Raw genomic sequence first — 70,721 nt, forward strand, 5'->3', positions numbered from 1 at the left:
TAATTTCACAATGTTAATGGCTTATCATGCAAAGTAAAGCAGTGATGCCATAGAAGAACCATTTTTGGCTCTCTAAAGAACCTTTAACTCAAAGGTTCCTACATTTTCTTTTTTTGCCTTTATATTCTGTATAAACTTTCCCCTCCATTTAAAATAATATTTTAGGAACCTTTATATTTAAGAGTGTGTGTGTTTATAAATATAATGGGACATTATTTTTCAATCACATATTCACCAAACTACAGTTTCTGATAACTGTAATTCCCTGACTTGCCGCGAAGTGGCGCAAAACGCGAGATCCAGATGCCAACGGAATGGGCACCGCGCTGTCATATGGTTACTGTCGCCGATGCTCGAGAAATGACTGAGGTTTGAGGAGGCACCGAGACTCAACGGTGACGTGGTTAACCAAACCTCGACTTGGATTAACCCATCTGTGCGTTTGCACCTTTTGCCTGTGAGCGACGCGTAACGCGCAGGGACAATGGGAATGGTCAGAGGTTGCGAAGAGGACGCCAAATGCCATGCCGCACACATGTCCTCCCTAACATACGAATTCAGGCTCAACGCAGGTTATTGATTATGCTCGAGGTGTTCCGGGGTGCCAGACGTTTCAGCAGCAGCAGAGAGTCCAGCGAGGTGGATGCTGCGCGGCGACGCGCCCCCTGAATCCCTAAACTGAGTGAGTACGAGCATTGAGCAGCATCTCTGTACGCATCTCATTGACATGCACTTATGCCTATGTGCTACTGACCATACAGCGGAATCCCTTAGAAATGCTGTATTAAACGCATATCAGTATGTGTAACATGATAATTTGTTATCGGAGGAAACAACAATACGCGTACGGTTTTGAGAGATTAATGACGCGCTTCATATAAAGTCAGGCGACACGTGTGCAACAGCTTCAATGTAGCCGCATTACCCTTTGTGACTCGACGCTTAATTAAACGATTTATAAGCGGGCTGTGACGCTCTCTCATACGGCAGGAAAAAAATGCTGATTTAATATCGTGAAATCGATTATCAAAAACGACATAGCCGGTCGTTTATTTCGTTTCTCTCTAATTAAAAGGATTTCGATGGAAGCAGCCGTCTACTGTGGGAGCTGGCCTCGAGGAAGCGTCTGCACCGCGCGTGCATTTCCACTTTGATCTTGCGAGATTATTTCCTGAGTGCATCGGTGATTGGTGGGACAATACCCACAGGAGAGACGAAACACTCATGGTGAATAAGAGGTCAAACGCTGCGGGTTATTAGCCTATATAACATATCATACATGCGCCGTACATCACATATGCGTGGCGTGAAAACAATGGTGCTGAATACTGACAGTCAGTACGTCTGTAGCATCACGTTTTTAAATGTATATGGCATACCTATTATGCCTGAAGAAAACGCTTTTGCGACATATGTCTGAAAAAGGCGCAATACAGATGATAATTGTTGTTCAGTAAGCGCACAGAACAGGTTAGGGCGACACGCGCATTTGTTATTTTCGCCCGTGCCAGTGTGCATTTTAATCCAAATAAGAGGTATAAATCACTAACCAGCGATAGGATGTCTCTGTAACAAGTGTAAAAGTGTGGGGAGAATGCTTGTCAGTTCAGACTCACAGTCTGTGGTGATTCCCCACCCATTACCTGTCAGACATATATGTGTGTGCGTGCGTGCGTGTGTGTGGATGCAGTGAATCAGACCATTGGGTCTGAGCTGCTCAGTCAAATAAGCTTCCTGTTAATAGGTGGAGACTGGAAAAGATAAATTGTGCCCAGCCATGAGCAATAGTGAATGCCAGCAGAATAGCCTTTGCTGGCTGCATTGGCTTACGTGTGATTAGGTATAATGTCTAAAGTCAGAAGAGTTGCTGAAATTTGTCTCTTTTTAATGCTTTTATAATGTGACAAAGGGTCATGGGTTTGATCCCAGGTAAAAATACTGATAAAAATTATATATACCTTGTAAATCACTGCAAATTGCTTTGGATTAAATGTGTACATGCACTGGCTGGGTTATTTTTTTACCCATTTTGGGTATATACAAAACACATGCTGGGTTAAAAATTACCTAATGCTGGGTTAAAAATGATCCAATGTTGGGTTGTTGTTATGCAACCATGAGCTATAATAATCCAGGAGTTGGGTTAAAACAACCCAGCATTGGGTCAATTTGAACATAGCGGTGTGTTCTGGCCAATATTTACCCAATATGGGTCAAAAAATAACCCAGCCATTTTTAGAGTGTGTGAATGTATTGTTTCTGAACAAAAACTGTCTGAAAAACAGTTTGGCTCTATGTCAGTTTTTATCACAGGGTTCCAACGGGTCATGGAATTTTCTGGAACATTGTGGAATTTTGAAAGGTCTATTCCAGACATTGAAAATCAGGGAATTTTATATTTTGGTCCAAGTCGTGGAATATCAGTGATTTTTCTTTTTCCCTTTACATTTTAGTTTCCATTTATCAAAATGTAATCCGCTTGTTAAAGGCACACCATGGAACTTTTTGGCCACTAGGGGGTGCTAGACATGTATTTTTCACGCCTAGCGCCCCTTGAGGCCACAAGCGCCGCTGCACTGTCGCAAAGGAAAGGAACTGGCCAACCTTAAAACTAAACTAAAAACTAAACATTTAAAACGCTAAACGGTCAACATTTTGAGGCAACAGGGAGAAACGCAGTCATGTTACAACTTTCTGATGAGGAACTCGTCGTGGCAGAAGCCATTTCTCAATCTGAAGGTTGCAGCCTCCGGATGTTGTATTTCTAAGCTGCATACGTCATCAAGACTGTCTTATTTCAGAATATTAACAATTATAAAGTTGACTATTATACTTAGTTAATCGTAAATTGTTGCAGTATGCTTATGACTTGCGAATGTAATGAGAAGTGAGAAACGCTCGGATCTGATTGGTGAATGAATAGGGTTTGGTTTTACACTGTGTGAGTTTGAGCAAGTTTGACTGCTATAGCATCCTGGATTGTAATGTAAATACCATAGACACAGTAAAAGAAAGGTAAATACGTAAACACAGCATCTGAATACAGCTAACTATATGCAAGATAATCGCCGTTATTTATAAAGAAGATCGCATTTATTTATGAATAAAGATCGTGAGTTTATATTAAAAAATTGCCTTAAAGGGGAATCTAACCCGGGTCGCCCGAGTCATAAGTCCGTGACACTAACACGGTGCCACAGAGTCATATAATATAAGTTGCTCTCTACACTCATTTAGTAGCCTCCAGCAAAATTCATGTTAAAAACAAATTGTGTGGAGGAAGTGACGTATACCGTAAAGCAGTCGAATTTTGAAGTTTTTTTTGTGCTCTGGTTACTACCAGAAACCCTAAGTTTTAAAATACGAGTAAAAGTGATACAGACCCCGTCAGGCTATGGTAGACATGTCATTTAACCTATTTAAAGTCGATGTACTATCACAAGGGTCTTGAAAATTTATTATGAAGGTTGAAAAATTACATGGTGTCGCTTTAAGTTGTGACGTAAGAAATACCGTTTTCGGATCCAATGCTCCACTGATTTTAAGTGAGACTACAATGTAAACAACTGTTTAATGGAATTGTTTATTCCTTTAAGGCATTTAAGCTACATTTTTTTAAACACATGATGTACTCTACATTATCCAGGCTCACGGTATTCCAGACATAGGACATGGAAATTCAGCTTTTTAGTCATTGAAAGTCAGGGAATTTGACATTTGGCTTAGAGTGGAAACCCTGTTTACAACGCTTTACGATTTATGAAAGCTGTGTATGATAGTCTGTGTTGTTTTTTCCAGCATGCAGATTTTGAAAGTAGCATCAGATTTACTGAAGGTCTGTGACAGTGTTAGACTTGAGGATCTTGTAATGATACTGTGAAGTTCATTCTCTTATTTAGTGGTCGTAGCTTCTGGCTTTCTTGAAGAATAAGAGCCAAATCACTGTGTTTAACTGCTCTTAAACACAATATGTGTGTGCCTGAACACTTGTGTTGTGTGCCCTGCCAAAACAGCATATGATAAGTGATTGTGTGAATTTGTAGTCAAACACAATAGAGGAGTACAATGGAAACTTAGTTTTTAGGTGATCTGTGGTAATACATGGGTGCGATGATTTAGAAGGTATGATAAATAGACCACGGGTCTCCAACCTTTTTGTGAGCAAGGGCTACCACAATAAATAAAATATCCTGGAGGGCTACTTTTTTGATATAGTCTACTCAAAACGTTTTTGTTTTATTTGTTGATTTTATTTAATTTTACTTGTTGATATGTTTTATTATTGTTTGAAATGTTGCCAACAGATTGCCAACCTTGTTGGAGACCACTGATACAGACCATAAGATGTTTTTAACTCGGTCCTAGAAAGCACATGACACAGATCTTGCTTTTGTGCACTTTTTTTAGCCATTCAAATGAGCTATAGATGTCATGTGGCTGGTGATCAAAATTATCTGTATAGTAAACACATTCTTGCAAAGATTATATGCTGAAAGAGAAACAAACAGACTTTTAAAAATGTTCAGATTCTATTTTGTACCTTATTCCTAAAAAGTCCGAATACACAAATGAAATCAGTCCAACAACTCAGTTAGCCAGAATTCTCATTTCTTGTAACCCACTTAGACAAACCCAAAAAATCTGGTTTTAGTGAGTGTAGAGTTTCAGTATGTGGCTCTAAGCTGAAGTAAATGGGTGTTTTGTGTATCTTTTTGCGGTGGTCTGGCGAGACAGTTCTGTGTTGTGATTTACAAATGTAAAAAATCTTTTTCTTACAGTGTTTCCCACAGGATTTTGAGGAGACTGTGGTGTTGATGACGTCACCAGCTAATTAGCATATATGTGATGTCATCATGTCATGTTTGCGTTTGATCTAGTGTTGGCACCTGAAATATGTTTCACTTCTACTCTTTGATCTGTATCTGTATTTGATCTATATTATATATCAAATTATATTTTAAGCTGAATTAAGCTGTTTTAAAAAGTGAAATAAAAATGTAAATGGGAATCGTGAAAATTCTATTTGTGGGGGCCAGTGTTGATTCTGTGGTGGGCCACCACAAATAAATCAATGTATGGGAAACACTGTTGGCAGATCAAAAGTGAATGAGATTCGTTTGAATATTCAGATATTCCACAATATCTGGCAGACATATTATAAATAAATCTGAACATAATGAACAAGAAAGTAGATATCGGAGTGAACATAGTTTGTTATGCACAGGGTAAATTATATATGAATGCAAAGTATAAATGTTTTGGGGTAGAGTAAAAGTTTAATACTTAGAATTAAGAGTTTGTTAATCTGTAACCCTACAAGAACTTGCCAGCAACAATGAATGCATTCCACAGAGAACGTCTTTCTCATTATTGGGATCCCATGGCACCAGCTTGCAACATGGAATATTGGACTGTGGAGAATTGCTTTATTATTGGTTACTTATTTTTAGCAGATACTTTATTTGTAAAAGGAGTATTTAAAGTAGCAATCGCAGCAGCAGCTGGAGTTACTGCAGGGAGAGAGAGGCATTAGTGGAGCAGTACACTTTCAAATAGTACACCGACCTTTGCATCTAAAGAGTTCATATTAATACCTTAGAGGTACAAACTGGTACCAAAGAGTGCGTATTAGTAGCTTAATGGTACATATTAGTACTCTAAAAGATAGAAATGTATACATATCTGCAGGGGCGTCGTATGTGAGGGGAAAAGGCTGACTTAAGAGTACATAGGTCCCTGGCATGTAAGGGGCCCTCGACGATCATTTTAGATTTATTATTAATGTTATTTTATATATGTGCGATCCTGCTCATGCGCTACTTCTAGTTCTTGCTCCTTTGACAGGCATCTAGACATAGGCGCCTCCCACCAGGAGCGCAGCATCCACTGATGCATCCACTGGACATGATTTTATTGGCTGTCTAGAAACGATGCGCATTTTCAATATATATTTTAAAGCTCCCGTTCTGTCTGTGATTTCAAAGCTTTGATTGTGTTTATGGTGCGCAATATACCATGTGTTCATGTTTCATGTGTAAAAAAACATTATTTTTCACACAATTGACTTATCTTTATAGCACTGTTTTCACTGTCCTCAAAACAGGCTAATGTCTTCCTTGTTATGTGAAGTCCCTCCTTCAGAAATACGTAACAAGTTCTGATTGTGTAGTTTGTTTAGTGTGCTGTGATTCGATAGCAGCTTAGCTTAGCAGAGCCGTTTGAGCCAAAGCTGGTGACCTACGTATTCCTGTGGGCGGAGTTTAGTCAACGAACTGTTTTACTGACATCATTAAAGCAGGAAATAGAGGGCTGTAGTCCAAACCGGCCGTTCGTTGTAGGCTTTGAAAGAGGAATTCTGTTGAATAAAATATATCGACTGGCAGTGAACTTTGAGCTTTATCATTTTACAGGTATTATTTATGCTATTATAGCAACATTACACACTAACTAGGGTTTAAAAAATTGTATCAGGAAGAACGTGACCTTTAAAGGATTAGTCAATTTTCTTAAAAAAAATCCAGATACTTTACTCACCACCATGTCATCCAAAATGCTGATGTCTTTCATTGTTCAGTCGAGAAGAAAATAAGTTTTTTTGAGGAAAACATTCCAGGATTTTTCTAATTTTAATGGACTTTAATGGACCCCAACACTTTTAATGCAGTTTAAAATTGCAGTTTTAAAGGACTCCAAACGAGCCCAAACGAGACATACGGGTCTTATCTAGTGAAACGATTGTCATTTTTGGCAAGAAAAATAAAAAAATATGCACTTTTAAACTACAACTTCCCTTTCTCCGGCTGTGTGACGCGCCAGCGTGACCTCACGAAATTGCGTAATGACATAGAAAGGTCACGTGTTACATATATGAAATGCACATTTGCGGACCATTTTAAACAATAAACTGAAACAAAGACATTAATTAGTATCATTCAACATACAACAACGTTGGAACGGTCCTCTTTCTCCACACTTGACTGGCGTGTCACAGGACCAGAGGAAGACGAGAAGTTGTGGTTTAGGGGTGAATATTTTTTGTTTTTCTTGCCGAAAATGACAATCGTTTCGCTGGATGGGACCCTTGTGCCTCGTTTGGGATCGTTTGGAGTCCTTTGGAACTGCAATTTTAAACTGCATTAAAACTGTTAAGCCTGGGGTCTATTAAAGTCCATTAAAATGAGAAAAACAAAAAGAATGTTTTCCTCAAAAAACATAATGTCTTCTCGACTAAACAAAGAAAGACATCAACATTTTGGATGGCATGGTCGTGGGTAAATTATTTTTGGGAAAGTGGAAAAATCCTTTGATATATTAAATACTATTAGTTTTACATTATCATTTAAAAAAGTGACACAGGGGCCCCCCGCACAGTATCTTTGCATAGGGCCCACGATCCTGTGCTACACCCCTGGCCTGCATATCTGTAACTAAATGGACATTTTTAAAGGGTACCATGCCAGTGACAGCTTAGGACCATTTAATTTTTTTCTGACAGTGTAAGAATGACATAGATGTTTATAACTCTTAAATGGGAAGACATTTAAAAAAATCTCTAGCAAGCTCTACTAAGAATTCAAGATCATTGCAAATTTAGCTTTAGTGACTGTAAAAATTGTGGGTTATTTTCAACCCAGCATTGGGTTAAAAAGGGACAAACCCTTGTTAGGTCAAATATAAACATGTTCTGGGTTAATTTACCTTCAGTTGACATTTTTGACCCAACACATGGTTAAAAATAAGTGTAGGATGGAAACAGTGGCGCTGCAATAATGGTACTGAGAGGTTTGACCTGAAATATCTGTTTATTTAATACCTAAGACAAGATGACAGAAGACACACCATTTTACCTCTTTCTCACAAATAAATCATTAATCATCTTTCATGTTTAACCACACTGCTCAGCCAGAAAACGGAAGAAAAGGGGGGAGGAAGCGAGAGAATGTCTCGGGGGTTTGGGGGGACGTGCCAGATTCTCTGTGACTGAAAACTAGGGCTTTACAGTAATTAAAACATGCCATTTCCCCAATCTCTCTATTTCTGCTCGTGCTGTTCTTCACCTCCTTTCACACAGATACACTTTATGTCTCTCTTTTTTTCACAATAGGGATGTAAATAGAAGCTGGTGTCAGACATACTGATAATAATCTGCTATTGTTATGTGATCTGATTTTCACTTTGTCAATGGATAAAGATTCACTCAGAATAAAATGGCAAATAAGAAACAGAGAGGTTATTCTTGTGCTACTGACCACATTTACACGAGATTGAATATGATGCTGATGCTCCTGAAAGGAATTTAATGACCTGTAAGCCAGTGGCCACTAGGGTGCAGTAGTTTAAACATTGAATTGAAACATTGGCAGGTTTGTGGTGTATAATAGGTAGGTAAAAGAGTAAATTTCAACATTATAGATGAAACATTACAGAACGCTGTAATGTAATAATGCTATAATGAAATATAAGCAATATACATGATGTCTACAACAAATGTAATTTCTCTACAATAGAAAGCTAATTTACATTATATTACATTTTATTGGCAGACACTTTTATCCAAAGCTACTTACAGTGCATTACAAGATATACATTTGTTATTATGTATGCTCCCTGGGATTGAACCCACAACATTTTGTGTTGCTATTTGCTAACGCAGTACTCTACTACTGAGCCAAATAGGAACTCAGATATTTAAGGAATATAAGGTGCATATTGGACTAAAAGTCTTGTTTCTAGAATATGCAGAATTTTCCAATTAAAACTGAACAGGATGTTTTGTTTTGCTTGGTCACATTAATCAAATTTGAAGAAGTAGTATTTTTTATGAGATCTTGTGTATCTTAAATAATTGCTCAGCATTTGCTGATTTTACCAATTAAATAGGATTTTTCTTGCTGTAATGAGTCAAAAAGGCAAATTAATCAGTCTGAGAGTGATAACAGGGACCATGTATCAGAGACAGGGCTCTATTTCTTCCTTCAAACAGTATCTGTGTAATTACACAGGAAACAAGCTCTTTACTGTTTAATTAGCCCACCATAGCCACAAACTCTTCACATTTAGCGATTTTTGTCTCAGTCCAGAAAGTGCAATGGGAGTTGAACATTACGTTTTTATTTTATACGTTTAAACCTTCTCTTCTTACTTCCTCTTGGTCTGTATCAACATCAATGTGGGGTGTGACCATTCACAAAGCATCTATAAAGTATATGAGAATTATATGGGAATTATCACATAATTGGATAAATGGAGGCACAGTCCAATCAGGCACAGTTTGTTGGGCTTTTACACACCAAAATCGTGTACTGAATATTAGGGATGCACCGAAATGAAAATTCTTGGCCGAAAACGGAAAAATAGGAAACCAAGGCCGAAAACCGAAACACTGAAAGAAATTATGCCAATTATTAGTACCATTGCATTTATGGCTATGACTGTGTACTAACTAGGAGTGTGAAGGATCACAAAACTCATGGTTCAGATCACATTAAGGGCTCGTTATAGTTGTGCGTAGGTCATACGGCGTAGCCACGACAGCGTATGTTCCACGTCGGTTTTCATTTATACTTTTCCATCACCGTCCGCGTCGACGTGCAAACACACGCACGACCGCTGGTAGGCAGTATCCACGCGTGTAACCACAGTAGCAGAGCGACCGTCAAAGAAGAAGCTTAGCAAGTTAACCCACAAACGAAGAAGAAACAGCAACTTGTTGTGTATAATTTGAGAAGACCAGCAATGATGGAAGTAAATAAACAGCGACTTTTGAGTTAAATCACTCCTCAACTTGGCTCATCTTTGTTTTCACCGTCGCAAACGGAAATACCTATGACGCAGTTTTTTTTACCTGACGGGAGGGGTTCTGGTGGACCAATTACAGCGCTTGCAGTCAGCATGGATCTGACGCGCTGTTAAAAATTTTGCGAAGTGCACGTAAGGCTACGCACAGGCTACGGATAACCTACGGCCTAGCTACGGCATAGAGCTTACGCACGACTATAAATCGGGCTTTACAGTTTTTGAGGTACAGATCAGATTATTTTTCGGATCAGCAAAAAAAGGGTGGGAAGAATCTAATAACAAATAAAGAAATTATAAACATTTATAAAAAAGAACAAAGTTGCACATTAAGGAAGGTCTGAAATTAGCATTAGGTACAGAAAGCGAATTAAATGAATCATAACACTTTCTTTATAGTATAAATGAAATATAATTATTATTTTTTAGAGCTACAGAAGTGATTTTCTTTTCGTCTTGGGTTGTGGGTTAAGTAGGTTAATTGAGGTTACTGTCTCTTTAAGACCAAACTGTAATCTATACATACACACTTACGACATAAAAAAAATTATTCGAAAAAGAATACTGTGGACATTTTGTTTGTATGTACCCTGTCAATAACAGAAAGATTTAATGTTCGTTTGCTTTTTGAAACGTGTCTCTCTGTGTATGCACTACTGAGTGCACTTAAACACGCGCGCACACACAGACGGAGGGTGAATCCCAAACAGCGCAGTCGTTCCACATAAAAACATTACATTGTTTTTCATTGCTTTATTCGACAAATGTATTTTAATGGACTAGTTTGAGACACCAATCCGTGATCCGTACTGAACCTCGCAGCCATGGAACATCGCAGCCATGTTGCTTCAGACAAGCACGTGCAGGTTGCGGTTTCTGTTTCCGCCATCACAACATTTCGGCCATATTGTTTCGGTGATAAAAGTCTTTTTGGTGGCCGAAAATTCGGTGCATCCCTACTGAATATTCATATTTCAGATTCAATATGACAATATTCTTGAGCTCAACAACCCACCCAGTTTTGTCTTTACTGCACTGGAGCCACTGCATATGAAGTTGTGTCAAACAAGCTCAAATGCTTTAGAAAAGTCTGTCCTTTGTGGGCGATGCATTTGATTGAACAGTGTTTCGATGTAACAAAGCACAGTGTATGTCATTGATGGTGACAGGGACTATTTTATTCACCCAGCTCACGCTTTCCCATGTCTCTGCATGAGACACAACATTACAGGGAATGACTACACAAATCAATGGGACCAACATGTGATTTGGCCATTCAGTGGAGTGAAACACACTCACATCAAGCTCCATCTGGCCTCAGACTAATGATGTGCTCATGATGAAACAATCCCTGTTTCATCACTCTCCTTATCCCTTTCTTTCCATGTACACTCATTCCACAGAGAACGTCATTCGCATTGTTGGGATGATCCCTGGCACCAGCTTGCAACATGGGGTATTGGACTCCAGAGGATTGTTTGATTATTGGCTGCTTCTCATTTAGCAGATACTTTATTTGTAAAAGGAGGATTTAAAGATGCAATCGCAGCAACAGCCAGTGTTACTGTAGGGCTCAGGAGCATAGCTGAAGGACATTATAGAGATCCCAGTACCTGGATCTCGCTAATTCTAATTAATCGGTTGTGTCAGATATGATATCACTAAAATAATCTTTGGTGACTAGAGATATTAGCGAGAGAGAGAGAGAGGAAAATGTACATCAGTTCGACAGAAATTGGTACACACATATTATAAAACACCCTTTTTACTTTTCTACCCATCCACTGTGCAGATCCCCTTAAAATCTAATTTAAATGAGACAGGATGGAAAGATACAGAAAGTAAATGTGAGAGAGCTTTGTTTGGGACATGCAGGCTTGGCGCCACAGGGGGGCAAAGGGGTGCCTGCCTCCCCAGAAAGAATTTGCCCCCTCCCAGTTTTTTGACAGAGGTAAAGTAAAGCCTTATTGGAGAGCTAAATTCAGTCATATACTTTGATATTTTGTTAAAAACGTGTATAACTGAATTTATTTAATGACCTAGTCTCAGGCGAATGGCTTCAGCGCGCAAATAAAAAACACGCTTGCATACATAAATTTGCTGTGCAGATCAGCGACCTAGGTGGCGTTTCCTTGATGTTTAAGCCTGCGATGTTTTAAATGTTAGTTTCTTAAATGCAACTCACATGAGCTAGTAATGACGCTGTCACTATTATCATCAAAGCGAACTGCGAAGATAAATCAGACTTTATTAATAAAGCTGAACATCAGGTCAGCCGTCCGAGTTAACAAACCCCGCAGGTCAGAGAGACAAGAAGTCAGTCCAGTTCACAGAACAAGGAACAATCTAATCACCTCTTGAACGTGGTATTAAGGTGTGCTTTTGCAAGAACGTTTTGTGCTTGAGCGCCACCAAGTCGTGTTTTAATGTAACTTCAACAACTCAAGGCAGGTGAACAAAAGCGCCAATCTCATTGGTCGGCCAACTTTTAACGCACCACGTCAAACCAAGAAAACGTGTCTGAAACGTTTTTCTGAAAATGACGCTTTTGCGCCTGGCACTTTACGTGTGGGTGTGCTTACTCACGAGGCGTTAAACGTCAACGATAAGCGCGGACGTTAAACGTCGCGGTGTGTAAAGACCTTAAGGTTAAGAACATGTGAGTAGTCAGACGGGCAGCAGAAAAATCAAAAAGTCATCCAGGACCACAGACAGTGCAGAGAGTGACAAACCAGGAAAGCACCATCAATGCCGAAAGTAGATCCGTATGCTGAGCAGTGACGTAAAAAATGTATGTAAAAAAATGACCCAATATATCACTTTCCCAACATTTGTTTCATTACTGTTCACTATGCAACAACAGTTTATTCACTATTTTAATTTATCTATATTTATGTAGCAATTTAGTTATGTTTTGACATTATATTACTTTTTAGCGGGCCTAAAATACCTTTATTAAGTTTATTTGATATTATTTATATTATAACCCCAACCAACCCCAAAATTGAGAAACCACTACATAAAATGACACATAAAGATGCGTTGTATTAAGTGAAAGGGAAGGACTGCCGTATCATATGCATGCAAACTTAAACTTTTAAAGCAAAGCATTTAAGGACCGAATGTTTAAAACCTCGCAGGCTAAACATCAATAACGGAAACACCACATGTCGTTGAATACTGCGCCCTATGTTTTTATTTGCACGCAGAAGCCATTTGCCTAAGATTTGGTAAAATATAATGGAATAAATTCATGATTGTTAGGCTTATTAAGATAGTTAGTCAATTTAAGTCTATAGGATGCAATTTTAGCTTTGCTTTATTTCATTTGTTAAAATATTTTATGAATAAATATCAATAAAATGCAGAAACTTGATCTTTGTATCAGTAGCTGTGTTTCCATTACTCTTTAAATTGACATTGCAAATTAAAAATATGGCCAATGAAAACAATTTAGCAAAAACTCTTATATATCGCAAAAAAGTTTTTACTCTCACATGAGGTGGTTTTTCAGGAAATTCGGAAAAGGTGTATTTCGCAAAACTGCAATGGAAACAGTTTATTTGCACTTTCAGGTCACCTGATGTACATAAGTTACACAATCATTATTTGAGGATGACGCTGCATGTACTAAAACCTCCCAGAAACACATCTTATGTGTCTGCTCCCAAGTATAAGAGGCTTTCCTTGCCAATAAAATTTGGATAACACTCCTACATCTCTTAAGATTTAAAATAATGTACTGTTACCTTCAAGAAACACCTCATACATTGCTGCTTCTAAGTAGCCTAAGGGGCTTTTCTTGGCATTAATGTTTGGATAACACTCCTACGTCGTCTTCAATTAAAAATAATGGGTATTGCGGTGGATGTGATATTATTAAACCTATACCAACATCAGTCGATGTGATTTTTGGAGTGACTTATCTCAAGAGGAAAACCACGTTTTAGTGGGAATATCATCGGTTAGTGGAAATGGCTTCATTTTACACTTTTTTTTTTTTTACAAAAACACAGCACAAGTTTTGCAAAAATCTGTAATGGAGATGCAGATAGTATGCAAAGTTTGCTAGGATTTGCCCCTCTGCCATCATTTACCAGCCTTGTGGTTTGTTACTGCTTTGGGTTATAGCTCAGCTTTGGGCTTTGCTCCAGAGTGACTGCAGACTTTACCTGCTCCCATTTGTCCAAACCTCATTAACCTTCAACCACAACTGGGTTGCACATTATTAATTATTTGTTTGGTAGTATTGGGTGGACAGAACTCTGGTGATACTATCTGAGGGTCTTTTTTATAACCGAATACTGACAAACATTTACATTATTAGTAGTGCACATTCTGCATTGCAAACAAAGTATATCACAGTAGGCATTATTCAACGCTAAACGTTGCTACATTGACACTACGGGCCCTATCTTGCACCTAGCGCAAATGACTTTGTCAGTGACGCATGTATCATTCGTATTTTGCACCGGCACACAGCGGGGTTTTCCCTCCACAGATGCACGTCGGCAAACTAGGGAATGAACTTGCGCTCCCTGGGCGGTTCAGCGCAAAAAAGGAGGCGTGTTCCGGCACAAACAATCCCTGATGCTATTTTGCAGTTTCAAAAAACAATTGCGCCACTGACCAAAAAAAAACTAGTCTAAAGTCAGCTGCGCGTTGCGCGTGGTTTATTATGCTATTTTAAGGGCGCATGCTTGACCATAATGTATAGCGTGCACAACTTTGCTTATCTAATCTACACAGATGCAACAGATATTTTTACAAATCATAAATTGTAACAATAAAAAATATTAACACATGAGATAAGGGAAATCATTGTGGTGAGCATTGTGGTGATAGTTTTTATTTATTGTGTGGCTGCGTTAAAAAATTCTCATGTAACGATTAAAATATTTTCATAAGTTTGTTGTGTGGCTGTATTACGTTTATTTTATGTAAACAATAATTAAAATGTTTTCATAAGAAACCTTAATGTATATGAACTTGATTTGTAGTGTTCTTTGGGGTTCGACCTTGCTTGCGTTTCTTGGATCCGATTTCAAAGCCCCCGAACCCTTTCAGCGGTGAGGGTGGACGCAGCGATGTCCTCTGCTGGCGTCAGGTCATGTGTAGAGGCAGATCCACCTCCTGTTACACGGCGTGCCCGATTTATGCTGGCAAGCTTGGGATTCCCCCGTCTCCTGACATCATTGTAGTGCTTGGCGCAACGATGGGGATGCCAGCTGATGAGACAATTGTGGCTATTTCCTCTCACGCCTGTTTAACCTACGCTGATTTGGGCGGGTTTCTCATATCCCCATACAAAACAACTTCTCTGTCTTTGACTGCTCTTACAAGAACGTCGGTCTCCTCGGCTTTGAACCGCTCCTGGCGTGCGCCTGGTAAATCCGTCATAATAATAGCAACCCGCCATGGAACTTGCGCCCTTGCGTTTAAAGGGAATGTTAGATAGCGTTCTGATTGGTTTATTTGACGTTACGCCCAAACCACACCTATGAATAATGAACCTACTTCAGACCAACCCCTTATTGATTTGCGCCTGGCACTAGAGTTGTTTCTCCCGCCGGAAAATAGCAACAGCGCCCAAGATCCGCCCACAAAGTCACTTGCGCTTTGCGCTTCGCACTTGCGTTTCAGATCGTTAAAATAGGGCCCTACATGTGAAATGTGACCAAGTATCATCTTGGAAATACAAATGATTACTTTTTTGGCAAATGCAGATTGCAAAAATAATATTTTCATATTATACAGTGTACATAGTGCAGAAGTTGCTAATCCTATTCCCAACTGTTGTGTGATATTCATCAATATCTGGAATCTGAGAGCTTGGATGAATGCCTTAGCTTAGCACAGCGTTTTTTCTACTTTTGGCTGTCAGCCTTTGACAAACACAATCTCTTTTCTCTGTGTATTAACAGGAAGTCAGTACACGATGGCTCCACTCAATAATCTTCAAGCATGCTCTTTCATTGATGCATGAAAGACTCTTGTGGAGTTTAAAAGAGGACACAGAGAAACTAGGTTCAATTCAGGTCCAGGATGAGTGTGCATTATCATGTTTTACTACACTTGAATACTGCATTATTGTAGTATGCACTTCTTTCCATCAGAGAAAAAGCTGGGTGAAATTAGATTGCCGTTTTCTTTTGATGTCTTAAAACTGTCTTTTGATTTTGCACACTGCTTAAAGATATTTTTAACTCGTATTATGACTCATGTCCCTTTGATAGTACTAAACTAGTCAAGAACCGACTTAATTAAAACCGGGATAACTCTAGATCCACTCCTGCAAGGATGCCTACAGGGTTACAAAAATAACCACAGAAATCCTTGTAGCGCTGTTGGCAGTGCAAGTCTTCGTAATGAAGAATAAATAGCAGGATTGTGCATGTAAACAAAAGGTGTCTGAACCATTCAGGGCTGATTCTCCATTTAGAAGCGCTGCTAGCCCATTCAGGAGGCTCAGACACTGATGTAATGGAAAACACTGGACAATCGGAGAAGCACGTGCAACAACGCAATCATATCTGTGCTGTGTTATGCGTGGGTTTGGTTAAATGCACATCTGTCTTGAGTAGTCTTCTGTGATGTCCCTCATTGAAATGTACACATGGATGGAGAGATGAGGAAGATGAGGTGGGGGAGCTGGCGATACAGTATGTGATATATAATTATTTGATAAAGTTTGCACACGCCATGCTTCCTATCTTGGACAATGTAATATAAAATACAACAACAAAAGCGAAATATATTAAATCACTTTAAAATTAAAGGCACTGTATGCAAACTAGGGTAGTTGAATGTTTCTAAAAAATGGTTTTATTTCTGTTATTATTTACTCACATTGTTCCAACTCCATATGATTTTTTTTTCTGTGGTAGTGGTGTAACGGTACATTTTATTTGTCCTGAACTGTCACGGTGCGCGCGTCACGGTTTGGTGCACGCAGTTTGACAACAAATACATACACTCGAGAGCATGCAGAGCTGCGCATACTGATAGGCCTCTGACATCAGAGTTTCGTAAGTGCAAGTTATAGTCATGCGTAAGGTCTACCGTAGGTTATAGGCTGTGCGTAGCCTGACGTCTGTTCTATGCGGGCCGCAGTGATTGGCCAAGTTGAGAAGTAATTTTACTCAAGCTGCAACAAAAGTCGCTGTCTATTTACTAGGGGTGTCAACAATAATCGATTCGGCGATGCATCGCAATGTGCGCATGCACAATTCAGCATCGATGCAGCAAAGTGCCATAATCGATTATGTCACTGTTAATTTTCTGGCCTCGAGTGGACAATAAAGTTGTGAAGTTTCAATTACTTCCGGGGGCATAACAACAACAATCAAGATGGCTGAGGCAGAGAGAGATGACCGTGATAGATGGGTAAATAAAACGCACCATTTTCCATGGAAAGCGGACATATGGGCACATTTCGGATTCTACGAAGTTAAAGGGAAACTAGACAAGACTTACGCTGTGTGTAAAATTTTCATCTCAGGTATATAATTGTCATTGTCTTAAAGCTGCTAAGCTTCTGTTTTATTGAGAATAGTTGCACTTGACTTTACTACTTGACTGATGAAAAATTTGCCTTGTTGTGTACAGTAGAATTCTGATGCATCGCAATGCATCGTAGAATGGAATTGAATTGAATCGTAACATGGTGAATCGTAATTGAATCGAATTGTGAGAGCAGTGCCAATGCACACCCCTACTATTTACTGCTGATCTTCTCGAAACATACACGTCAGGTTGCTTCTTCTTCTTCGTTTGTGGGTTTACTGGCCAAACTGCTGCTTCTTTGGCGGTTTCATTGCCACTGTGGATACATATGTGGATACTGCCTACTAGCGGTCTGCATGTGTAATTGCACTGGTGTGGACGACGAAGCGGAAGTATATATGAAAACCAATGCGTAGCCTGTTTCGTTGATGCTACGCCCTAGGACTTAAGCCCAATTTATAGTCGCGCGTAAGCTCTACGACGTTGGTTATCCGTAGCCTCTACGTAGCTCTGCGTAGCCTGACGTGCACCTCGCAAATTTTTTAACAGTGCATCAGTTCTACGCGGACCGCAATCGCTGTGATTGGTTCACCAGAAAAGTAAAAAAACATCTGCGTCGTAGGTATATCCGTTTGCAACAATGAAAACAAAGATAGGCTAAGTTGAGGAGTGATTTAACTCAAACTGCAACAAAAGCTGTTTATTTACTTCCATCATTGCAGGTCTTTTTAAATCATACACAACAAATTGCTGTTTCTTCTTCGTTCGTTTGTGGGTTAACTTGCCAAACTTAAGAGCCGTCTAAAACGCGTAAAAAGTTGGTCGCTCGCCCACGAGAAGTGCACTTTAATGAGCAATCGCTGGAGTTGTTCTGGATGTGCTGATCGGTCTGCACAGCGAGGCAAATAGCTTGCATCTGAGTCAGGGGCTGTCGAACACGGAGACGCGTATCACTGCATACGTATAAATTTGTTATCGTATTGGCGTTTCATCCACACGGATCCGGCGTTTTGGGAGACTATTTTTTGAAACCGGGTCCTAAAGTGGATAAATCTGAAACCGACACCCTTGCGGTTTTGTCTGTAGAGCCAATCCGTATATTTTGTGAAGCGAAAACGTCATCACATCACGTGTCGGAAGCAGCAACAACAATAACGGCGGACTACGTGATTGTGTTCATGCTACAGAAGCTACTAAAGCCTACTAGCTTTATTACAGCAAAATCTATTGCTTCTATGCAATTGTGGTGAGCAACAAGCGATAATGGACAACACCACACGTTGGTTATGCGCATGCTCAAAGTCTTCTTCTCCTTGTATAGTGTATATCTGTGGCAGAATTACAGCGCCCCATACTGGTCCGGCATATATACTACATCGTTTTCAGTCGGTTTCAGTGGTTTCGTGTTTACGGATTATTTTTTTAGAGCAAGGAAAAAAAATTATCGGATAGGGAATGCAACGGCTTCGTGTGGACATAGCCTCAGTCACAGGTGATCCACGAGATGTAGATAGGACGAGGATGGACGAGGCTGAATCCAGCTTCTTATTTGCACCTTCTTATTGACGCTGTTCATTCCACCTTAAAAGACGCGACACTTCCGCCTTAATGGCCCTTTATAGTTGAGTGTTGGTTTTCGTTTATATTTCTGCGTCGTCGTCTGCATTGACATGTAATTACACATGCAAATCACTAGTAGGCAGTATCCATGTAACCCACAGCCAAAGAAGAAGCAGCTTTGCCAGAACCAACAAAAGTAGAAGCAGCATCGTATGTTGTGTATGTTTTCAAAAAACGGCACGTTGACAGCAACTATTGTTGGAGCTTGAGATGTTTAATACTGAAGAGCAGATTATTTATTTAAAACTACAAAAAATAGGGGGGGGGGCAATGGAACAGAAGATGAGGTGTCAAAATGTAAATGTACACTAAATATGTTTATTGAAAATTTCTTATTGAACGTGTCATCTTTGAAATGCATAAATTAATCCACTTATATATGTTTGTGTGTGTGTGTGTGTGTGTGTGTGTGTGTGTGTGTGTGTGTGTGCGCGCGCGTGGGTGCGTGTGCACATACATAAGTGACGTTTTTCAGATGACACTAGACATGATGAACCTGCATACAGAAGAGAGGTTACTCATGCAGGCTAAAGCTGAATGTGCTTGAAACTGTCCAGATGGAAAGTAGATTTCTTGAGTAGCCCCCATCACTCTCACCATTCTCAAATTCGTGTCAGAACAGTTTTTCCTAGAAACCATATTCACCTTGAGCAGTTATAGTAGCACATTCGCTCTGACCTTGCTGTTTTAAAGTGCAATATTTTATAGTAGCAATATTCCACACTAGGGTTTATGCACAACTGTGTAAATACATTTTTACAATGTACATTATATACAGTTTTCTTTCTGTAAATCTGCAAATAACTCTCTCACTTATGTATATTATTTGTTTTAATTCTACATATTTAAATGTTGCTATTTCTCCTGTTTATGTATATACGTTTGTAAGTTTGTAAAACCAGAATACATTTCTCATGCATGTGTGCACACTTTGCAAATAAAGCATTTGATTCTGGTTCTGATATTAATTATAGCTGTTTATAATTTACAAAACTTAATCATACAACAACACACTTCATTTTTAATGTACTATTATACATTAATAGTACATTGTCTCTCTCTGCTATTATAGTTTTTCACTATGGCGGAACGACATGGAAGCCTTCTTGGACTTACCCGGTCAATGTAAATAAAGAGGAGAAATTCTAAGCTTACAAAAAAGTCAGATCATTGGCAGAGGTCATTTGACACCAACAAAGACATATTTATGAATAAAGACATTGATTTTACTTAATAAATAAATAAAATACTTAAAAAACTACACATTGTCCCTTTAAAAGTCTTTGCAAATACTGTATCTGTCTAAAAAGTGCTTTACAGTAAAGTGTATATTGCACAAAGCTGTGCTGTTTGTTGCTTGCAGCCACAAACAGGTAAGATACCTGATGCTTGTAAATCTTTACATGAAAAGATGAAGAATGCCCCCCGGTTGGAGGCAAACAATTCCACACAAACGCTAAGTGACAGTCAGTGGGCAGAAAATGATACACTGACGGAGAGACCCACAGGCAGAAAGAGAGAGACAAAATAAACGTTAAAGAGAAAGAAAAAGAAGAAACGGTGCGGGAGACTCATTCTGTGACATTTATTCATACTTCAGATAGACATAAAATAAAGATTTGTGTTTTGTTATTATCACTCAAAGCCAAGAAATGAATATCTCACACCTCTGCCATTTCTTTTTTCAGATCTCACAGACAGTGTGACCGTTCGAGCGCGTGTGCATATGTGTGTGCACGTGTGGGGGCGAGAGTGAAAGTGTGTGTGTTGGCACTTCCACATGGCCTCCATGCAGGACGGGGTGAACTTCTCAACTCATCCCTACAGCAAAGTACTGCTGCTGGGGGCCATCGCCGCAGCCTCTGCCTTCGTCGTCACCATCATCATCGTTGTCCTGTGCGTTGGCTGCCAGAGGTGGGTCGCATGAATAGCACACATCCATATGAATTTGCATCATACAAATGTACATATCAGCAGATAAAAAACCATACCTTTTTAACATTAACTCTTTCCCTGCCCGCATTTTTTATGATTTTCACAAAAGTTTAATGCCTCCCAGAAATGATCTTCTTTAAATATATAACATATACTAATTGAAAGAACAGACCCTATTTAAAAAATAAAAAAGTTTCATCCTACCTTCATTAGTTTTTTTTATCACTTCTCAAATATGGGTAGGTTTTTTTCACACCAAACCAAATTTTGAGCAAAAAGCTGAGATAATAAAATTTTTGTAAAGGACTTTTGTCCCGGAAATGTTACCAGGTCTCCATCCCTGGTTCGATCTTGTTATCAACACTGGGAAATGTTTGCATTCACGCAGAAGAAACTCATTTTTTTGGGTTCAACGCTCTGTGTGAAAGGGGTTATAGAGATCCTGTGGGAGAAAGATAATGAGATAACTAGACAGCAGGATGTGTTTTCAATATTGAACATATTTTTCATTTGATGTTTTTCCTTCTGTTGTTCATCATCTGAAGGTAGAAGACATGGTTAGAAGACAATATTTAAAAAGTCTCACAGCCGGCAGGTGCTCAAGGGCACCTCAGTTGCAAATTCATAGCTTATGTTTTGAAATTTCCTGCCTTTTTCTATTATCTTATTAAAGCAATGCATGGCAGAGCGTGACGACTGAATGTTTTTTGAGAAGAACAAACAGATGTCTGGTGAGATTCGGTAAAATATTTGACAGGCCATTCTGGGGCAGGTGTCTGGATCATTGGTCCTGTTCATGTATGTTTTGTTTTATACAGTTTGGGGGGAAATACTCAATTAAAAAAATATTCATATACTTTATAGCCCACTGATATTCATGTAACAAATCTTAGAATTGTGCCGATTGTTTATTGTTTTTGTGCCGAGTCATGTTACCCATCCACTCATCCTTCTGCTGTTTTAAATGTCAATCTGTTTGTTTGTGTGCTCTGACAAAGCCTACTAAAAATCACACGAATTTCATGTGTTTTTCACATGTGATCACATTTAACATGTACAAAATCCTTATATCACATGCAGTTTCTTGTGAATCTATATAAAAGAATACTGGTCTGCGCTGATTTTATTTTTACCTGTCTTGTAGTGTATTACATTGTCTTCTGTCTTGCAACGTTTGCACTAGGTTGCACACATTCACTTTTGCATGTTTTATGTAGTTCAGTGTCTGTATGTAGCACCATGGTCCTGGAAAAACGTTGGTTGCATCGAAAACTAAGGCAGCTGACTTGTTGCCTCGCTGGCTCTTGATGCAATGACTTTGGCGACATGAAGGCAGCTTTGGGAAACACATTCGGACAGCCTTTATTGGCAGTGTAATGGAATTCTGTTTAAAAATATATACTAGCGCTTTTGTGATAACTAATTCAATATTTGAATATGCTAATTTCTTGCTAGAAATGCAATCAAAATGTGTAAAAAGGTAAAATATAACCTTATTTACACAAAATTTGTGTTCCAGCTGCTTTCATGGTTACAATTAAATTTTTTCAAAGTCGACCAGGCTCGACCAATCACATTCCCCAAGCATACCCACACGTAAAATTGTAGGAGAATACAGGAAGTAATCCAAACGCTGGATTCGGACGTGCCTTGATGATTTAATGCCTTCGAATGCTGTCTCCAAAGGTAGCATTTTAGAGATTTCTGGCGCAGACGTTATCTCATTTCACTATGTACCACACTGCTATATATGGCTGAAATGACAATAAAACTATTTTTGCCTCTTTTTCTTGACTCTTCCCATATAAAAACTGAACAACGTCACCAAGTTTCACATGATCATGTGTTTTCGCACATGTGAATTTGATATGGCTTTTCTGTAGGGGTAGACCGAGGGCCAACCTTCTGAACTCTGATGAAGCCAATACGGAAGTGATTTAAACTGCAATTCATCAACTGGCCGCAAAAATGTATCGACTTGGCTCTAAAAGGGAGTCAATTCCCATAGACCTCCATGTTAAAATTGCCAACTTTACAGTAGAAAATAATATGTTTACAGCCTGGTACAAATTTTTTTTGCCCTTCATGAAAATTTTTTTTGTAACTCATCCGTTTAAATTATATTAAGCCTTACATTTCTGCATAATTAAGCGCGTGGACACTTGAGGGACCATTGAACAGCCACTGCTGTCACTAGAATCGAGCTAGACGGGCGTGCTTTTAGCAACCAGCCACCTCAGCTTCACCCACGTCCCACCTTTTTACCCATTTTCAGATATCCTCGACTGTGACGCGTGGCTAAGGTGGCGATGGCAGGCACTGCCTACTTTAAAGGATTAGTAATAATTTTCTTTAAAAACAAAGTCCAGGACTTTGCTCACCACCATGTCATCCGGGGTGTTGATGTCTTTCTTTGTTCAGTCGAGAGGAAGTTGTGTTTTTTGGGGAAAGCATTCCAGGATTTTTCTCATTTTAATGGACTTTGATGGGCCCCAACGCTTGACAGTTTTAATGCAGTTTAAAATTGCAGTTTTAACGCAGCTTCAGAGGACTCTAAACAATCTCAAACGAGGCATAAGGGTTATCTAGCGAAACGATTGTCATTTTTGACAAGAAAAATAAAAAATATGCACTTTTAATCCACAACTTCTCTTCTTCCTCTGGCTGTTTGACGCTCCAGCACGACCTCACGTAATTGCGTAATGACGTCGAAAGGTCACGTGTTACATATTTGAAACACACATTTGTGGACCATTTTAAACAATAAACTGACACAAAGACATTAATTAGTATCATTCGACATACAACAACGTCGGAACGGTCCTTTTTCTCCACATTGGGGCGTAGTTTCGATATGTCATTCGTGACCTCTTGACGTAATGACGTATAACGCGAGGTCGGTCGCGTCACACGACTAGAGGAAGAAGAGAAGTTGTGGTTTAAAGGGACACTTCACCCATTTGCATTAATCTTTGTATACGTTGTAGTTAGAACCCCAGTCATGTTTTTGAATGGTCGTGCATCATTTCCTCAGTTGCCGCTGAGACAGGAGAAATACAGATTTCAGTGTTGCACTTCCTTCTTTCAATGATGTAAAAATCGTAATTTTGCATCATTGAAAGCAGGAAGTCCAATATCTTTATTAAGGGGGTGAGACTACAAGCACCCCTTTTCTCGGTCAAATAGGCACCAAATTCTAAATGTATGTTACATTTCGACTACAAATATGACGCACTTTCAATAAAGATTAATGTTTCTACAGGTGAAATGCTCCTTTAAAAGTGCATATTTTTATTGCCAAAAATGACAATAGTTTCGCTAGATAAGAAAGACCCTTATGCCTCATTTGAGATCATTTAGAGTCCTTTGAAACTGCAATTTTAAACTGCATTAAAACTGTTAAGTATTGGGGTCCATTAAAGTCCATTAAAATGAGAAAAATCCTGGAATGTTTTCCTCAAAAAACACAATTTCTTCCGACTGAACAAAGAAAGACGTCAACATTTTGGATGACATGGTGGTGAGTAAATTATATGGATTTTTTTTAAGAAAATGGACTAATCCTTTAAGCTTCAAAAACGATCTTCAGAAACCTATGGGTGACATCACGGACACTATGTCCATCTTTTTTTACAGTCTATGGTGTAGACACATTTTTCTGAGGAGATCTAGAATAATGTGTCCATACACAGTTACATCCGATTGAATGACTTCCCTCAAGCAGTTTATAAAATCAGCTGCCTTAAATCCTTCGAGTTAACCTAATTGAAATATATGTTTTCTCGTTGTACAAGATAAACAGTTGGAACTATGCAACACAATTGAATCAGAAAGCTTAAATGAACATCACTTCATCATAAATCAATATCTAAATGGAACAATACTGAAATGCACTTACTGCTGGTCAGTTGGGAAACCTGGAATCTCTCTATATGTGTTTTACAGGAAGGGGAAGACGCACAATGGCCCTGGAGAGGAGAGGAAGCACAGACTCATGGACATGGTGAACATCTTTCTTTCCTCAATCTTTTACTCTTTTGTATAGAGCTCAGTTCTGGGCTCTGTTCCACTTCTGGTCAACCAGTTCATGTTTTTGTTCAGGATTTAAATTCTTCTCTCACACTACTTTTCAAGTAATGAATTGAATTAATGGCACCTCCTGAATTCTTCTTAGTCAGCTCAATGGAAATAGATCTGGCCCAAAGTTGAAATGGATCTCAGTTCACACAAAATAAAAAAAGGTTTAAAAAAATGAAGGGGTGACTTTTAATTTTCAACTGTTCTTTTAAGGGAACTAAAGACACATTTATTGTAAAAATCTTTAACATAACTTTGCCACCAGCATCCCAAAGTGCTGGTCTTTTTGGTAGGCTTGTATTGTTTTTTACTGTAAACATTCCTATACATACATACTTTTCCATCAATATAATACTAAAGAACTATTTGCATTTGGTACACTATGTAATAATCTGTGCATTTGTTTTCAGAGTATACTGCGGCAGTCCAAGCTGCGATCCATCAGTAAGTCAGACACCAAGCTTCATGAGATGAACAGACTCAACTGCAATGGCAAGAGTATGTACTGTACAATCACATCTCTTGATAGTTGATACTACTTCACACATACAGTACCAATAGTTCGGGGAGTGGGGGGAGTTAGTTAGTACCCGTAAGTAGCCTACTTTTACTCTATAGTGATTGGTATGTGTCTGCTGCCCTTTGCCTATGCAGTTTCGAGCAAATGTTTATTGTCTTGTCAAAAAACATTAATTCTGGTTATCAGATTTTACATCATTAATGTCTCGTTACCGATCTGCTGCTCTCTGTAGAATCTTCAAAGAAGAACCGTCCCGCCAGCATGGATCTACTTTTGCTTCCCAGCCGTCGCTCAAACTCAGACCTGCGTTCTCAGGGCCGCCAGCTGCCTCAGATCCCCTCTGGCGAGGATGGGGAACACACATACGCCGAGGTGGGCCGCCGTTCCTCTCCAACGCGCGGTGCTGAGGACGCCCGCTATGGCGTCGGAGGTCGAGCTGGAGAGACGGACACACCCGCCCCACCGGCAGTCCCTGCTAACACTCCAGCCCCACCTGATCCTGATGGAGACTGCTTAGAGGGTGGGATGCCAGAGCCAGAAGCCCTCCCCCAGGTGGTGAACACGCCCCCTCAACCCCAGGAGACAGTGGAGTACGCCTGCATCAGGAAGGTCAGGAGAGCGGACAAAGCGGCCCAGAAGAGGGACAATGGAACGGACACAGAAGACGGTCTTGGACAGCAACAACGACACAGCAGTGGGGAAATCCGACATGCCCCACCCACTCACCAAGCCCCGCCTCCTCCGCACCCACACAGTCAGAAAATGCCAAGGAAAAATTTGGATGCATTCAACGTTCCCTCTTTTCCTAAGGTAGGTACAGAATAATAATAAAAAACTATGTTTTATGTAATCATAAATACCTTAAAGGAAAACGGCACAGTTTTTCAATATGTTACTATGTTCTTACCTCAACTTAGATGAATTAATACATGCCTATCTTTTTTTCAATGTATGCACTTAATCTTTGTACAGCGCGTTGTGAATGTGTTAGCATTTAGCCTAGCCCCATTCATTCTTTAGGATCCAAACAGGGATGAATTTAGAAGCCACCAAACACCAATCGCTACGTTGTATTTTGCGCCACCAAACTTACTTGTGTAACTACCCATGTAACAGTCTTTAAATAGAGAAAACATGGAAGTGTTTGGTGGCTTCTAAACTCATCCCTGTTTGGATCCTAAGGAATGAATGGGGCTAGGCTAAATGCTAACACATTCATGACGCGCTTTACAAAGATTAAGTGCACGCCTTGAAAAAAGATAGGCATGTATTAATTTGTCTAAATTGAGGTAAGAACATGGTAAATATTGAAAAACGGCGATGTTTTCCTTTAAAAATAGAAACGTGCAGTCAATTGCTCACTCTGTGTTAGTGTGCTTCAGCAATGCAAATATACTTCCTTATTTTCTCCATGAAAAGCTGTCCAAATCAGTGGTACTTGCGAGTGTTTAGATGTCCGTCCTCAGCTTTTGGGGTGCTGCTTACCCAGAGGCCATTTACTATGAGGATGATGCAACTGCTGGAAACCTGCAGACTAATTCTCAATCAGTCGAACCCAGGCGAACAGCCAGACACAGAAATTGGGCCAGTCCAAATGGGGCACAAAGCAAAGCTGCTATGGTGAATGGAGGAATCTGCAACATGCTAATCCCTGCCTTAAAAATGGCGCTGGGCTATGCCCCATTGCCCACCTTTCGTTTTCCCTGCATAACAATGAGAAGAAAGTGCAAAGCAAGCATCAGTTCGCTCTTTTAATGCCAGAGAACAGGAAACACATTAAGTCCAATATCATTAGATCCACTGAGTGGGTAGACATAAGGAAAGCATTAAACTGGGGGATTGTACTCTGATTATGCTACATAGGTTTGTTGTTCAGGGAGACGAATTTTGAAGTGACTCCTCATCTGATCTCAAATACATTTTTATGACTAAAGCACTATTCTGAAGAGGTTTATTATTTTATGTTTATGCAAAATTGTAAATGTATCTATCTAAGAAAACCCATGATCTGTAACAAACCATAAAACTTTAACATCACTCCACTCAGGGTTCCTACGGGTCCTTGAAATCCTTGATAGTTTGTGAATCTGGAGGAAAAAATTCAAGGCCCTGGGAAGTTTTTGAAAATATACATACATAGATACAGGTCATTGAAAGTGCTTGAATCTATTTTATGCAAGAAGTTTTCTGGGAAAAAATCCATATTATTCTGTGTGTAGTGTAGGATAATCATTAAAATTCTAGACTTTTAAGGACACGTGCTAAACTGTTCACTTTAAGTGTTTATATCTTCTGTATGCAAATGTTGATTCATACCAAAATGCTTTTTTGCATAGTTGTGTTTGACACATGAAAACGTCACGGGTTACGTATGTAACTGTTGTTCCCTGTGAAGGGAACGAGATGCTGTGTCTCCCTTGCTATACTTCCCGCGTCCCTGTAACACCGTCTTTGGCAATATTTCAGATAGCGATACTTCCTGGCTCCACGTCACCCTCTCTTTGTCGTTAAGCCTCACCATTGGTTGAATTTGATGTACATATTCAGACGCACTTACCCCTGGAAGCGTCCCCAAAATGTCACCGCAGTGACGCAGCGCGAGTTCCCTCAAAAGGGAATTGTAACAATGTATCTTAAAAGGTATCACGATGTAACCTTGCTCTCACTTGAAATGTGTCACCACATTTAGTCCTTGAATTTGAGGGTTTTGAACCTGGAAAGTCCTTGAAAGGAATTTGAAGTTAAGGTGTGTGAACCGTCGTCCTCCACTGCACTGCTACGAAGAGTCATGTGATTGCGGGTGGTGTCGACGTCCTTTGCCAGCGTTGCATTTTCAATAATGCACGACATGTCTTGAGATGGGAATACCCGATCTGTCCGCTTACATTGCGGACACGAATGCATGTATCCGATTCGTAGGCCTGAAACCGATATATCGGAATCTATGCACTTTTTTACTGCTTACACATTCTTTGGTCATATCCGATCTGTGCCACATGAGGGAAAAAACTGCCAAATGCATGCATGTAAATGTAATTTAAGCTGTCATCTGTAAAATAGAGGAGACTATTTGAATAAAAACTCCTCAACAGTAAAGCCATGAACTGTTAAAGGACAGTGTGAATACACTGTCTGTTTACATTACACTGTGACGTTCTCAACCTTACTCTCTAGTGTTTACGGTTTGAGATGGCTACTTGTTAAACTGTAATATAATATTTATTCAAAGCAATTGTTTTTCTGTATACATTCAGGAGGCAGTGTTTATGGGAAATGGAGAGCAGTATATATGGAAACCTCCGGAGGAGGATGACATCATCTTCCAGCACAAGCAGATGGGTATGCTGAGCTCTCACATGGCAGAGAACATGGCAGCATCTGCAGCAGGGGTCAGTATGCATTTCAAACAGTTAAGACACATCCTTCACTTTATCTGTGCAGTTCAGTCTTGTAGATATCATTGAATTTATATAGCACTTCTAATACAGCGGGGAAAATAAGTATTTGACATTTTGACACATCAGCATTTTTATCAGTAAGGGGATTTCTAAGTGGGCTATTGACACAAAATTTCCACCAGAGGTAGCCAAATATTGAATTCATACAAAGAAATCAGAACATTTAAGTATACAAGTTGAGTATACTAATAAATACATAATAAATGACAGGATGCAAATGATGGGTAAACTGATATTGAATCACCTGTAAACCTATAAATGTGTATTCTTCAAAATAAAAAGTTTGTTTTTGCATAAAATCATTCAGCAGGAGCAGTTTAAACAGACACACAAATAAATTGTTGTGCATGCAGACGTTTTTTCCATTGCAGATTAAGACGTTTGTCTCTATGTTGCCATGTAGATCACAGAAATGTATTCCAAGGTCTGCAAAACAGGCAAGAAGAAGCGAGGCATGCCCGGCTCACCCCCAGCCCCAAGGGACATCAGTGGTTATAGGACCTTGGCTCGCGTTGACCGCGGTGACCGTGATGGGGGTTTTAGCGTGGTAGTCAAACCCCAGACGTGGGCCCCGCAGGAGGGCAAAGGCTCCAGAGTTCCCCCTGGCTGCATGGAGGACCACTGCTACGAAGCCATCAGCACAGAGGAAACAGACCTGGCTTATGAGACCATGGAGGGTGGGGGCGGTTGGAGGCGTGACAGGCCTCCGCCCAACGCCAGCGCTACCTTGCGGCCCAAACGAAAAAGACCCCAGCAGCCCCTGCAGCAACCGCCTCCGCCCCCTCCACCGCCTCAGCAGAACCCCAAACTGCAGCATCATACGGCAAAAGGCCTGGTGATTCCTGGGGAGAGCCTGTATGAGAGCATCCCTGATCTGAAGCAGGGCTCAACCACCTCCAGCACAACCACAATCTTTACTTTTAACGATGGCATGGAGATGTACGTCACCGGCCTGTAGGGGGAGCTATGATAAACTTTTATCTTGGAGACAGCAATGTGTGGGATGTGTATTTTACATGGGTTTCAAGTATAAACTGAGCATTTATTGAGTTTTGTAAGTCTAGTTGAAGATCAGTATTCCTGCGGCACAAAATGATAGAATGCTTACATGAAAATATTACTCAATGAGTTCAATTAGCACACCTTCATTGCAAAGAGGAAACGGTCACCAGTGCCCTTCACCAGCCACAACATATCACAAAAGACATAACATATCACAACAGACATAACATATCACAACAGACAGTAGCATCACTGGGATTCCTGTATAAAGACGTTTATACAGAATCCTTGTTTTTTGTTATTTACATGTAGTTTTAGACGAAGTGACCATCGGAATTGCGGGTCAAAGATTTATTCGATGCCTAGAAAATCCCAAAGGACAAACAGTGAGCACAAGTCAGAGCACATCTTCTGAAAAAGCACAGAGTTTAATATCATTCTTGCGGCCACCTGATATATTTTGACTAGATGTTGTCAGCAAAACATTGACCCCTATTTTAACTTATTAAACCTTATTGGAAAGCCAAGCAAAACATTATTGCAAAGCAAATTATATATTGACAAAAAGTCTATATTTAATCTGTTCATAGAAGAGTTAATCCTATTTAAAAGCTATCTTTAAAAGCTTTAGAAAATACACCGTCCTATTTTTGTAATATAAAAGCATTTATTTGTGTAAAAATTAATGCAAAGTTAAAACCAAGATTCTTATTCGATGGGTCAAACAGTTCTCAAATATAAAGAAAATATTTTTTTTATTAAGCACAAATATCTCTTGCGTTAGCGTGTTATTTGTCAAAGACAGTCCCCTTATAAAAAAATTACAAATATTTAAAAAGAAAATATTAAATCCATTAAGCAAACTAGATGGTTAATTGCAATTGTCAGTGAAGTAAGATCGCAGAAAGAATAGCAACTGCTCAGGGACAGTAAATATGACATAATTGCACACAAAAGATTTAACGTATATGACCGGAGACCCCGATGTCTTTTCATGTTATTTATTTATTGTTTGTTTTGGTCATTACATCAATTCAAACAGTCACAAGTCACCACAGCACTTCAACATGGAAACGTAAGTGTTCTCTATCAATACTCTTTATGCACTTTGCCTGATTAAAAAGATGCATGCTTTCAAGAAAAAAAACACCCTTGTAAAGGGAAAAAAGAAAGAAACGTGAAAAACTAGCTCTGTCGTGTGGTATCAGAGAATGGTTTGGTTTATTTCTTGCTGTTGTCGGTGGTCTATTTGATTTATATCTGAGAAAAGCACAGATTCGCTTCAGTACCGGGGAGACCAATGAGGACTCAAGGAGGACTCTCTAAATAATAAACTGAATGGTTAGAAATATATCACAATTGGTCAGTGTGTCCTAGACAATCCCTTTCCCCTCTGTCATTTCAAAAGCAGTCAGGATGTTTGTGTGCATCACACTCATTCTTTATGCAAAGATGGGTGTGTGGATCATGAAAAAATTCAGTGGAATCACAATTGGATTTACATGAATCTCCTTTGCCATATGGATATAACGGGAGGTTTTAAAATGATCAAGCAATTTGAATTAGTGTAATGAGGGATAGGGTTTTATGGCCAGACATACTTCACCAGTGGACAATGATGACATCTCTGTATGGACTATAACTGCTTTTTGGTGTATTTGAATCTGATACTAATGTGATCTATAAACGAAATTATCCCAAAATAGCTGGAGCACATGGAAAGGGGCTCAGGTCAACCAAATATAATCGATCAGCTTCTCTGAGTTAAGCTATTAAATGTTGGTGCAATGTTGTAAATATGTTAGAAACATATGAAGAAAGGGGTGGGGGGATTTGCTCTTGGTGTTCCTGAAAGTATTCGTTTTTTTCCGGTTGTCCTTTCTGGAATGATTTTTCTCTGGTGACAAATTATCGCAGTATTTCCGTGAGTTTTGATTATGTGCTTTGGGATTCTTTTTTATTTTTCACATTATTTTAGCTATACTGTGTATCTCAAAGAGCAGTTGAGTTTAGTGTGGCAGCTAATGTTGTGCGTTTGCTTATCAAACAACAGGGTGGTGTGTATTAAAGCTGTGTAATTAAGTACTAATGTGCAAAAGATTGTAATGTTTTTATATCAAAATGACTATTCATAAAAATGTTGGGTCAAGTTTATACTTTTTTAATAAAGTAGCACTTCAAAAACAAAAATACAAACCATATAGCATTTACATACTGTTTTCTCACAGTAAGCCTTTTTTTTTAATACAGCCTTTAGTGCACTGTCAGAAAATTTGTCAAAATATGTACCCCAGCACTGGGGTGGTACCCTTTCAAAAAGTTCAGCTTTGCATCTATAAAGAGTTCATATTAGTACCTCAAATGTGTATAGCATATCATATCACTTCCAAATGTATACCTGTACCTAATGGTAGAAATTAGGATCTTTTTAAAGGGTTGTGCCCAAGTGCCAGCTGAGGTACATATTTTGACAATTTTTCTAGCAGTGTGAAAGTAAAGCACAGTGTATGGAAGTGTTTTTGTAAAAGATGTTTACAAATTTATTATTATAGTCAATTACATATAGCCATAACATTATTCTGTTAATAGTCACATTTAATAGTAGACTATCAAATAGGCTGATTTCTTTATAGTAAACCAATATTTTCAAGTATTTTTTGAAAGTGAATTGCATGGAAAAAACGGTAACCACCTTTCTTTTGTTAAGATCATTAAAAAAATAAAATCTAGGGGTACAACACAACAATACCTTTAAAACTCAGATCCTCAAGAGCTCAAAAGTGTTGGATCTCTGGCTTACCAAACGCCCAGATGTGCATCTGTGTTAGATTTGCATTTTTGTAATGTCTGTAAGCATCAGTGCAAAAGGTTTAGCAAATATTCCTGAGGACATTTCTCATTCTAAATCTGGATGTGATTAAGCTCTGATTAAACCAGCTTTGATTGGTTATATACTCAGGTAGATTAAGGATTGCATCTGAGTTCTTTGTTTACCCTAATTAGCCATTGAAGTTGTAGTCACATCAGTCTTTTCACTGTGGTACATGCGGTTCCTATGACAACTGCCTCACTGTCATGGTATGGTATTTAAGAATTCCCCTCCATTGAGACGAAATCATGCATTTCACAATAAGATTACCACACAGACATATGGAGGGGGTCAAATGATTTCCACTTATATTCAAATCCTTCACTGGAACATATAAACTTGTGTTTATAAAAGTGTAGCCTGTTTTCCAACTCATCCCAGGGTTCGTGCATGCGTGTGCGCGCGCGTGTGCTTGCGAGTGTCACAAAGCTTGTTTCTGACTTGGTCTGAAAAAAAATAGGTCATCCTTAAAACAAAAAGGGTGCAGTCAACATAGCAACCGTCTGCTGTTTTTTTATTGGCTGACTTGTTTCCATGGTAACAGGTTAACCTTGAGGCTGCAGTCGCAGACCAGTTTGTTGTCTTGGCGAATCCAGCGTATACGAGGAGCTGTGCTAAGTGGAGATGTCACCCAGGCTTTAAAGCCACAGTGACACTGGAAAAAGGTTTGGCTTAGACTTCTAAAATATTTTTGCAACATGGTAAACTAGTGGGGGTTATATATTTATTTTACAATAAAGTAAACCCTAATAAATCAAAATATTTATCATACTGTCTGAGCCTCTAAAAAATAACAGTTTAAATAGCTTTTGCTTAAAAATGTATCTTCCTATATGCAAAGCTTCAGATTTTATTTATTTTCTTTTTCTTTTAATGTAGTACCAAATCTGTCAAATTTGAGGTCTGAATGCAATGCTGATATCTAGATGGTATTTTCCCATTTTAGCCCTTTATGGCTCTAACTAAGTTGTACTGGTCTCTCTTTAAACATTTACATGATTTATCCGGTTTCTCAATTTAATAGCACTTGTTTAAGTTCTTCCCGCTGTCTTGTCATGGCTGTCAGATACATCTTTTGTAACCTTGCTTTTCCTGCAAAACAACTTCAATTTCTTACATCTCACCTTTGCTGTACTTGGCTGTTCATAAATAATTGTATTTCAATAGAGCTCTCCAAATTCAAAACTTGTTTCTACATCCTCTCAATGAGGACACCTTCACCCAAAGCTACGAAGTCCTTGAGCTAAGAACCTGTGAAGGCTAAAATTCTCTCAGCTTTGATCATGCTTTTCATACATCAGGTCATGGCTGTTTTGAAGTCACATTCCATTAATTTCAATGTTTACATAGTAGAAACTCATTATATCTGTATTATTTAACATGTTTTTTTCAAATACATTTCCGTTCCAGAGTCGAGTTCTCCTTGCCCTTTTTGAACTGCAAAAGGCACAATTAAACAGAATGGATGGTATACTGCCCCCTGGTGTTGAAGATACAACATCACGGGGCTATTCGCAGAAATGGGTTGTTTTAAAACAGGGGTTCTCAAACTTTTTCAATTCAAGTATTCCCTAATGTCTAAAATTGTGAGTTGGGGGGGGGGCTTCAGATATTATTATAGACTACAGTAATATTTGAAGGCCTCCCAACTCACTATTTTTACCACGTAAAATATACTAGAGCTTGGCATAACTAGAGAGAGAGAGAGAGAGAGATGTATATTTGGTACGAAAATAGCCAATCACTACAAAATATCTTGATTTTTTTATTTCAATGCTTGTTTTGTCTAATTTTGAATCATTTTGAAGGATTAGTCCATTTTCTTAAAAAAATTTCAGATAATTTACTCACCTCCATGTCATCCAAAATGTTGATGTCTTTCTTTGTTCAGTTGAGAAGAAATTATGTTTTTTGAGGAAAACATTCCAGGATTTTTCCTATTTTAATGGACTTTAATGGACCCCAACACTTAACAGTTTTGGTGCAGTTTAAAATTGCAGTTTCGTAACGATCCCAGGCGAGGCATGGGGGTCTTATCTAGCGAAGCGATTGTCATTTTTGGCAAGAAAAACAAAAAAAATGCACTTCAAACCACAACCTCTCCTCTTCCTCCGGCCGTGTGACACGCCAGCACGACCACACGCAATTGCGTAATTACATCGAAAGGTCACATATTACATATATGAAATGCACATTTGCGAACTATTTTAAACAATAAACTGACACAAAGACATTAATTAGTATCATTCCACATACAACAACGTTGGAGCGATCCTCTTTCTCCATACTTGTAAACACTGGTGCGTAGGTTCGCATATGTCATCCTAAACTCTTGACGTGATGCGTATTGCGTGGGGTCGCGCTGGTGCGTCACGGGACCGGAGGAGGATGAGAAGTTGTGGTTTAGGGGTGCATATTTTTTGTTTTTCTTGCCAAGACTGACAGTCGTTTCGCTAGATGGGATCCTTGTGCCTCGTTTGGGATCGTTTGGAGTCCTTTGAGGCTGCAATTTTGGGCTCCATTGAGCTGTTGGGTGTTGGGGTCCATTGGAGTCCATTCAGGTGAGAAAAATCCTGCAGTGTTTTCCTCAAAAAACACAATTTCTTCTCGACTGAACAAAGAAAGACAACAACACTTTGGATGACATGGTGGTGGGTGAATTGTCTGGATTTTTTTTTAAGAAAATTGACTAATCCTTTAAGTCATCTTGAGGCCCCTTGGGGGTTTGTTAAGGCCCCCTAGTGGGTCCCGGGCGGCCCCCTGGTTGAGAAACACTGTTTTAAAGGGATAGTTCACTCAGAAATGAAAATTCTGTCATAATTTTCTGACTCTCATTTTGTTATAAACCTGTATACAGTTTTTGTTCTGATGAACATGAAGGAAGATATTTTAACAAAACAGTTCATACATATTAGGAGAAATAATACTATGGAAGTGAATGGTGCTCATGAGTAGTTTGGCTACAAACATTCCTCAAAAAATCTACATTTGTGTTCATAAGAAAAAACAAAATTATACAGGTTTATAACAACATGAGAGTGAGTAAAAATGAAATCATTTTAATTTATCCCTGCTTGATAATTAAGGCAACATCATGTGTTTAAATTATTTATTTTATGCTTAATGTGGAAAACCAATAAACACTCAAATGCGTCCAAACAGTTTATAAATGTTTTTTTCTTACAAATGTATAAAACTCTGTTGTTGTACACTACTTTGACATAGCATCTTTTAGAAGTAAAAATGCAGTTTTCTTTCTCCAGTCTAATATGAACTGTTTAGATTATGCACAAAAGTGGAAAATAATGCATTAATAATATCCGTTTTATTATCTTTGATCTAATTGCATCATATACTTTTGTCTAAATTACAGTCATAAAATTTAAGTGCTTCAAATGGTGTGCCTTATGGGTTGTGTTAGTACAACAATTTCTGTGCCTATGGAATGAAGTGTTGATTCTTGCTGGCCACAACACTGTATATAACACTGCATATATATATATATATTGTATATATCACTTTAGTTTAGCACAGGTAAGACGTCTGCTAAAATCTTTCTGGAAAACATCTGCTGTGTAAAAACATGAACATACATACATTTTTAATCATAAACATCTTACAGACATGTCTATATGACATCTGTCAGGAAACATCTCAGAGACGTATTTTGCAGATGTAAATGTAGACATCTGTGCTATCAGGTCCTCCTGAACCGCATGTTCCTGTTTTTACACAGACACATTCAGCAAATAAAAAATAAGAGAAAATTGTACATATATTGGTGCCTAAATGCTTTCTATGGAGGAGTGTAATATATGTAAAGTAAAGGGCTTTTATATGTACTGACATCAGGTTAGAAGCCACATACCAGCAACACCCTCAGAGCCATCATGGCCGCCGCTCCCATGGAAACGGTGCTGTCCATCGATATCACATAATGCTCATTGGTGTCTCTGGGCCGTCACAGGTAATGCCGAAGCGGAACAGGGAAGGAAAAACCAGGGTTACTATGGAAACCCAATGAGGAACCACAGCAAAAGGCTCAAGTTGAGGAGTCAGGAGATCTCTGTTGCTAAGGAGACACCTGCAAAAGACAGAGACCAACAGGCACAGTGGACTTAAACATGAGGTGTGACACTGACATCAGCATTATTTAAAAGGAGCGCCCCTGTATGTGCCTATGGAGGATGGATGAAATAAAGCAAATCATCTGCTGTCAGAGTTAATGAGATACAAATAAAGATCTGAACACTGCGTTTCTAAATAAGCTGTGTGGCTCACACACATACAGTTGGGTTATCTATAGTCATTTATAAAAGGTAACATATAGATTAAGTTTATATGAGGATGAGGCAGGGAGAAAAAAGCTCTCCAGAGTTAAACCATTGTTAGTGTAGTAAAAGCATGGTTTTGCTGATAGTAATCAATACACCAAAAAAACATAGTTACTACACTTTTACCACAATAAAACCATGGTTAATTTTTGTATGGGGTGAATGAATGCAGAAAAAAATTAGAAAGTGCGTAAAAGAAAGTATATGCATGCACAGCGAATAAGAGATGCTGACAGCATCTATTGACTGTCTGACATTTGAATTAGGCTATGCCTGAAACAACTGTACAGTGTTGTAATAAGCTTAAACCAATCATACAGTAGTGCCAACATTGTATCACCTTTAAACTTTTGAATATAACAAGCTGAACTCTGATCAGCAAGTACTATCAATATAACTGTGAAAAACAGGCATGCGTTTACTGCACAACAGCTTTTCACAGGCAGAGGGCGCTATGTTCATATGTAGTGTCTGGAAATGTAAAGGTAGCTGGAGAAATGGTTAAAGTTAGAAAGTTCAGCAAAAAATGTGAAATCTATTATCATTTATGAGTCTAAATGTGTATGAATTCCTCTATTCCATAAAACATTCTGTGTTATATGTTGAGTTGAGAAATGACTGACAACCTCAGGCACCATTCACTTTCATTGTATGTAAAAAGAATGGTGTAAGTCTAATTCAAAATCTTTTCTTGTGTTTCACAGAAGAAAGTATGCCAGGCAAGTATCACTGCGGTGTATATTTGTAGTATACTTCTGAACATTTCTGGCACCCAGTGAAGTCATACACTGGGATTCTCAAACTTTTTTCCCTGTTTAGTCTGCGCAGTGTGGTCACAAACAGCTCCTATGATCAAAGTTATAGTTGTTACTGTCTGCCTGAGCTTGTTCCTCAGGAGACAGAACCTGCAGATGGGTAACAAAGGTTGCATGTTTGATTGCTGGTGTGGGCGACCAAAGCCATAGAAAGATCACTATCCTGCCCTGTTACCATATGTGCTTTGACGGTGATGAAAGACCCTATATTCTTAGCAGCCGCTTACACAGGATGCATTCTGTTTTTTTCTAGTCAAACATATAAAAGTAAAAATGTGTAAATATGTTCATTTTTAGGTAAACTAAATGTTAAAATAATAGAAATAAATGACACTGGGCAGTGGACACACACATACTAACCCCTAAACAAATCTTCTCAATAACAATCATTTCGCAGTTATCTGTGTGGATTAAATGTGATTAACTGAATAGTCTAATGTTTCATTCCTTAGATGTGCTCTACAGTATATGTGTGTGGTCATGTTTTGAAACAGCCTGATTCACAAAGAGATACATGTGTGTGATCATGCTGTGATTCACACAGTGATAAAGAAGACAAGAGAGGGATTATGAAGACATTCAGATGTTGTTCCTCACAAATCCCCACATATACTTATATATTATAGAATGAGTACAACAAGAGAACCACCCAGGGACATCTAAAGCTTCAACGATTTTATTTGCTACAGTTGTTTCTCCAGAAGCATTGCCACCACACAACATTATTATTGCTTTAACAATTCATTCACACTTCTGCTATTGACATTAAAGGTGCCATAGAATAAAAAACTGTATTTACCTAGCCATAGATTAATAAAAAGAGCAAACATATAAGGTCTGTTTACTAATGTGAGCTACTGGCATGAGCCTCAGAGCAAAGCAGAGCAGAGCAGAACATTTCTGGATAATTTTTGCACCTAATAAAGTTACATACCTCCTAAATATTAAAGAACAATTGAACATATTATTTCAATGCATTTTTGGCACCTTTAAAGGGACACTTCTCCCATTTGCATTAAGCTTTGTATAGTTAGAACCCCAGTCATGTTTTGAATGGTCGTGCATCATTTCCTCAGTTGCCGATGAGACAGGAGAAATACAGATTTCAGTGTTGCACTTCCTTCTTTCAATGATGTAAAAATCATAATTTTGCATCATTGAAAGAAGGAAGTCCAATATTTTTGTTGAGGGGGTGTGACTACAAACACCCCTTTTCTCGGTCAAGTAAGCACCAAATTCGAAATGTATGTTACATTTCGACTACAAATATGATGCACTTTCAATAAAGATTAATGTTTCTATCTGTGAAATGCTCCTTTAAAGGCGGAATGCATGATTTTTGAAAAAAAAACATTTTGGAGAAGGGAGTCGGGCTGAGTACCAAAACACACTTGTAGCCAATCACCAGTAAGGGGCGTGTCTACTAACCCAGTGGTTCTCAACGTTATTCCTGGAGGCCTACTGCTCTGCACATTTTGTATGTCTCCCTTATTTAATACACCTGATTCAAATCATCAGCTCATAAGTAGAGATTAACTAAACTCTATTAACTAAACTGATTGTGTCAGATGCGGGAGACATACAAAATGTCAGAGCAGTGAGCCTCCAGGAACGGAGCTGAGAATCACTGTACTAACTGACATCATTGCCTGGGTTGCGTATGTGTGGGGCGGGCCTATCAAAAGAAGGTCCAGATTCTATTGGGGTAGGGGCGTGTTTGTTTAAGTGATTTTAAATATCAACATTGTCTTTCAGAGATCATGCACCCCACCTTTATGTTCAAAACTGCATAAAAACAAATAGACAAAAAAAATCAGTTAAGTCATTTTAATTTTGCCACTGAATAATCTCCAAGAAGTCTGTTGCTACATCCCAGTTCGCATCTATAGTGTTACTATACTAGATTTTGGACATACTAGAATTAGTATTGTAAAATTTAGTATCCTTAAAGGTGCAGTATGTAATTTTTAGAAGGATCTCTTGACAGAAATGCAAAATAATATATAAAACTATATGATCAGGGGTGTATAAAGACTTTTCATAATGAACCGTTATGTGTTTATTACCTTAGAATGAGACGTTTTTATCTACATACACAGGGGGTCCCCCTACATGGAAGTCGCCATTTTGTGACACCATGTTTCTACAGAAGCCCTATAAAGACAAACTGTGGGACAAAGTTGTCTCCGACAATGACGTGATTGTCCGGTGGCAGCTACCGTAGCTTCTCTATGTGTTTCAAAAGCGAGGGGTGAGCATTGGACTGAGCCGTAGGTTGCAATTCGCAACCTCACCACTAGATGCCACTAAAATTTACACACTGCACCTTTAAAGTACTCAGTTGGTCAAATATTTCTGGTGATGATCCATAGTAGGCTATAGATCCATGCACGGTCTGCTTTCTGATATTGTCCACAATTTATTGCCCAAGGAAGAAGTTTAGTAATGCAACACTGAATTAATAAATTGAACTATATAGTAATCCAAATTCATCCATTGACTGCATTTTATAGTGCAACAGTTTGTTTTGTTACAGGGCAAGACTATGTTTTTCCTGTATGACTTGTTTTATGCCTATAGGATGTAAGTGCCAAAAGCAGTTTATGAAAGACCTAAAAAAACTGACTGACTAACATGTGTCTGTTGGTGTGTGTGTGTGTGTGTGTGTGTGTGTGTGTGTGTGTGTGTGTGTGTGTGTGTGTGTGTGTGTGTGTGTGTGTGTGTGTGTGTGTGTGTGTGTGTGTGTGTGTGTGTGTGTGTGTGTGTGTGTGTGTATTTTTGTGTGTGAATGTCTGAGCTGTCTTGTTGTACATTACGTCACGTGATTGATGATCGACTCACACTACCTCAAACTGAAACAAACAAGTTTCCAGGCCTTAAACAAAACCCCAACTGAGCTCATTTAAAAGTAGCAACAAAGACAATCTTTTCAGCATCACATCAATGCCACACACATCCACTCCTATCATTGTTTAAGCCTCAGGCGTTAACTTGAGTGGCTGACTAAAACAGGCAACCAGTCACAGTACAGTAAAAGCAGAACATCACTCAAAGGCACCTGCAAAAAGAAGCAAAGCCGTTTATTGGTAAGCACTGCTTACTCGTGGTTTGGGTACTTCCCTAGACCTTTATTATTTATTGAGTATGCGGGAACCTGTTTTGACAGTAACATTCTCTGATATTAGCTATAAGGATACGTTGACGTGGGATAAATTTAGTGATAGCTGGCTCAGAAATCTTAGAAATGACTTGTTGTGGAGTCAATTGTGTAAATTAAAGACATCTATCTTATGAAACATAAAGAGGAACCTTATCTGAAAGGACATTCGCAGCCAACAGGATGCATTTTCCTTGCTGTCCTATGATGGACAAATGCAGCAACCGAAGGATGTATTCAAAACAGCTAAACAACATTGACCAATGATAAATATTGTTGCTGAAAAACATTTGGATCAGTTAATGGCCAAAAGACGAAACACATTTCAAAATAACAGCACGTGGGCCTAAAATAAAAGGCACATTCATTGTAGCTCTTATCCCATTCAGTGCTCTTAACTATTTTTAATTATTTACTCTTAAGCTGCATATGTTGTTTAAAATGTACCTAAATTCGAGGTACTGGTGGAGAAATAGCATTTATTTAATCTTTTACGTACTAAACAGTGCATAACTCACTCTCTATCTGAGGCCAGCAGCCTAATATTCTGGCCTTTGTATATCAAGGCAGTGTGCCCATATCTGTTCGTGAGAAAGTCTGACTGTCATCCATATGAGCAATAAAGGTCACATTCTCATTTACAAGCCCAACACAGATAAACCAGCTAATAATCACAGGGTCACAGAGAGGGCGGACATTATACCGCCGACAAAATGCACAGCCACTACGAACTAGCCCAAAGGCTCGCATCTGCATCTTCAAAGCAGGGATTTGTGCCAGTGTTTCATTAGAATAACTTTAACGTGTGAATGTTGGCTGACTGCTAATGTCTTCAAGAAACACAACTCTCACATACAGTTTTCTTTTGTCCATTAAGTCATTTGTCTGATGTGTGGGCTAAGTACAAGAGGATCAAATTAGCAGGTGAAACCCTGAGTTTTATATAGCTTAGAGAGTTTAAATTTGGAGTTTCGTGCATTTATTACCTTTCCACATAATACCCCCTGCCCCTGATTTGACCATTAGCACCATGAAACTGGACAGTGATCAGATTGAGCGATATGTGTGCTGTTTCCAATATTAAAGTCCCCATGAATTTTTTTTAGTAGGAATATGTTAGCCTTAAAGGGACACTTCACTTTTTTTGAAAATATGCTCATTCTCCAGCTCTCCTAGAGTTAAACATTTGGTTTTTGCCGTTTTGGAGTCCATTCGGCTGATCTCCTGGTCTGTCGGTACCACTTTTGGCGTGGCTTGGCATGGTCCATTGAATGTGATTGGACCATTAGCATCGTGCTCAAAAATTACCAAAGAGTTTTGATATGTTTCCTATTTAAAACTTGACTGTTCTGTAGTTACATCATGTACTAAGACAGACGGATTTTGCTTCAGTCATAGAACCAAAATAGTCCCCTGCTATTAAAGGTAACCAAGGGGACTATTTTCGGGCACTGCGTAATATTATTGCGCCCCCGGCAGCAAAGTCCTTGATTATTACGCCAGAATGAGAGTTCCTATATCTGCCTAGGAAATCAGGACTTTACATTTTCTGTCGGTCTTAGTACACAATGTAACTACAGAGGAGTCAAGTTTTAAATAGAAAAAAACATTTCAAATTTGGTCATTTTTGAGCGCGATGCTAATGGTCTAATCGGATTCAATGGATCATGCTAAGCTATGCTAAAAGTGCTAGCGCCAAACCCGAAGTTCAGTTGAATGGATTCCAAAACTGTAAAAATCAAAATGTTTAACACTAGGGGAGCTGGAAAATGAGCATATTTTAAAAAAATGGGAGTGTCCCTTTAAGGATATCTATAAGCTAGTGTGTTCCAAAACATTGACAAAATTCACATTTATAAAATGTAGCATCTATATCACATCCTTAAATAAAGATCAATGACTTTCATGACATCATTCTGCACTTCAGCTTTTAATCAGATTCCAGGCTGTATGACTGTTAAAGCTATCGAGCAGTTTGGAGCCGTTATTGAAGAGCTTCTTCTAAAACATGGAAAGAAAATTATTGATGAACAATTTGTTTTGAAGCGAGTGTCAGACTGTGCCATTGATCTGTATGCCATGGTTGTGGTCTTGTCCAGAGCATCCAGATCTCTCGGCCTCGGTCATGCTTCTGCGCAGCATGAAAAGATGCTTTGTGAAACCTGGTGTGCCCATCATAGTCATGCAGAACAGGGACATCCAAAAGGTTTTTTAAGATGCTGTTTCCATTGCTGTGGTAGAAATTGAAGGGGTGGTATCTCCTTATTCTTTGGAATTTTAAAGGCGGGGTGCGTGATTTTTGAAAAACACTTTGGAAAAGGGAGTCAAGCCGACTATCAAAACACACTTGTAGCAAATCAGCAGTAAGGGGCGTGTCTACTAACCAACATTGTTGCCTCGGTTGCTTATGGGTGGACCGGGTCTATCAAGAGAATGTCCAGATCATGCACCCCGCCTTTAAAGATCTGTCTGTTCCTCTCATCTCACAACATCCACAATCAGGCAGTCTGAGCTGTCTTTATTGCTTTACCATCATATTACAGACTTAGAGAAAGACTTTAACTAGGCTTATTAAAATATGTGAATTAATTAATAAATACGACATGATGAATATACACAGATGTGTACATTAAAGCACAGAATTTTTAATTTTTTTAAAAAAGTTTATTTGTTAAGTAATTTGAATGCAATGTTAAATACAGTATACAAATACATGAAATAGGCTATAGCGTTTAAAAACAATTAAACAGTCTTTAAGTGTTAATGTGAAAACCAAACAAATATGTATTTAAAAGTGTCATTTGCACATATATGCAATGTCACATGACAAAGCCACGTGAAAATATGACATAAGCATTATGGGGATGTAACATTCAAATTTAACATGAGTAATGTTACCCTCAGGTAAAACCACTGTGTAATCTGAACAGTGCGGCCAAAATAATTTGCATCTGTATTCCTGTTTAGTCAAAGCTCTTTTCTTCTCACAACAAACTGAAAGCAAGACACAAACTATTAGAAATCTGTTTCTTGTATCTTTAAAGATCTAACATCTCACCTGAAAGCTATTATTTGCCCATCTCAGAGTATCCCAAGATGTTTCTGCCCACCGTAATAACAGGAAATACCTCATGTCATGAAATTATTATAATCCATGTATAGCGTGAGATATCCAACTCAATTGCTTACTTTAATAATACATTAACTCTTTTCACAACATACAGTATCACATATAAATACAGTTTTACAGTTCCTGCTTGTCTTATACAGCTTTCAAAGTACTCTTGTTGTGGTTTACTTGAATGGTCTCTCGGGCAAGTCCACACCTGATTCTTTTTTAAACTACGGTGACGCAGCGTGTCATCTGTTTCTCTGTTACATCCGTCATCTGCAATTCTCAGAGGCTTACAGAGCTTTGTAATTTACACAGGATAAACACACTTTTTTGTGACCAGAGGTACTTATTATTTTAATATCAATGCTATCATTGCACCACCTGATTTTGCCAAATAAAACATAGAGTTCAAAATCTTTAATCTGTTGGCTTTGAAACAATAAGTTTTACCTCTAACACTTACACATTTGGCTAATGCTTTTATCCTTAGTGTCTCACAGTGCATTTCATGTAAACATTTTAGCAGTACGTCACTAGATGTGTTCCCTTGCACTCAAACCCATGGCATTTTACAATCTAATCCTTAAACTAGAGTAATGTGACATGCTCTTAACTCCTAACATTAGTTAAAGGAACACGGTGACTTTTTGGGGCTTTAGCTTATTCACCGTATCCCCCAGAGCCAGATAAGTGCACACACACCTGTTTCATCTCCGTGCGTCCCATAACTCTGTCTGACACACCCACCGCTAGCCTAGCTTAGCACAAAGACCGGAAGCAAATGGCTCCAGCCAGCACACTGCTCCCAATAAGTAACAAAATAACTCACAGTATAGTCACAGCAAGTACAAACAACAAGGTCATATAAGACACAGCCATCCTCCAACCGCATACACACTGGGAACTATATTTTCAGAAGTCTCTTGATTTGCCCGCAGCACCTGAGAAGCCCTGTGGTGGGAGCAGAAAGTTCGCTTAGAGTTGCGCTAATCACTCCACCCAAGTAGCAGTGCTTTGCCTTCTGAGAATATAGTTCCCAGTATGTATACGATCAAAAGATGGCTGTGTCTCACCCGACCCCGCCATTTGTACACACTGTGACCATACAAATCACAACATATAAATAGGAAAATAATGGCATTATTGTGTCACTTCTTGGGAGCAGCACGCCAGCTGGAGCCATCCACTTCCAGTCCCCGTGCCAAGCCAGGCCAGCGGTGGATGGTGGACAGAGTTACTGCACACACAGAGAGGAAAAAGGTATGTATGGACTCATCCAACTCTGGGGATACGGTGAACAAGCCAAAATCCCAAAAAATCGCCGTGTTCCTTTGAATCTAAACCAAAATGGGATGTTCAGGAATTTTTTTCCAAGACCAAGAAAGATAGAAAGATGTTGATACCGTAATTCTACAAAACAGGTTCCCTTTGTGTGTGCTGTTTGCTTGTTGGGAACCAGTTTATTTCTTAGCTCTAGGAAAAGTCCCAACAATGCTGTAACCTATAGTCAGATGCAGGCAGCACAGTTCGATTCCTGGAACACCTGCAGGAATTCAACCGCATACATTTTGCCTAATACCACAGTCTTCCGTTTGAGGGCACGTCTGGTAAGGTCACATTCCAGCATAAGTGTAGAAACCGGTTTTCTGTGAACAAACAGTCATCATAAGCCTTCAAAACTTTTGTGTTATCGGTCAATATCATCAGTCATCTACTGTAGGTCATTCTAGAATGTAGCTTTTACATCAGGTCATCAGACTTTTCAGATTCAATTCTCCAACAAGTCAGGTTGTTGCATCAAAATGAAGAAAAGTTTGGTGCAGCACACTGGGTCCAGTATTATTAGACATAAGGATTAGGACTCCACATTTGAGGTTTGTATTTTGAGGGTAGATAACTCAACAGTTCCTTTTATAAATCTGGTCCGAGTTCCTCTGGCATAGTAAGAATGTGGGAGTTAAGTAGCATAACTGAAGGCTGTCCCCGTGTCTTTGTGTCCCAGCCTCTGACAGCTTCAGTCAAACGTCTCTGGCCTTAAACCCCAGGCACTCTGATGCTGCTTCAGAGAGCAACCAGCCTGGTAGACCTGCCCCACGCATGGCTAAAGCTATGACAGGTTTTCAGATAGCCCTGAGAAGTGAAAAAGAGTGAGAGATGAATAGCATGAATGTAAAATCTCTGATTAGTTTTCCATCGGATGCATATAAACTCACATAAACTTTCATTCTTATTACGTTGCCAGTACTTTACGCTTACATTCCTGTAAATGTTTTATGAACCTTTTTTCCTCATTTTTGCTATACACTCTGCACACATACATTTGAACAGACCAGTTTAGACCAGCATAATTTTTCAAGATGGGATATGATGGTTGCTGTCAATTTGGTGCTGGAACCAGCATAGGGTGGCCATTCATGCAAGTTCCGCCGGACACGTCCCGAACATGTTTTCGGGTTCGTTATCCGGAAGTCTCGTTGGTCGACCGCATACGTTATCAAGGTTTAATATTTCGAGTTTAATTTCAGAAAAGCAACCGTTACATTTCAAGGTAAGAATGAAACTACAATGATTGCATGTCTTAAAGCAACACTATGTAGTTTTTTACCTTTAAATAATGTCTCTAAAATTATTTCAGTGATAGAACAACTTTTAACTGGACAAATTGTACTGTTGCTGCAACCTGAGCAGCCTCCTAGATGCTACAAGCACACTCTGAAAGTGGCGGTGGAGGGTAGAGCACACAGCCCTGCCCCTCCCCCTGCCTGCAGAAGAGTGTCTGATACCAGGCACTGTTGCACTTTTCAACCACATGGGGGAGCTGTAAGTCATTTTTACATGGAAACTACATAGAGTTGCTTTAAAAGAAATAAATCTTAATTTTCTAATGTATTTTAACTGAAATGTGAGAACCTCGATGACGTATGCGGTCGAGCAACGCGACCTCCCGAGAACGCACCCGAAAACACGCTCAGGACGCGTCCGGCGGAACTGGCACGAATGGCCACCCTAAACCAGCATGACCAAGTTGTGCTCCAGGGTAAATTGTGCATGGTTATACATTGACTTCTAATAGGTTTTCCTAAAATTTAAAAACAAAGCAAACCTCTGCTGAGCAGCTGTAAGTTGCGTCCCTCTTCTTGTACTTGTAATTGTAGGACTTGCTGGAGAAGCTCTTGTCTCAGGGTCTCTTGAACCAAACCCATCCTCTCTAACTTCTCACCATTCAGTCTCAAGAGAGCACGACCTGAAAGAGAGAAAGATTTGAATAATCAAATGCTTTTTGGAAACTCAGTCACCGTTCTCTTCCCCTACTTATACAGTTTTGCTAGCAATAAACAAGTCAATAATAACAAGTTTTCCTAAGGTTATTATCACTCTGTTTTCAGTAATCTCTGTGCGTTTTTGGTAACATGCTTGGTAAAATTGCTGCCTGAAGTCACAATCTACCAGGAATTTATTTCCCCACCGTGTTTAACTGCCATTCACAGCAAAGCCCTAAATACTTCAAACCACATAGTTGCAGGAAAACAATTTTCATCGATTTACTGCATAAATTTACTGCTTTCTGTTTGATTCTCTCTGTGACTCAATATTTCAGAAAAATTGTTCAAAAATATTACTTAGCTGACACTGGTGCCCTTTCAAAAAGTATAATTTTGCACATAAAGAGGTCATATTAGTACCTCAATGCACCTGCACATAAATGATACACTGTTAAAAATACACTGTAAAAAACTTGTTGCACTTAAATTGTTAAGTTTATTCAAGTTTTTTTTACATCTTATTTAAACTTTCTTTACTAGATCGAAGCTGCTAGAAATTATAAAAAATAAGTTGAAAGTTATTTCAGCTTAATTTTTTATAATTTATAGCAAGTCCTCACTAGTCAAGAAAGTGGAAATTAATTTTAAATTAATTAATAAAATTTATGTGCAACAACTAATTTTTACATTGTACATATTAGGACCTTTTTAAAGAGCACCAATTATCTGATTCACGATTTTACATTTTCTTTGGTGTGTAAGTGTGTATTATTTAGGGATGCTCCGATCAATGCCGATCTCCACTAAAAATACGTGGCCGATCACTATTCTGAATCGGACAGACGATCTTATTCACAGCTATTTCATGTACTACGGCTTTTGATCAGTAAGTCCTTATCGATCTAAAAATCACTGTTAATTTTAAACCGTTTATAACATACATTTGAAAAAGCAACACTCGTCAAACATAATTATTAAACATATTCTTTATTATCATGAAAATACCTGAAAAGGTTTGAAGAACAGCAATATAAATATATCCTTAAGACATTTTTTGAGCTGCGAGTCGTCATAGCTGCGTGTGTATTGTTCTTCATCTACAGCGCATTTTGAGTTTCGGCACGAGAGCGCACCCTGGCTTTTGGATGTAGCAGCATTTCGCCGTAATTCATTGAGAAGCATAGCAAGCATTGTCGGGCGATCGATCGGAGCATCCCTAGTATTATTACATGTTAACGATATGCAAAAGGTACAAATCCCAAAGTAAACCACGTCGTGAGTTATCGTTTCCATCATAAATCTCCTTTCTTTGACTACAACAAACACGCAGATTACTTCCTGTGCCTGTTGACGTGGCCACGACCATAGATATGTATAAAGGCTAGATGTCTTACGGCGGAGTCTCTAACGTCATCACCTGGTGGCCATCTTACCTCAGACAGCTCGCTCACTCTTAGCATTGTGTTTAATGGTTCAGATACTTTCCAGATACTACATTTCTGACTATGATATTGTCACGAATTTCCTCTTTCTTCGTGATCGTTTCATGAATTTCTGTTTGCGTGTAATTGCCATGTATTGGTTACTCAACTGCTTTTTCCTATTTTCAAACCATTGTCGCTTCGGTTTAGGGTTAGATTTGGTGTTTGCGTTAGGATGTCAATTTAAAGGTCTAGTGTGTAATTTTTAGAAGGATCTCTTGACAGAAATGTAATATAACATACAAAACGACATTTTCATGGGTGTATAAAGACCTTTTTATAATGAATCGTTATGTTTTTATTACCTTAGAATGAGATGTTTTTATCTACATGCACGAGGGTCCCCTTACGTGGAAGTCGCCATTTTGTGCCACCACGTTTCTACAGTAGGCCTTAACGGAAAAACATTTTTGTCTCTGACGATGACATGTTTTTCCGGTGGCGGCTACTGTACCTTCTCTATGCGTTTCAAAAGCGAAGGCTGAGCAGTGGGTTGAGCCATTGGTTGCAATTTGCAACCCTTACCACTAGGTGCCATTAAAATTTACACACTGCACCTTTAAGTATTGGTTTATACAATTTTTTCTGACTGATTTTTAAACCATTGTTGCCTAGCATTAGGGTTCGAGTTGGGTTTGGTTAAGGATGTCATTTTATGTAAATCTAACCCTAAACCGAAGCGACAATGGTAAGAAATAGGACAAAACAGTTACCAATACATGACAACTACACGTAAACAAAAATTTGTGATACAACCACGAGAAAACACGGAAATTCGTGACAATATCACGAAAAAAGAATCAAAAAGCTATGTGACTATATCACAAAATTTCGTGAGACTGGGCTGAAAATAATGTGTTTTTTGCACAATAAACCACACAAACACATTGTATTATCGCAAATACACAAAATAACGTTGTTTTTAGCAATGTAATAGGTGCTCTTTAAAAGGTACTGCCCCAGTGACAATTTGGATAATTGTTTTACCTTTTTTTATCTGACAGTGCAGAATCAATGTGTTTGTGATCTTGATAAGTGTCTAAAGAAAAGAGAGGAACAGACAGTCGCATTTGTCCCTATACGTACCTGTAATAGCATGCTGGGAAAAAGCCTCCACGTAGGTCAAGTAATTGTGTGGACAGTGTTTTTTTAGCCATTTACAAACATCCTGTTGAGACCACAGGACCACTGGTCTGGAGAGACACGGCAAGGTGGGGCTGGTATGGTAAACAGAGTAAGATTCGCCTGAACGTAACTGAGAGAGAGAGAGAGAGAACAAAAAGCACGAAGAGAGAGAGAGAAATAAGCTGAATAAATCAAATAAATTGCCATTTCACAAAGTGGAATAAACTTGATAAAGTATGATTTGATGTTATGTGGATTTATGGAGCCCTATAAAATGCACGAATGTACAACACTGCTCAATCTAAACTAATCTCTAACATAACATAAAGGCCATATGCAGATGCATTCTTTATTGAGGTTAAGAGTCTCCCTCCCACTAAGACCTGTGGGGAAATACTTTTTTTTTTAAATAACTGTGTTCCACATCATGCACTGGCTGTGATTAAGATGGATAGTTTCATCTCACACTATCATCTGATTGGCTGACAAACTGACATGCCCCTGATTCCACAAACTGAGCTATATAAATGAAGGCCATTCTGGAGTGATTAGTATTCGTTCCATTGGCTGCACTACTGGCATAAACCCCAATAACACCCGCCTGACCTTCATCACACACACTTACATTTAAGCTCAGACTAATAACGCTTATAAAAAAGTCACTAAGTGATCATTTTATTAGAGCCATTTAGAGTTTTGACAGAGATAATGAAACTGAGTTTAGTATGTCTATGACCTACAATTTAATAACATTGTTTACAGCAAAAAAAAAAGGATTATAAATATTTATATGACTTTAAAGAATATCATAAAATCATGAGTACACATGAATGCACAAAGGAGAATCTATAAAACAGAAATTATGACTTCAATTATTAGTTCATCATTAAAATATTGAATCAAACAGACTCTCATTTGTAACCCGGTTGGTGAATCCCAGCTAAAATATTTTTTGTGATTTGCTGTTTTTTTTACATAAAACCATCCGTTTACACTTTACTTGAAGGGGTGTTCACAAGACTGACATGACACCTCCACAATCACAACATGACACGTGTCATGAACATGAAGGAGATTTTACGCACGTTTATGACAACTGTTATTAAGTGTAATTTGTTTAATTATTTCGTTTTTCAATGCAAAGATGACATTGTTTTAGACGTCTTTGTTATGACAATTTGACATAAACCAGTACATCATAACGTTGTACATCATAAATCTGTCATAAACATGACATAGCAGAATAATGATCAAACTTAAGAAACTACCTAGCTTTATGGGTTATTACATTAAACTGTCATTTAAATGTCATGTCATGATTATGAAGGTGTCATGTCAGTCTCATGCACACCGCTTCAAATAAAGTGCCACCAACCACCCTAACATAACATACATAACACAAAGAACATTCTGTAAAATATATTCTTGATATCTTTAATATTGACTGAGAAGTCAAAGATTGAAATCATTATAGCCTCTTTCACACAGTAATTCTGGTAAATTACCATGAATTTATCAGAATGAATTTACCAGTAAATACAAAAATGTGCTGTTCACACACTCAGTGGCGTTCCGTTATTTTACCAGTAAGACATCATTCACACATCAGTATCAAAATACCGGTAAATTCGTTGAGAAAGCGGAAGTACCTGTAGCACGCGGCGGGCTCAGTGTTGTATTTGTAAACAATCCACGTCGTTCATATCCACGGTCCGTATTTTGCTGTTTTCACGTCTGTGAAGTTGCTCATGACCAAACAACATTGAATGAGACGACGTCAAACCGAAAATGCGTTTTTAACAACACTACCGTTTGCACATTAGGCTTCACAGAGGGCGTGCTAAGGACGTCGTCAATTCGGCGGTAAGCTGTTTTAAACAACTTTTGTGAAGAAATGTGGACGTAAACTTCACGTGTGCTCAACTTTCAAGCAGCATGTGTGTGGAAACGTCCGTAAACAGTGCAGGGGTAAACGCGTCATCTGTATTAAAGCGCTATGATTGGCCCGAAGCTGTCAGCACGGTCTGACGTCATCCGTTCTAAATGCCGGTAATCCTATAATTTTCGTTCACACATAGCGCTTACCGGTAAATTACTGGTAATCTTACAACCTGTCTTACTGGTAAATTGGGAGCACTGATTTACCGGAAATGTTCTGTTCACACATGATCTGTTAACTGCAATTTACCAGTAAATTACCAGTAAAGACTGTATGTGTGAAAGGGAATAATGATGGATATCAAACTTTGATAGGTTACTCCTTTTCTTACAATTATTTTATAATGACATTATGAGAATTCATTTTACAAACAGGGTCACATTTTGTACAATCATTCATTTAATTTTTTTATATAACGAAACCAGATGGTCATAAATTCTCCCCTCGTCTTGCTCACACTTTTTTCATTTTCAAATACTGATACTTTAACACCATACTCTATAACTGCTCTGATTCTCATTAAATGGAAAAGATACTCAAACAGTACACCTTTGCACCTAAAGAGTTCATAGTAGTACCTTAAAGGGACACCCCACTTTTTTTGAAAATATGTTAATTTCCAGCTCCCCTAGAGTTAAACATTTGATTTTTACCTTTTTGGAATCCATTTAGCTGATCTCTGGGTCTGGCACTACCACTTTTAGCATAGCTTAGCATAATCCATTGAATCTGATTAGACCATTAGCATTGTGCTAAAAAATAACCAATAATCCAAAACTTTTCTGTTGTTACATTGTGTACTAAGACAGACAGAAAATTAAAAGTTGCCATTTTCTAGACCGATATGCCTAGGAACCATACTCTCATTCTGGCGCAACAACCAAAGACCCCGCCGCCGCAACATGGCTGCAGGATGTGCAGTGATACCACGCCGCAGCCGAAAATAGTCCCCTTATTAACTTTCAATGGCAGGGGACTATTTTGGGGCACTGCATAATATCATTGCGCCTCCTGCAGCCATGTTACAGCAGCAAAGTCCTTGATTATTATGCCAGAATGACAGTACAGTTTCCAGCCATATCGGCCTAGACTTTTTAAAAGTGGAGTGTCCCTTCAAAGGTACATAGTAGGGCCCTTTTAAAGAGTTTTGCCTCAGAGACAGCTTGGGCATTTGGACAATTTTTTCTGCCAGTGTATAAGACAAAAATTTTGGAAAACACTGTCATGAAACATGTTATCAGCTCAGTTTTATTGTCTGTGCTCTGCATATTTTCTTTTCTTTGCTGTTCTGATTCATTACTATAGTCATTTATCCTTCCAAAATCACTCACTCATTTGCTCACTCTTCCCTCTATTTGTTTTGCTTTTCTAGACCATTGCCACCATCTGTCCCCCATCCCTCAAGTTTATTCTTAATTTTCTTTCTCCTTCACAGTTTCGTCCCCATCTCTCTCTCTCTCTCTCTCTCTCTCTCTCCCTCAGGCAACTTTTCTACTTTATTTCTCTGCTGCGTTTGCCCTTGAGGGCGCAGAGGAAATCTTCTGCAACTGCAGAAAAATCGCACACACGCATTGTTGCACATGCACATACATGTATAAAAGCGTGCACATAATATAAACCGAATCAGTGAGCATTTACAAAACTGGTTGCCAATGCTCTCTGGAGGGCAAAAGTGCACTGAATGCCCTCCATTGGAGATGAGAACATGAGGCTATCAAGCATGTATCTCTGTTTGAATTCTAAGTGTCAACCAAGGAACATGAAAAGGTTTTGATTTAGGACTTTCAAGCTTTATTATTACATATTTTCTCATCATTTGAGCTCTGTATGACATATGGTCTCATCCAGTAGCACAAGCTGGTGCAATGTTTCTCACTCCATGTCCCTATAGACAATAATACAGAGAGAGTCTATACATTATCGAATCTTGTGGGGAGGATGAAATTCACACTCAATAAACAAAGAAAATTTTATTATACTGTAAGTTACATTCACTCACAATAAAAATCTTCACTACACAAATAAATACAAAAAAGTCATATTTTTAAAGACTTTTAAATATAGTTTAACTTTTTGTCTTTTATCATTCTGACATGACACGGCTGTGCATAGTGGTTTGTCTTGGCACAGTTTACGCCAAATAACATCAGTAATGATGAAAGTAAGAAAAGATTTGCCATAAAAAATGAACTTTGTATTTTCTTTATTCATCTGGGACGAGCACACAGTATGGCAGGATGTCAGTGACTCTTTTATGTATTGAGACAAAAGACTTTGTTCCAACCTACATTGTTAAGAAAAATATGAACAAGTGTAGATGGTATGAACAAAACATTTGGCTATGAAACCATTAGAGGAAGATAAAACAGAGCTTAGCTGTTTCTCCTTCCCGTCACTGTAGGCTAACAAGGTTCTCCATTCATTACCGACGATTTAAATAAATGCCAAACAGAGGTGCAGAGGTTACCCAGAATCTCATCAACTCCAGCTTGGGGTTTTTGTAGAGCGACAAAATTAACATAGATGTCTGATCACGGCAAGCTCAAGATTACAAATTCACTTTTAGTTAAAATCAAAAGAAACTATTTGAACCAAATTCAAAATCTAAACAAATACAAAGAGGCTCTTGTGTTTTTCCAATTACTCACAAAAAACTAAATGCGTATTTAAGTTTGGTGCTTGATTAGTTTTGAGACAACATAAACAGATCAATAAAACTGTGTTATTTTTTTGTTTCCCATAATAATGAGTTTTTGTGGTATTTTTCTGCATGCAATCTATACAGAAATAAATCCAACAAATACTGAGAGCATTTTCTGTAAAAAAGCATTAGTTGAATGGTAAAGCTCCTTATTATAAGTTACTGATAGTTAAATAAAACAGAAAATATACAGGGTTCACACACCTTAGTTAACTTCCAATTCCAGGACCTTTCAAGGACTTTCCAGGTCCAATACCCTCAAATTCAAGGACTAAATGTGGGGACACATTTCAAGTGAGAACAAGGTTACATTGTGTTACCATTTAAGATACACTGTTACAGTTCCCTTTCGAGGGAACTTGTGCTGCGTCACTGCAGTGACACTTTGGGGACACCTGCAGGGGTAAGTGTGTCTGAATGTGTATATTAAATTCAACCAATGGCGGGGGTTAACGACAAAGACAGGGTGACGCGGGAGGTATATCGTTATCTGAAATATAACCAAAGATAGCGTTACAGGGACGCAGGAAGTATAGCAAGGGAGACGCAGCGTCTCATTCCCTTCTCAGGGAACCACAGTTACATATGTAACCAGAGACGTTTTCATGTGTCAAACACAACTATGCAAAAAAGCATTTTGGTATGAATCAACATTCACATACAGAAATATAAGCATTTAAAGAGAACAGTTAAGCACGTGTGCTTAAAAAGACTAGAATTTTTATGATATTATCCTACACTACACAGGGAATAATATGGATTTTTTTTCCAGAGAACTTCTTGCATAAAATAGATTCAAGCACTTTCAATGACCTGTATCTATGAATGTATATTTTCAAAAACTTGCCAGGGCCTTGAATTTTCCCCCAGATTCACAAACTTTCAAGGATTTCCAGGACCCGTAGGAACCCTGGACATAATTAACCCACAACAAACGCATAATTTCCAGATAAGTATCACCTAGTTTCACTCAGATAAAATATACTCATTTAAAACCAGATAAAGAAAAATGGACAGCAAAATAGGAGACCACGTTTACAATAATAAGAAAACTCTTTTAAGTAACATTAATTAAAGGCAGAACACAAACTCATTTAGATAACATTATCTGTCTCAGTTAAACGAAATCAGGTTGGGGTTAATAAGCATGTGCAAACCTGTTGAAAGGTCTAACAGGAGATTGTCTGTAGGGGTGAGTCTGACTCACAAAGCTCTACAGACCAGACCAGGCCGCTCGCTTCATTAATATGCTAATGCAGAAGATGAAATGAGTTCAATACACGCATTACGGCCCATATCTCTGCTTTCAGTACTCAAATCAACAAACAGTCAGTGCTCATGTGACCGTGAGGTCCACCAAGGCTTTTTAAAGCCACTCTGTGGAGCATGACCTCTCTGTGCTCTACCCTCTGGGCCTAACAACATTCTGCTATTCTATATAAACTAAGCACTAAACTAAATGGACTGATGGAAAGATGGATGTTTGGAGAGAGCACGGGAGCCCTTTGTTTCCTCACCCCCACCCTTTTAATGGAAAGTGCATTGCTGAAAGGTGAGATCCATTTTCCTATATTAATACTGCAACAATGGACAGCAAAAGATGATATCTATGCAAACACAAATTTTCTATTGAGACTTCATAATGAATAGACTATGGAATAATTGAAAGACATTATTGACTAGTTTCTACAGCCAAGAGGCTATGCTTTTAAAAGCTGAAATTTAAGATCAAGATCTTTCTCCATTTCTCCTTTTGATCAAATTTAAAATCATATGCAAAAAGCACTTGGAAGCTCTGTGCCCAATTTCGCTACTTTGCCTCAGTTTTGGTACTCAAATCATATTAATGAGACACTATGAAGTGTTGCTCTTTTGAAGCTGATACAGGGAATACATAATAAAACACTCTTTATTGTTCATTGAAGAAGAGTGCTACACATCGCCATCATGCCGCAGATGTGACTTTAATATTTTCTGCATATTTGATAGTAAGATGATTACATTCAGAAGAGCTAGAATATATAGTTGGCATTTAGTTAAGAGATCAAACACAACAGACACTGATCTCACCTGCGCTCCTTCAGTTCCAGGCTGCTGTAGCAATTTGACCATTCGGCCACCTGCTGTTTTGCGGCTGTGCCCCTCATGCCAGGTGAGGTTTCCACCTGCGCAACGGCTCAGCTGGTACTTAAAGTCCTCTGGAAGGGCCCTGTACTCCACTGCAGGGCGGCAGAAAGTAAAACTGGAGGCCGCTATCATGTAAGAGAGGAAGAACAAGAGATTCAGAATTTATTCATGAAGACACACACACACACACACACACACCTTTTATAGTTTTTTTCAGAGACACAGACCTCATGAGAAGCAGCACTGTCTTGTCAGTCAGCAACCTTGCCCCAAGAGGCATTGTGGGAGATTCAGTACATACTTAGTGTGCAAACACTTAAATGTAAATTGCTTGGCACAAAAACAAATATGCTTGAATGCCAAATGCTTAAATGTAAATGTGTTTTGTTCTGTGGTTAAAATAAAGGTCCTAGTTGGAAGTATGTTCTGGCTGTATGGTTCCACACAAGGGTAATAGAAAAAGATAAGAAAGAAACGGTCCCTTACAGCACCCTTATTTTAAAGGGTGTCACCTGAAAAATATAAAAATCTTCTGAAATCAATATGACGTTCTATCTTCTGTGGGACACAAAAATAAGTTAAATAGAACAGATTGTCTACACTATCTTTCTCATACAACGGAACGACATGAAGGCGAGAATTTGCAAAAAAAAAGTTTTTCGCTGAACTATGTCTGTGTCCGAAATAGGCCCCATACCATTAAATAGTGCAATTTTTAAGAGGACAGCAATTTTGTAATGGTGTCTGAAATTATAGTGAGTGCACTTATTCAATTTCATAATGCACTGCAATAAGGAGTGTACAACCGATTAGTCTAATGGGGCATACACACCAAACGGGAGTTCAATGATTTGCACGAGTACATTACATACAAAGTCAATGCAAAGACGTGATCAGACGCGTCCTCGCGTGGGGCGATGCGAATGACACGATATGGGCGGTGCGTTTGACGCGCTATTCACCTCAAACTCGTCTTTGCAAAAAATTTGCATGAAACGAAGTTAAATCCCACAAGTAATCTAGAGAGAGTAACGCGATGCCCCGTGCTTGGTGTGTACGTAGCATAAGACGTCACGTCTACGGACCGTTGGCTGAACATCTAATGCATATGCAACTTTTCTGTAAACACTTCAACAGATTTCAAAGTCGTCCTCTGATTGGTTGAATTATACAGGATTTACGAGACATGTTTGTGTGTTGCGATCTTTAACGGTTTGCCCAGAAACAACAAAAAGCCATCTAATCGAAGAAAAAAGCTTTTATGTTTGCATACAGTAAGTGACATGCTTAAAGAGCACCATTTATCTGATTCACAATTTTACATTTCCTTTGATGTGTAAGTGTGTATTACATGTTAACAATATTCTTAAAGGTACAAACCCAAAAGTAAACGATGACACAAGTTATCGTCTCCAACGTAAATCTCTTTTCTAGGACTACAACAAACACACAGATTGTAGGTAACAGTTTACTTCCTGGGATTGGTGATGTAGACAAGACCGACATTATCATAATCGTCCTGCTTGGACTCACAGCCTGTAAGTTAACTTTTGTAAGCATTGCATTGTGCGCAAATCTTTCAAACATGGTAAGGAGCGTCACATTTCCATCTGACATCGGACGTATTTAACCATAAACCACACAAACGCATTGTATTATACCAAATACACAAAATAACTTTGGCTTTAAGCAATTAAATAGGTGCACTTTAATCAAGATCAAATAATGCTGCATGTGAAAAATATGCAAGTATTTTATCGCATTTGCTATTGTTGTTGTAAACTTTTAGAGACGTTCATGAATGTTATTGTGGCGACATTTCCGAGCCGCTAAACATGACGCCGCAAAAAGCGAAACGTAATTGGTTGCTTTACGTGTGAGTAATATGGTCTCTTGAGCGGTCCTTGTCCTTTCAAAGTTCCCATGTTTCTCAGACCTTCAGCTAGCCGCCTTCACTGTGTGGCGTGTGCCAAATAAACTCCCACGTCTGTACACAAGATGGCGCCTGCAGCGCTTTCGGTGTCCGAATTAATCGTTTTCCTTCACTCATTCAAGTAGACAATATCAGTGAATTAATGTAGGAAATAGTGAATGAGTATATAGGGGGCTATTTAGACACAGTCTAAATCTCTGATAGAACAGTTAAAACTAAGCACCGGCACAAAAAAAAACATTTTAATGACCCACATCTCCAGTGGGTGATTGGGTGTCTTGGATACCTCCCAGAATAACACCGAAAGATGCTAGTCAGCAAGTTAATAGGGAGAATTATGCATTAGTGTGTCAGAGGGTGATAAAACAACAGAGTATTGGTAGCCTGTGGGATAATCTAATGAAAAGCATATGAAACTCCAGTTTTCCAGGAAGGAAACATTAAGTGCTGCTAAATACCAAACCATTTGGAAAACATCTTACAGCAACATTCTTGGTGAGCTGGGAAACTTTCTGCTCTTTAAATACGTAACAGAAAATCGAATAAATCAAGACTCCTGCAAGAGCTTTATTACTTGTCTAGTACTTTTTTTTTTAAATCTGCTTCGACACAGTTAAAGTAAGGGCACACACGTATAATTGTGTGTCCTTGTAAGACAGTAAAATACATGTGCATATTTCCCGAAGCAATGAAGCAGACCAACACACAGTGGTGTTACACGGCTGGCGGCTGTAAATGATTTGGTGGGTAGGCTGTGCAGAGATCCCACGAGGTGAGAGAGACCAGGGCATTAAAAAAGACAGTATTCGTATGCTCATTAAAACCTCCAGTTTCCAATCAACACCATTGGCTTGGCACAAACAGGATTATCTGTTTTTTATGTATCCAGGGATTTCAAAAGCATGTATGCATGTATTTTTTATAACTACACAGGAGTTGATGAGACTGAATGACTGTGTGTGTGTGTGTGTGTGTGTGTGTGTGTGTGTGTGTGTGTGTGTGTGTGTGTGTGTGTGTGTGTGTGTGTGTGTGTGTGTTGGAAGGAGGCGGGCTGGATGAGATAAAATGATGGATTTCGCCCTATCGTTCCCTGTAGCCACACAGGCGGCTACAAAGGCTGTCCTCATCAAGAGTGCATGGGGGGGGCTGACTGTATGAATGTATTTGAGATGGAGTTACAGGCGAAAAAAGTCTTTCATCAAAGCGCCTCTGAAGCAGACATTAGAGAGACGTCGCACTGCTGTGGCTGGAGGGTAAAATCACATCAACGCCTTTTAGTCCTGGGCAGATGTTGGCCTTATTTTCTGTTCTGTTCCGTTTGTGTACAAAAAGACTCTCTTCTAAATCTAGAAACAGCATCTTCTCCTGAAACCTTAATCTTGACACTTACTAAATTGTAAGCACAGAGATTTCTGTAGCAGAAATTAACCAATTACACAGATAAATTTGCTTAGTCCAATCAATTGGCACCTTTTTTGCTTTAAACATGTTATTATCAAATGTCAAACCTGCTTTTATCCTTATTATAGTAAAAATACTAATCACTGACTATCATGACCAGTTGCAGTTTTGCTCGCTTTATTAAAAAATATAAACTTGGGCAGTGAGGTGGTTCATTCCACTGCATGTGTCAATCAATAAAATTACCAATGTACAATGTCACTAGTCCATAAAGCCTTCCACACCTAATGACCTAATACCTCAGTGTTCACTGAATGAATCAACCCCAGACACATCTGGGTGATTCTCATGAAATCCAGATTTAGGAGGTGTCCAGCATTAGAATTTTTAAAAAGCCCTTGAAGCAAACATTTTTGCACATATAAGATTAGGTCTGAACTTACTATAACCATTATTTTTAGAGGATTTAAAAAATATTTCCTATAAAATTATTTACATTTTTTAGATTATCATTATCATTACCGCAACGTGATATTACATTAAATATATGCATTTACAAACTCATGTTTCAGTAATGAGAACTAAAAAGTTGTCTAGGTACTATGACAAACTAAATTTTAACTTTTATCTGGAGAGAAAAAAATAAGAACTGCTTACCCGATAGCCATCTTGGGTGTCACAGTCAATTATGTCCCTTCCAACAATTTTTTTTAAATGTTAGTTCCTTACGGGCTTAAACAATGATTGAAAATTGTTGCGGAGGATAAGAAAATTGGTCTTGGATCATAGACTGTAAAAAAAATATGAGGTCACCCATTGATTTGTGAAGATCGTTTTTGAAGCTTAAAGTAGGCGTTGCCTGCCGTCGCAATCTTGGCCGCGCGTCACAGCGAATAAGTTGCGGAAAACCGGGAAAAAAAATGGGTAAAGAGGCGGGACATGGGTGAAGCTGAGGTGGCTGGTTGCTGAAACCACACCTGCCTAACTTAATTCTAGTGACAGCAGTGGCTGTTCAACTGACACTCCAGTGGCCACGCCCTTAATTATGCAGAAGTTTAAGACTTAATATAATTTAAATGAATGAGTTACAAAAAATTCGCCCCCTCGTGTATGTAGATAAAAAGGTCTCATTCTAAGGTGATAAACACATAATGGTTCATTATGAAAGGTCTTTATACACCCCTGATAATATAGTTTTGTATATTATTCTGCATTTCTGTCTAGAGATCCTCCTAAAAATTACACACTGCACCTTTAAGTCACTTCCGAGATTGGAAGCTTGCCCCTCGTCTTGGACACATTTATATTCCTTATTATTGTCTCTACATTTACCAATGATCACCAAATACCACATTTTTCCTTATTGTAAATGTTTATAGTATAACATGCACTGAAGCTTTTTATTTTTTAGAATTTTCAATTAGAAATATTTCCATGTCAAAGAACGCAAATCCAGTCATGGACATGTTGCGGTAATGAAAATGTTCCCCTTAAAGGTGGAAAAAACAACCAAATTGGTTTGTATGATGTCAATTGAAGTCATGTTCAAAATAGTACATAAAGTTTGTAACTGTATGCTTCTTAATTTGATAGCATTTCCTTTTTTTTATTAAAATGTTTCATGACAACTCATAAGTCTAATTTCGCAAGAATCACCCATCTTTAAAATGACATTTTACAAAAAGATCCATCATCCACAAAAAAGATCTTATTTCGTATTTCACAAACAGATCATTAAAGCTAGGCCAAGGTCTCTTTCTCACCTGCTGCAACCACTGGACTGAACTAGTAAAGATGTTTACTCTTGGGAGAGCCAAACAAGTGTGCCAGAGATCTCTGAACAGCATGAGGGATTTGAACTTCATGAAGGGAGAGAAACACAACATCTGTGTGAAGTAATGAGCTACAGACAGGGAGAGCAATATGAGAGAAATCTGGAGCTAAAGCCTTCAGATCTGCCTGGCCTTAATATTTATGCAGATGAATGCAAAAATGAATATGCAAGCCTTCATTAAAGCACTGTAGTGAGTGACACGAAGTGCGCAGCAGGTGACTGAAAAACTGGAAATCAAAACTTGTTTCGTTATGATCTGTGATGTCATACCACGGCAGGTTTGTGTGCCACGTTTGTAAAAGCAAAAAGTGAAGATTGGGGTTTTTAAATGACATGTTGAGACCTAGTAGTAGGGGATATTTTGTGTCAATGAGCAGCAGCATTTACAACTCAACAACTTTCAATTTACATAACACAAACATTTCATTTGAAATCACACAGAAATAAGTACTTTGACTTGAACTTTTGGCATTTTACACTCATACTGGGCAGCAGGAAACAAACACACACTGTTCTATAATTCCTCATTCACTCCTTTACAGTTCTGCCGCTGAGTCACTTTCATGAGTGAAGATTAACAGAAAATGACTCATTCAAAATTCATTTCACTGATCCATTTATATTATGTACACACTGTACAGACTGCAGCTCTGAGAAAGCAAAGATCCATCATATTATACATCAACAACACACTGCCAATATACTTAGTTCCTCAAAACTAACTATTACTGAGTATAAGACAGAAGATTTTATGCTTGAAACTGAAGATGACAAACGAAAGCAACTGGCTAACCGAATGTCAAGTGCAACATTAACACTTATTTTAAAATATAAACGCATACTGTGTAAGTTTATAAATGAATTCGTCATTTAAACATATAAAGAAACTGTATCATTTAAGCATTGAAAATATAAAGTGACTGAACTGTCGACAATTGGAGTCGCGAGTACGATCGTCTTTGTAAATAAGTAAATGATTACCGTCAACTGCCATGTCAACAATCCAGATTCAACAAGCTCCAGTCAACACTGCTCCTGTTAAATGAAAAGTTTTGCATTTAGGTGTTTCATTTTCCACCATGTGTTCCAGGAAAGACGTTGGTTTTGCAGGTACATCCAGGATCCTGATGTTTTCACACGCTTCCCAGTGTCAAATATGAAAGTAGTACACAGAGAGCTCCAGTAAAATGCGCTGCTCAGTCTGACGCCTCCCCATTCACTCGCACTGTTCAACGAACACCTGCGCTGTTGCAGAATAATGATTTTTCATAATTGTTGCACAAAACCACAGTTCCCATTCATTATTGTGTGGATAAAAGAATTTTTTGAGAGGGTTCATAAATATTTATGAAGATTTAAACAAACGTATTTATCATTATTTATCATTTATCATTATTTATTTATTATTATATCTCCCTGTTTACATTAATTTAAAAAATATATAAATATCTTAAATCATTCTCAATTTTCTCATTTAAAAATAAATACACGTAAACTTCTTCTTTAAAATATTATTTTTAAACGTATTGAAGTTGAACCGCCTAGTTTCGTATTTTAAATAGTCTATTTGTTTTCCCCTTCGGGTGTTTCGTGAGAAACTCGCGCTCGATTCTCTCTCACGTCCCCTTCTATCTCCGTGCCAGCATGTGGACCCTTTAATTAGTCTTTAAGTGAAGTATGGGAAGAGCAACATGCGGTGTAGGGATGGATTTATGTGACCTTTCATGTAGACTTTTTTGTTCGGAAAACTATCACGTCTCGAATACTATTAAGAAACAATGTATTTGTTATAACTATATTATATGCTTAACAAAATGTCTGTATTGTATATGGGTAACGCAATGGCGTTTCCCAGGCGGAAGGATGCTTGCTTTGGAGGTCGCATTTGCAGGCTGCATACGTCATCAAGCCTCGTTTATTTCAGTGAGCATTACTTTGCATTCAAATAAAAGTCATCTTTTATACGGTAATACAAATGCGACCCCTGGAGGATGCAGCCTTCCGCTTGAGAACGGCCGATGTGACAACTGTCCACTTTAAACACTAGATGGCAGCATTTTACATCAATCCTTTCCCCCACCAGTAGCCTAGTTCAACAGGGCCGTAGAAGGATTCTATTTTTTAAACTAATTTGTGTAGGAAAAAAAATCACCTATAGGTGTCACAGTGAAGAAAAAAAAGATTGACAAATGATGCATATGGGAAGGCTAGCCAATCTGGCCCTATCACACAATTAGAAATAAAGGTTCAGTAGTAGAACCCCAAATCAGAAAAAGTTGTGACAATGTAGAAATTGTGAGTAAAAAAGGAATGTAATAATTTACAAATCTCATAAACTTATATTTTATTCACAATAGAATATAAAAACATATAACATGAAAGTAAGATATTTTGAAATGTCATGCCAAATATTGGCTCATTTTGGATTTCATGAGAGTTACACATTCCCAAAAAAGTTGGGACTGGTAGCAATAAGAGGCCGGAAAACACATACATATAAGGAACAGCTGGAGGAGGACCAATGTTTACGAATAGGAATGTTGTCCCATTCTTGTCTAAAACAGGCTTCTAGTTGCTCAATAGGTCTTCTTTGTCACATCTTCCTCTTTATGATGCCCCGAATGTTTTCTGTGGGTGACAGATCTGGACTGCAGGCTGCCCATTTCAGTACTCAGATCCTCTTCTACGCAGTCTTGATGTTGTAACTGATGCAATATGTGGTCTGGCATTGTCATGTTGGAAAATGCAAGGTCTTTCCTGAAAGAGACGACATCAGAATGGGAGCATATGTTGCTCTAAAATTTGGATAAACCTTTCAGCATTGATGGTGCCTTTCCAGATGTGTAGGCTGCCCATGCCACACGCACTCATGCAGCTCCAAACCATCAGAGATGCAGGTTTCTGAAATGAGCGCTAATAAACACTTGGGTTGTCATTGTCCTCTTTAGTCCGGATGAAATGGCGTCCCAGTTTTCCAAAAAGAACTTCAAATTTTGATTCGTCTGACTACAGAACAGTTTTCCACTTTGCCAAAGTCCATTTAAATGAGCCTTGGCCCAGAGGCTTCTTTTTTGACCTATAGGGGCGGTTTCCCGGACCAGGATTAGCTTAATCCAGGACTAGGCCTTAGTTTAATTAGGAAATATAACTAGTTTTAACAAACATACCTTACTAAAAACATTACCTGTGTGCATTTTGAGGTAAAGGAAAGGGCACTGATGTATTTTAAGATATGTAAGTGCAAGTTGTTTTCAGTTTGGAGAGATCTTTAAAGTGTTTAAGTCTAGGACTAGTCTAATCCCTGTCCTGGAAACCGCCCCATAGAGTTTTAGCTGGCAACGGCGAATGGCACGGTGGATTGTGTTCACCGACAATGTTTTCTGGAAGTATTCCAGAGCCCATATTATGATTTCCATTAAAGTAACATTCTTGTATGTGATGCAGTGCCTTCTAAGAGCCCGAAGATCACGGGCATCCAATTCCAGCCTTGACCCTTACGCACAGAGATCCAGATTATCTAAACCTTTTAATGATTTTATGCACTGTAGATGATGATAACTTCAAACTCTTTGCAATTTTTCTCTGAGAAACTCAGAAAACTATTTTTCGCCGCAGCATTGGGGGAATTGGTGATTCTCTGCCCATCTTGACTTCTGACAGACACTGCAACTCTGACAGGCTTTTTTATACCCAATCATGTTGCCAATTAACCTAATAAGTTGCAAATTAGTCCTTAAGCTGTTCCTTACATTTACATTTAAATGTTCTGGGCTGGCCTCTTATTGCTACCTGTCCCAACTTTTTTTGGAATGTGTGGCTCTCATGAAATCCAAAATGAACCAATATTTGGCATGACATTTCAAAATGTCTCACTTTCAACATTTGATATGTTATTTATATTCTATTGTAAATAAAATATAAGTTTATGATATTAGTAAATTATTCCATTCCTTTATTACTCACAATTACTACAGTGCCCCAACTTTTTCTGATTTGGGGTTGTAAGAACATAAACAAACGTGCTTTCATTGAACAAATGCAAAGAATCAATAACAATAGAGTACTAACAGTTTATTTCTGATAACAAGCTAAATAAACAACAGGTAAATTACCTTGGTTCAAATCATAGCTAAAGCGTATCAAAAACTACAATACTTTCTTACATTTTTTAGTCTGTGGAATATTTATCCACTACAAAAAACTACAGAAAGGTTATGTGGATGTTTGTAAAACCAGACAAAGACCATTTCTGGAATCTTTATTTTTAACAGTGTACTTAAGCTCAAATTGCTGTAAAACCTAAAAGAAATGTATGCTGTTCAAGATATTAAAACCCACAGTGCATCACAGTTTGATGTGTATGGGGTTGCATAACTGGTCCCCATGATGGCCCCTATCAACTGGCAAAAGGGCTTGCAAATGGCCTGTATGCATCAGAACTTGATCGTACAGCAATGGAAGAAGGTTGCCTGAGCTGAAAAATCACATTTGTGTGTGCATCGTTTAGGAAAGATAGCAGGGAAGATTGCAGACCAGCAATGTTCTGCTGGAAACAGTGAGTCCTCACATTCATGTGGCTCTTACTTTGACACCTACCGTAGGATTGTTGCAGACCATGTACACTCCTTCATGACAATGGTGGTCCCTGATAAAAGTGCACTCTTTCAGTAGAATAATGCATCCTCACACACTTAAGTCACTCAGATCTTCTCCCTTGCCAAATTTTTCTGCCTCCAACACATGAAATTCAAGAACTGACTGTTCACTTGGTGCCTAATATATCCCAATGCATGATGGGTGTCACTGAAAAGATATAATCAATGTTATTTACTTCGCTTGTCAGTGGTTTTGTGGCTGATCAAACATACTATTTTTAAAATCCAAAAACATTAAATGGGGTTGAATGAAGACTTGTGTGGCTTATTGAATCAACTAATTTGGTGTATAATTGTAAAATAAAAACAAGGTACATGTAATTTTATAAGAAATCCTTTCACTTGTAGGCGCCATTGTTGTTTGGATGACTTTATAATGCTCTTAATGCGGTCCCTAAGAAAATTAATAATTTAATATTTCCTATGTGGTTACCATGTTTTTTAGGTTGGTGGTTAACATTCGTATTAGTTTTCCTACAAATATCATAGAGGGGTTATTCTTAATCTTGCATGTAGCCAAAGTATGTATCATTTCTGACCAACAAGATGAAACTGTATGAAAATACATCAAATACGGTAGCATATTTGCATTATTGCATGTATTTTACTACAGCAGCATATCTACAAGAGAATTAGTGTTTCTGTATTACCAGCATTTTGTATTTCATCTATTGTTGAGCTATAAAAGTTAACTGTTTTTTAAGTAACAAAATATTTATGTTTATATATTTTAATGTTTCTTTTATTGTTTTTACCAACAGATTTTGTAGAACTCCCTTATAACGCAATTAAATGCAATTTGGGGTACACTTCAAGGATCAAAGGGTCATCTCTGATACTGCATTATTAAAAACATTAAAGTCACCATGAATTGAAGAATCAATTGAAGGACAAATGAATATGCAACCGTTGCTTCATCACGCCGGTGTAGAGTTTCTCGCTGTGACATGGTAAGACGCAACAATGTTAGACACAGTATATAAAAAAAATCAACAATAACAGTGAGGAATTGATACTAGGAATCAATTCTTTCAAATCCAGAAACAGGAATCGGAATCGATAAAAACAAAAACGGAATCGAACAGCCCTACTGCCACCTCCCATACAATGACCGGAAGAATGAAGCTCACAGATAAGTCATTTGTAAATGACTTGTAAAAAAAATTACAGTTTTTCATTTTATTTTCATGGCGACTTTAAGACCAGATTTAAAAAAATATATAAAAAATATCTATAGACCGTTTCAGCAGTAACAACATAAACAAGCGGCTGTCACGGTCCGCATGAACTTCCAGTAAACTCCGCTAAGAATAAATAACAACAAAGTTCTTTAAACGTGGTTTATTTATATAACAAGCAAAAAAACAACACATAGATTACATAGGAAACCAAAACATTTGTTATTTTCGACGAGGCATTTGTTCAAGAGATCAGTTTAGCAACTAGTCAGACCATTAAAAAAATGAAACCGGAAGTAAGGTTCGGAACCAGACGTGTATCACCTGCGTCCGATGAAACCGTCTATACACTATATGTATGCTTTACAAATTAGTTCATCTGCTACATGCTTGCAGATTGGTGTATAATTTTAAAAGGCTAAAATAAAATATAACTGACTGATTTTTATAAATTTGTGTTTTGGCCAAAGATGGTTCATGGGTTTTAGGTGACCTTTAAAAATGTAGTATTACCACGTCATATCGTGTTCATCTGACATCCGGTAGACTTCGAATGTTGTTCTACTTAAAAATGCTGTTACAGCGGCTGTGTCCCAATCATATGCTGGATCCCAAACCGCCTACTTCCATACTATATAGTACGTAAAAAGCGCTACTTTACGTACTATATAGTATGGAAGTAGGCGGTTTGGGATCCAGCAATAGACTGTAAAAAAACACGCACGTCTCAGGTGCGGCTCGACCCGCGCCGAAAACGTGTGTATGCTAGGAATAGGACCGACACCTATTTTTCACGCCACATGCAAGTGTCTTGGAAGCGTTTCCAGGCAAAATTGCCAGACAAGCGGCTGTGTGAACAAAAACTCGTTCCGTTAATCTTCTGGGATCGTTGCCGGAAAGAGGACCTAGTAAGATACGCGGGAAACCCTCTGTGTGAACAAAAAGCCGCAAGAATGCCGTAATGGGCGTGTCGAAGTGAGGACGCGCGCGTCATCATCACAACACAAGTTATGGTTCAGCTCCTTACAACGAGATAACATGCATATAAACATTCATCACGAGAAATGTTGCAAACTAGATTGACGCAGTAATCAGAAAATGATAAATGACACGCATAAACAATGACGCACGTGCCGTAGTTAGGACGCGCGTGTCATGGCAACATGAAGTTGGTTCAACTCTTCAAAATGAGGGATTTACAACATTCACAACGAGAAATGTCAGCAAACTGGACTAAAGCAGATATCAGGTAAGTTAGCTCATTACTTACTGCGTTGAAACGGAGATCATTCAGCAGCATAAAAGAATATCGCGTCACGTGCTCATTTGAGCTATAATAAACGAAAATACCCGCGCGTCATTTCAACAAGTCGTTCAGCTCCTCAAAATGCGGGTTTTAAATGCATATAAACAATCCCGATGAGAAATGTCTGAAAACTGTATTAAAGCAGAGCTCAGGGAGCTCGTCAAATATCCACTCTGAAGCTGAGATCATTCACCAGCACTAGAATGGTGCGTCACGCGCTCCTTAATAATCTTATCATAAACAAAAGTGCACGCGAGTGGTTCTTGGAGGGAGAAATAATATATAATATGCAAACTTCAGACGCTGCGTAGAAGAGAGGGCGGGACTTTCAATAGGTCACGTGTCTTTCCGGGACCGTCACATGCCGGATAAACTTGGCAGTGTGAATGAACAAAAATCTAACTATTCCGGAAAAATCCAGGATCCATATGCCGTGTATTTTACGGAATGTGTGTGAAAAGGGCTCTATAGCAACAGAAGCACGTCAGCGCTGCGTCAGGCACGCTTCTGGTATGTACAGACACAGAAAACGCGACGCAGCCGCCACACAACTGACATGCAACAGATACGCCACGCAGCCGGTGTGAATCGGCCCTTATGAGGCACACCCGGTCCCAATTCAAAGGCTGCGACCTTCTTCTTCTTTTAAGGCTGCGACCTTCTAAAGACGTATTTTAAGACCAATTGCGTCACAGCAGCGCGATTAATCAAAAATATTAAATAAAAGTGTATTTATCAGAAAAAAAAAATCTTGTCACTGTTTTAGTATTATAAGTTATGTTTTGTGTTAATATTATTATTTTATGTTGCGTATATGTCTACATATCCGTGTCATATTTTCTAAAATAAATTAATATTTTTCGGATTTCATATTTATTTTAATAAGTCAGAAACGTCTCCGCTGACCGCTGTGTCCATGCTGACAGTCGCGGTGGGCGCGTGCAGCAGGTGACGCCAGTTATGGGTCCTCTGAAGGTTAGACCGTGTCATCAGTTCTCTTCGCGAACTTCTGAGGCTTCCACTTTGAAAGACAGAGTGCTCACCTTTTAAGGTCCCATGCTTATGAGGTTACGATCCTTGAATTTGGACACAGCTAGCTTCTTACAAGACTGACTGATGCAGCTCGCGTGAAAGACAAACGTGTTGACACCCAAATACCGCGAGAGCGGCGCTGCAAGAAGAAACGACTAGCGGATGACATCACAGCACCGCGAGAGCAATTCTACAGTAGACTTCTGTATGAAATATGATTTCTCAACGATTACTCTGCCTGTCGGAACAAGCAAAATGCCCTGAAAGCTTCCGAATCTCAGTCTCCGAGGTGAGTTACTGTGAGTTACTGAAATCACAACACAAATTAGCGTGAACGGAAATTTGTAAGTACAGTTATTAAAACCATGTTAACAAATTACTATGTTTCCCAATGGTTCCCCTACTAAAAAAACAGTTAAAACCAGCATAAGCTGATGAGCTGGTTTAAGCTTGTCTCCCAGCTTAGTATTAACTGTTTTTGCTGGTGTAGCAAGCTGTGTTTTGAACACTTTTTAAATATCACTTTTTAGATAGATTGGTTTC

The 70,721-nt window shown here is 38.6% G+C and overlaps 2 protein-coding genes across 3 annotated transcripts; one reads left to right on the forward strand and one right to left on the reverse strand.

The window, feature by feature from the left end:
- The first annotated feature begins 288 nt into the window (after positions 1 to 288).
- On the forward strand, positions 289 to 29,969 carry LOC129414540 (uncharacterized). Of its 2 annotated transcripts, none has more exons than XM_055168603.2 (7): positions 289 to 682; positions 20,610 to 20,835; positions 24,802 to 24,859; positions 25,344 to 25,431; positions 25,686 to 26,263; positions 28,708 to 28,842; positions 29,315 to 29,969. In XM_055168603.2, the coding sequence occupies exons 2-7, from the start codon at positions 20,702 to 20,704 to the stop codon at positions 29,867 to 29,869; spliced, it is 1,548 nt and encodes a 515-aa protein (XP_055024578.2). In that variant the 5' UTR covers positions 289 to 682; positions 20,610 to 20,701; the 3' UTR covers positions 29,870 to 29,969. The 2 variants fall into 2 exon arrangements, with proteins under 2 accessions (XP_055024578.2, XP_055024579.2); XM_055168604.2 differs by having other exon boundaries at positions 25,344 to 25,377.
- A 14,248-nt stretch (positions 29,970 to 44,217) lies between these two features.
- samd10a (sterile alpha motif domain containing 10a) lies at positions 44,218 to 63,221 on the reverse strand. The gene is made up of 5 exons (XM_055168882.2): positions 62,989 to 63,221; positions 56,783 to 56,964; positions 50,034 to 50,202; positions 47,307 to 47,447; positions 44,218 to 46,333 (listed from the first exon to the last, which is right to left on the reverse strand). The coding sequence occupies exons 1-5, from the start codon at positions 62,999 to 63,001 to the stop codon at positions 46,311 to 46,313; spliced, it is 528 nt and encodes a 175-aa protein (XP_055024857.2). The 5' UTR covers positions 63,002 to 63,221; the 3' UTR covers positions 44,218 to 46,310.
- Positions 63,222 to 70,721: the final 7,500 nt, after the last annotated feature.

This window comes from Misgurnus anguillicaudatus, chromosome 5 (assembly GCF_027580225.2).
Source record: "Misgurnus anguillicaudatus chromosome 5, ASM2758022v2, whole genome shotgun sequence".
In the NCBI taxonomy this organism is placed as follows: domain Eukaryota; kingdom Metazoa; phylum Chordata; class Actinopteri; order Cypriniformes; family Cobitidae; genus Misgurnus; species Misgurnus anguillicaudatus.

Coding starts and splice junctions, on each gene's coding strand:
- samd10a (XM_055168882.2), bottom strand. Junction 47,448..50,033: donor TTCCCAGCATGCTATTACAG/GTACGTATAGGG, acceptor TCTCTCTTTCAG/GTCGTGCTCTCTTGAGACTG. Junction 46,334..47,306: donor CTTACAGCTGCTCAGCAGAG/GTTTGCTTTGTT, acceptor TTCACTTCTCAG/GGCTATCTGAAAACCTGTCA.
- LOC129414540 (XM_055168603.2), top strand. CDS start 20,702: ATGGCCTCCATGCAGGACGGGGTGAACTTCTCAACTCATCCCTACAGC. Junction 20,836..24,801: donor CTGTGCGTTGGCTGCCAGAG/GTGGGTCGCATG, acceptor TGTGTTTTACAG/GAAGGGGAAGACGCACAATG. Junction 24,860..25,343: donor AGCACAGACTCATGGACATG/GTGAACATCTTT, acceptor ATTTGTTTTCAG/AGTATACTGCGGCAGTCCAA.